Source organism: Bufo gargarizans, chromosome 3, assembly GCF_014858855.1.
Source record: "Bufo gargarizans isolate SCDJY-AF-19 chromosome 3, ASM1485885v1, whole genome shotgun sequence".
Taxonomy (NCBI): Eukaryota; Metazoa; Chordata; class Amphibia; order Anura; family Bufonidae; genus Bufo; species Bufo gargarizans.
This window is the reverse complement of record NC_058082.1, coordinates 399,066,974-399,139,062: the sequence shown is the minus strand read 5'-3', so window position 1 is coordinate 399,139,062 and position 72,089 is coordinate 399,066,974. Positions and strand designations below refer to the sequence as shown.

The 72,089-nt window shown below is 44.8% G+C and overlaps 1 protein-coding gene across 3 annotated transcripts; it reads left to right on the top strand.

Moving 5' to 3' along the window:
- Window positions 1-39,487: 39,487 nt before the first annotated feature.
- Window positions 39,488-70,249, top strand: PRICKLE4 (prickle planar cell polarity protein 4). Of its 3 annotated transcripts, XM_044288302.1 has the most exons (7): window positions 39,489-39,638; window positions 62,304-62,447; window positions 63,419-63,520; window positions 65,030-65,164; window positions 66,984-67,190; window positions 68,628-68,814; window positions 69,461-70,249. In XM_044288302.1, exons 2-7 carry the CDS (start codon window positions 62,343-62,345, stop codon window positions 70,030-70,032), a joined length of 1,308 nt encoding a protein of 435 aa, XP_044144237.1. In that variant the 5' UTR covers window positions 39,489-39,638; window positions 62,304-62,342; the 3' UTR covers window positions 70,033-70,249. The 3 variants fall into 3 exon arrangements, with proteins under 3 accessions (XP_044144238.1, XP_044144239.1, XP_044144237.1); XM_044288303.1 differs by lacking the exon at window positions 63,419-63,520 and having other exon boundaries at window positions 39,488-39,638; XM_044288304.1 differs by lacking the exon at window positions 66,984-67,190 and having other exon boundaries at window positions 39,488-39,638.
- The last annotated feature ends 1,840 nt before the right edge of the window (window positions 70,250-72,089 follow it).

Genomic DNA, 72,089 nt, shown 5'->3' with positions numbered 1-72,089 from the left:
CCACTTGGACCACTGGGATAAGGGGGGTGCGCACCCGCTTGAAAGTTAGGGTCAGTTAGGGACAGTTTCTGGGACTGTTATTTCTTAGTGTCCGCACTGCGAATACGGACACAGCAAAGGTGAAAATTGTTGCAGTATTTGACTTGTATTGTTTATACTGTTTTGAATATTTTGCTTGTCTTTATCTCTGTAACTTCACTGTTAACCTGCCTTTATTAATTTATAGTAAATGCAATTTTCTTAATCTTGACTTCTACATACGCACTCTTTTCTGGTTGCGGAGTCAAACCACCTGCCTTGCTCTCGGTTCACAGAAAGGGACATAACAGCATCAAGGGAAAAGGGTGTCTCATACAGCGCAAGCGCATCCTTAACCCTTTCGGATAACCCAGAGCAGAACTGACTCCTGAGAGCCGGGTCGTTCCACTGGGTATCCGTAGCCCACCTACGGAACTCTGAGCAATACTCCTCTGCTGGCCGCTCTCCCTGTAGGAGTCTCTGTAATGTCGACTCAGCCAGGGCGACTCGTCAGGGTCATCATATATGAGCCTGGGAATCAGTGGGTAAAGAAAACGCCCAGGATTGCGGGTCCCCCTGAAGCAGGGAAGTAACAATCCCCACCCGCTGTTCTTCATTACCAGAGGAGTAAGGGCGCAGCTTAAAATATAACTTACAGGCCTCACGGAACATCACAAATTTGTCCCTTCCCCCAGAAAACCTGTCAGGAAAACAACCTTGGGTTCCGCAGTAACCTGGTTACCCATAGCAACCGCTGGTCTGCTGTAATTGCTGCTGTTGCTAGAGGACCGACGCCTTCAATCCTGCCACCTCCAAAGACAGACCTTGAAGTTGCTTTGTCAAAGCAGCAATAGGATCCATGCTGGATTCAAAATAGGCAGAAAGAAAAAGTTTATTTTTTATTTTTTTCTACCTACACAAAATAAGGGCCAGATATAATATCATGAGCGGCGTGCTGATCACATACGTGACGCAAAGGGAGGGAAATGGGAAGGCCCTGTCCAAGGGAGAGGGAAAGGTGGTGACCCCTAACTCACCTTGAGGCTGGCACCTGACTGCCCTGATGTCCCTAGATGGGTTCCTCACCTGTACGCCGATCACGTGCCTAACCCTGGCTTTCCCTAAGATGAGCCCTAAGTAGTGAATAGGGCGATGGGAACACTAGTCCGCACCACTAACACTAAAGGGAAACACCAAGGAGAGGACAGACAATACAGACAAAAGATATAATCCCAGGTGGGCGACTACAGCAGACAACAAAAGCCCAACAGGGATCCGGAAGGTAACGCTCTGGAACAATAACCAGGAATCACAGCTACACAGCTCCAGTGGGTCAGTATAGAAGTCCAGGCAGGAAGCTCTACATCTGGCAACCAGAGAAGTGGGAGAGGGGAATATAAGGAGGTTGGGAGTGCTAGACAAGAAACAGCTGAGGAGAAGAAGCTACGGATGCCTGCGTGAGCCAAAAAAGATTGCAAGGCAAACCCAGAAAGCTACCATTAAGAAATAGCACTATCTTTAGACATAGAGCGCGCAGCCACCCGCTGCGACTTCCTGACCCCGGGTATAACAGAGTCAGACGTGGCTCTTGACACCCTCGTGACACAGAGTCATAAATATTGAGTTTTGGTTGGCTGTTAACCCTTGCTTTGGAACTGGAAAAAAAAATATTAAAATAGAAAATCTGCCAAAAAAGTGAAATTTTGAAATTGCTTCTCTATTTTCCATTAATTCTTGTGGAACACCTAAAGGCTTAACAAAGTTTTTAAAATCAGTTTTGTATACATTGAGGGGTGTAGTTTCTAGAATGGAGTAACTTTTTTGAGTTTCTACTCTAGGGGTGCATCAGGGGGGCTTCAAATGGGACATGGTGTCAAAAAACCAGCCCAGCAAAATCTGCCCTCCAAAAACTGTATGGCATTCCATTCCTTCTGCGCCCTGCCGTGTGCCCGTACAGCGGTTTACGACCACATATGGGGTGTTTCTGTAAACTGCAGAATTAGAGCCATAAATATTGAGTTTGGTTTGGCTGTTAACCATTGCTTTGTAACTGGAAAAAAAATATTAAAATGGAAATTCTGCCAAAAAAGTGAAATTCTGAAATTGTATCTCTATTTTCCATTAATTCTTGTGGAACACCTAAAGGGTTAGCAAAGTTTGTAAAAATCTGTTTTAAATACCTTGAGGGGTGTAGTTTCTAGAATGGGGTAATTTTTGGGTGGTTTATATTATGTAACCCTCACAAAGTGACTTCAGATCTGAACAAGTCCTTGAAAAGTGGGTTTTTGAGATTTGCTTCTAAACTTCTAATCCCCCAAAAATTTAATGTAATTCCCAAAATGATCTAAACATGAAGTAGACATATGGGGAATGTAAAGTAATAACTATTTTTGTAGGTATTACTATGTATTATAGAATTTTTGGCAAATTTTGTATTTTTTATAAATAAAAATGAATTTTTTTGACCCCATTTTACCAGTGTCATGAAGTGCAATATGTGACGAAAAAACTATCTCAGAATGGCCTTGATAAGTCAAAGCGTTTTAAAGTTATCACCACATAAAGTAACATTTGCAAAAAATGGCCTGGTCCTGAAGGTGAAAAATGTTATGTGAACCCACCCTTAGAGTTTGGGCTTCATAAAGAACAAGCACTTCTGCTAACGAAATTACATTGGAAGAAAAGACTTCAATATTTGCACCAGTATCAGAATTGGACCTCTGCTAATTAGCAAAGAGTTGCCTTGTCCAAAGACTCACATTTTCTGCTTCATAGAACTGATGGATGTTGGTGTGTCAGGTGAGACCATTGCTGGAAGAAGACAAGCTGGTGGTGGCAGTTATGGTCTGGGGAATGGTCTGGGGAAGTTCACTCATCCATGTGGAAGGCATTCTCAACCAATATGGTATGAATCCATCCTTGCAGATCACATACACCCATACATGCCGATTGTTTTCCTCGGGTGGATGGGATTTTCGAGCAAGACAATTCAGCATATTGCAAAGCCAGGAATGCCCAAAATTGGTTGGAAGAGCTTAACCAAGACTTCCAAGTACCACCCTAGCCCCTTAATTCCCCAGACTTAAATCCAATTGAGCACCTGTGGGACCATTTCAATCATCGTGTTTGCTGTATTGATCCTCCCCCACGCACCCGTCAGCAGCTGTGGCACACACTGAAGTCAGCTTGGCTCCATATACCTCTGACAACCTACCAGGACCTTATTGAGTCACTCCCAGCCCATCTAGCTGCTTCCTGTGGATTCTAATCCCAGGCTGGTGGGATCACATGACGAATGTTTGGCACGTCATCGTTCAGCATCTCGGATAACACCTTTACGGATGCACCCTGGCACTAACTGGCTTCACTAATTGGCCCCTGAGCTCCTCATCACATCCTGTCTGTTTCAGACTGTCACTCTGCTCAGTAGTCAATCACCTCACCCTTTCAATTACCTAATTCTTGGAGATGGAATTTAGACAGTCCTTTCCTGGATAGCAGTGACGCTGGGGCCGGGGCGACTCACACAGCTGCACACCAATCAGCTCAACAACAGAGGAGAGGGAGGAGAATCGCTCTCCTATTTTGCCTTAAGAGTGGGCCGCGGAGCCTTGCTTTGTGCTTCATGCTGCATTTGCTAATGAAGCCAATGGAGAGGAACATAGGAACTGGAGTAGGACCAGTTCCTGATCCTACACTTTATCCGTAACTGAGATCCCTGGCTATGGCTTTGTGGGTTACAAGGTAGGCCATTACTTCTTATGGTAGGCTTTTAATGTCACTTTATATGGATGTATATTTATTCCTCACCAAATAAGATACAGTATATTAATACATAAATATATAGTGCTGCATAACTGAGTAGCCCTTCTTTTTTTCCCTCATAAAACATGGTGACACTATCTTCTTGGTGCATATGCCGCTCTCCACATTAGTAATGTCAGCTGATGTGTTCTCCTTCATGTAGTTACTGGCTCTTATGCGTCCTTGGTTGACATGCGCAGTTGGGTTATTGGGATGCCGAACTTTCTATATAGGCTCCATGATTTACGTTTGTGAGTGTCCAAATTGTTTTCCTCCGTCTACTTATGTGTTTGATCTTTGAGTATTATTTCATATTATTATATAATTGACACCTGTTTTTAGGAAAATCATCTTGCGCACATTGTTTTATCAATTAATTTTATGTAAGTGACACTGTGTGGATTTATTATGTTTATTGCATCAATTGTTCTGGACACGTTATATTGACAATGTTTTCTTCATCTGGAAGGGTAGTAGTAATACATTTTTGGCATTTAGACTTTTGTTCTCTCTGGTTTCAGGTCTATCGGGGCATTTATACCCTTGGAAACTTGCCTTATGTACTCTGGCTATTCCTGAACATCGATCTGTGTGGTTGGCTATGTTCTTCACCACTTCATCTATCAGTATACTGGTGTTGTATACCCTTTATGTATTGTCTTTTTGTCTATAGTGGCACTGCTTCCCATACGGACCCCCTGAGGAACTCTGAAGGGGAAAACGTGTTGGGTAGAGGGAAACCCCTTTATTAGGGTCTGTTTAGGGTATGTAGAGTAGGCACGAGGACGGAGGGTTTCCACTATTAGGAGACTCCTCCGGGCTTTAGGGGTTATAAGTAGGGTGTTTCTAGGGCAAGATACCCCCACCCTTTCATTAATTCCCCTTACTCTGCCTGACTATCCTCCCCTATGGTGTTAGAGTATCTATATTCATCGTCACTGACTGGGATATGTGTTTATATGTACATGACCTGATTGATAGGTCTTTTTAGAGGATCATAATAAATATCAACATTTTAGGGTCTTTTTTTTATTTAGTGTAGTGTCCTGAATTAACCTGTGACCAATCGCTGTTTGTATGCACCTACATCAGGGGCGTTGCTAGTGTCTGAAAACATCCAGGGCACAAGCCCACTGTGTTGAAATTGAACATTAAAGGCATGCTTAAAGGGGTGTTCTGGTTTATGCAAATGAAGTGCAGTACTGCAGACTGCAGTGATTATATAATACAACATTCAGGGCATTGGACAAAACATCGGGGGCTCAAGCCCCGAATGTTTGGACCTAACGACACCCCTGACCTACATATTTGTCAGTCAATCTCTAAGTTGTAATGCATGTCAAAGCTCCTGTTATAGGACTGATACGCATTGCCTTTAACTGGCACCCTTCCATGTTTTATATGTGAAGTACAGCTTTTTTGGGGGTATATTGGGACATCGACACAATGCTAACATTTTTGGCTCTATACACCACCACAATGGATTTGAAATAAAACAAACAAGATGTGCTTTAATTGCAGACTGTCAGCTTTAATTTGAGGGAATTTACATCCAAATCAGGTGAACGGTGCAGGAATTACAACAATTCGCATATGTGCCTCCCACTTGTTAAGGGACCAAAAGAAATGGGACAGAATAATAATCATAAATCAAACTTTCACTTTTTAATACTTGGTTGCAAATCCTTTGCAGTCAATTACAGCCTTAAGTCTGGAACACATAGACATCACCAGGTGCTGGGTTTCATCCCTGGTGATGCTCTGCCAGGCCTCTACTGCAACTGTCTTCAGTTCCTGTTTGCTCTTGGGGCATTTTCGTTTCAGTTTTGTCTTCAGCAAGTGAAATGCATGCTCAATCGGATTCAGGTCAGGTGATTGACTTGGCCATGGCATAACATTCCACTTCTTTGCCTTAAAAAACTCTTTGGTTGCTTTTGCAGTATGCTTTGGGTCATTGTCCATCTGTACTGTGAAGCACCGTCCGATGAGTTCTGAAGCATTTGGTTGAATATGAGCAGATAATATTGCCCGAAACACTTCAAAATTCATCCTGCTGCTTTTGTCAGCAGTCATATCATCAATAAATACTAGAGAACCAGTTCCAATGGCAGCCATACATGCCCACGCCATGACACTACCACCACCATGCTTCACTGATGAGGTGGCATGCTTAGGATCATGAGCAGTTCCTTTCCTTCTCCATACTCTTCTCTTCCCATCGCTCTGGTACAAGTTGATCTTGCTTTCATCTGTCCATAGGATGTTGCTCCAGAACTGTGAAGGCTTTTTTAGATGTTTGGCAAACTCTAATCTGGCCTTCCTGTTTTTGAGGCTCACCAATGGTTTACATCTTGTGGTGAACCCTCTGTATTCACTCTGGTGAAGTCTTCTCTTGATTGTTGACTTTGACACACATACACCTACCTCCTGGAGACTGTTCTTGATCTGGCCAACTGTTGTGAAAGGTATTTTCTTCACCAGGGAAAGAATTCTTCGGTCATCCACCACAGTTGCTTTCCGTGGTCTTCTGGGTCTTTTGGTGTTGCTGAGCTCACCGGTGCGTTCCTTCTTTTTAAGAATGTTCCAGACAGATATTTTGGCCACGTCTAATGTTTTTGCTATCTCTCTGATAGGTTTGTTTTGTTTTTTCAGCCTAATGATGGTTTGCTTCACTGAAAGTGACAGCTCTTTGGATCTCATCTTGAAAGTTGACAGCAACAGATTCAAATGCAAATAGCACACTTGAAATGAACTCTGGACCTTTTATCTGCTCAATGTAATTGGGATAATGAGGGAATAACACACACCTGGCCATGGAACAGCTGAGAAGCCAATTGTCCCATTACTTTTGGTCCCTTATGAATGGGAGGAACATATGTAAACTGTTGTAATTCCTACACCGTTCATCTGATTTGGATGTAACTACCATCAAATTAAAGCTGACAGTCTGCAGTTAAAGCACATCTTGTTCGTTTCATTTCAAATCCATAGTGGTGGTGTATAAAGCCAAAAAAAATTGAATTGTGTCGATGTGCCAATATTTATGGACCTGACTGTGTGTATACAGTGGAGGAAATAATTATTTGACCCCTCACTGATTTTGTAAGTTTGTCCAATGACAAAGAAATGAAAAGTCTCAGAACAGTATCATTTCAATGGTAGGTTTATTGTAACAGTGGCAGATAGCACATCAAAAGGAAAATCGAAAAAATAACTTTAAATAAAAGATAGCAACTGATTTGCATTTCATTGAGTGAAATAAGTATTTGAACCCTCTAACAAAAAAAGACTTAATACTTGGTGGAAAAACCCTTGTTTGCAAGCACAGAGGTCAAACGTTTCTTGTAATTGATGACCAAGTTTGCGCACATTTTAGGAGGAATGTTGGTCCACTCCTCTTTGCAGATCATCTCTAAATCCCTAAGGTTTCGAGGCTGTCTCTGTGCAACTCTGAGCTTGAGCTCCCTCCATAGGTTTTCGATTGGATTAAGGTCCGGAGACTGACTAGGCCACTCCATGACCTTAATGTGCTTCTTCTTGAGCCACTCCTTTGTTGCCTTTGCTGTATGTTTTGGGTCATTGTCGTGCTGGAACACCCATCCACGACCCATTTTCAGTTTCCTGGCAGAGGGAAGGAGGTTGTCGCTCAGGATTTCACGATACATGGCTCCGTCCATTTTCCCGTTTATGCGAATAAGTTGTCCTGTGCCCTTAGCAGAAAAACACCCCCAAAGCAAAATGTTTCCACCCCCATGCTTGACGGTGGGGACGGTGTTTTGGGGGTCATAGGCAGCATTTTTCTTCCTCCAAACACAGCGAGTTGAGTTAATGCCAAAGAGCTCTATTTTGGTCTCATCAGACCACAGCACCTTCTCCCAGTCACTCTCTGAATCATTCAGGTGTTCATTGGCAAACTTCAGACGGGCCTGCACATGTGCCTTCCTGAGCAGGGGGACCTTGCGAGCCCTGCAGGATTTTAATCCATTGCGGTGTAATGTGTTTCCAATGGTTTTCTTGGTGACTGTGGTCCCTGCTAATTTGAGGTCATTAACTAACTCCTCCCGTGTAGTTCTAGGATGCTTTTTCACCTTTCTCAGAACCATTGACACCCCACGAGGTGAGATCTTGCGTGGAGCCCCAGAGCGAGGTCGATTGATGGTCATTTTGTGCTCCTTCCATTTTCGAACAATCGCACCAACAGTTGTCACCTTCTCTCCCAGCTTCTTGCTAATGGTTTTGTAGCCCATTCCAGCCTTGTGCAGGTCTACAATTTTGTCTCTGACATCCTTGGACAGCTCTTTGGTCTTTCCCATGTTGGAGAGTTTGGAGTCTGCTTGATTGATTGATTCTGTGGACAGGTGTCTTTTATACAGGTGACTAGTTAAGACAGGTGTCCTTAATGAGGGTGACTAATTGAGTAGAAGTGTCTAACCACTCTGTGGGAGCCAGAACTCTTAATGGTTGGTAGGGGTTCAAATACTTATTTCACTCAATGAAATGCAAATCAGTTGCTATCTTTTATTTAAAGTTATTTTTTCGATTTTCCTTTTGATGTGCTATCTGCCACTGTTACAATAAACCTACCATTGAAATGATACTGTTCTGAGACTTTTCATTTCTTTGTCATTAGACAAACTTACAAAATCAGTGAGGGGTCAAATAATTATTTCCTCCACTGTATATATATATATATATATATATATATAATAGACATTAAGCCCGTTATAATAACGGGAGCTAGAACAGAAGTGTATATACATTATTAGAAGAAGTCTATATTAATTAATAAGATAATTTAACCACATTGTATTTCTTGTTTTATTTTATTTTGTCAAAAATATTTTGGAAAAAAGTCAAAATTAACTTAAAGGGGTATTCTCATTTCGCTCATTCAGCCTTCCCTGCAGTCATTCTGCTGGTAACTTCCTGGTTTTTCTGCAGATAAGGCTGGGCAGGCTTAGGCAGCTAGAGTGAAGGCCGGCCACACCTCCTTATGACATCACACTGAGAGCTGAGTCCTGTGTGCTCGTTCATGTGAAAAGTATGACTCCTCACTCAGTCTGGCAGCCTGCAGTGTCTGAGGCCCCTCCCCCTGCTGGGGAATCAGCTCTGCTACACCTATCTTCCCTGAATCTCTTTATATAGAGCTCAGCTACATCTGTCGTCTGTGCGCCCCGCATCACGGACCCATTCACTTCAATGGGTCCGCAATCCGGGAGATGCGGTGCACTGAGCGAAACCCCACGGAAGCTCCTCAGAGTGCTTCTGTGGGTTTTCTGGCCGTGCCTACGCATTGCAAAAAAGTAGTGCTTGCACTACTTTTTTGCAGAACGGATGGATCACGGATCCATTCAAGTGAATGGGTCTGGGATCCGTCTGCGGCAGCTGCACGGATGTTGCCCGCGCATAGGGTACCACAAATTACGGTCCCCAATGCATGGAACGGCCGCCACACATTCATGTAGATGAGCCCTAACGGAGAGATGGCGGGGAATTTATCCGTGTAGAGAAAGCAGAAGGGGGAATGGGAAATTCTTGCTTTGTAAAGTCTCAAGTACACTCTTTGTGCCGCCATATGGTTTTATATTACACCATAATTCAGTAGGAAGTATTCTCTCCTAGAACAGTCCATAATGCAATTAGAAGCATGCATAGGTAGTGTATAGCCCCATAGACTTCTATTGGAACATAACAGAGAGAAGGCGGGGTATTTTTAACAGAGAGATGGCGGGGCATTTTTAACAGAGAGATGGCGGGGCATTTTTAACAGAGAGATGGCGGGGCATTTTTAACAGAGAGATGGCGGGGCATTTTTAACAGAGAGATGGCGGGGAATTTTTAACAGAGAGATGGCGGGGCATTTTTAACAGAGAGATGGCGGGGCATTTTTAACAGAGAGATGGCGGGGCATTTTTAACAGAGAGATGGCGGGGCTTTTTTAACAGAGAGATGGCGGGGCTTTTTTAACAGAGAGATGGCGGGGCATTTTTAACAGAGAGATGGCGGGGCATTTTTAACAGAGAGATGGCGGGGCATTTATCCGTGTAGAGAAAGCAGAATGGGGATGGGAAATTCTTGCTTTGTAAAGTCTCAAGTACTCTTTTTGCCGCCATATGATTTTATATTGCGCCATAATTCAGAAGTATTCTGTCCTCGAACAGTCCATAATGCAAGGCATGCAGAGGTAGTGTACAGCCCCATAGACTTCTATTGAAGTTCTGTTCTCTGTGTGCTGCCATATGGTGCCATTATATGGCACTATGATACAGAAGTGCCGCCATATTGTGCAAATATAGGACACTTCTATCCAGCAGTATTCTCCCCTAGAACATGTCACAATGAAAGCAGAGTCATGTGGAGGTGCAGTGTGGCCCTGTTGACTTCTCTTGGGGCCACATTACTATTTCATACAACTAGCAGCTTGTGTGGGGCAGTTGGACATCAGCCCATGCTAATGTCAGGAAGCGCAAAGCAGGGGCCACCTTATCAGAGAAGCAGTGGGGCCAGCTGTTATGTGACCTTTCAAGGGGACAGTGACAAAGGGACAGAACACATAGTGAGGTCTGCTCAGGGAGAGAGCTGGAGGACGCTACGGCAGAGCAGAGTGTAATCGGACTCCTCTCCAGCCCCTCCTCCCTCTCTCCCAAGTCTGCAGTGTAAACAGAGCATGCCTGGCTCTGTTTCAGAAGCAGCAGAATGAAATGAACGGCCGGCTGTGCGCGTTCATGAAAGAGAGGAGAGGCCAGCCACTGGATGATGTGGTTAATCTGCGCAGGCGCGGCGCCTGCATTCGGCAGGGAGAGTTGGCCGTAACTAGGGGAGACACATGACAACACAGAGGTAGGAGGGGAAGGATTTTATCAAAAAGGAAGGGAATTGGCTAATACATTATATTTACAAAAATGATCCCTGTTATATCATTAGCAGATTAAACAGTGATCATTGAAATGAGACAACCCCTTTAATAAAAATAAAATGGAAAGGTATATATCACGATACAGTAAGTATAGTTTGTAAAAATCTGCAATATACAATACCTGAATCAGATATTCAGAAAATAGGTATTTTTTAACCTTTTGAAATTTTTCTCTAAAATTTCTTTATACACAACATTTCTTGCAAATATTCTATCTGAATTTGACAACAGTTTGCCTTGTTCAGGACCATCTACAACCTTTACAACCACATCTGAAAAAGTTCTAACTCTAGATAATGCAACATATAACTGACCATGGCAGAATACTGGTTCTGGCAAGTAAATGCCAACTTTTTCTAAGGTTTGCTCCTCAGCTTTATTAATTGCCATGGCAAAGGCTAATGCAACTGGAAATTGTCGTCTTCTTAAGATAAATGGCAAATTAGTAGAGGATGGAGCTAAATCAATACATGGAATAAAGACCATGTCCCCTTCCGCTGAACCTGTTATTAATTGAGCAATAATGAGTTTTTTCTTTACGTCTTTAACAAAGAGGCGGGTTCCATTGCACAATCCTCTTTTAGTGTTTATATTTCTGAGGAGCATAATTATTGCTCCCTTTTTAAGGTTCAGTTTATGCCTCGACATTCCTGTTGGAGTTAACTCAATAGGATAGTTCTGCATATCTTCCTCAGTTGAGTCATCAATTGAGTTTGAGTTAAGAAATGTCACAGTATCTCCTTCCAAAATGTTTAGCACCTCTTAATTTATGCTATCAACATCAGAGTTCTTTGGGCAACGAATAAATTTGTTGTTATCTTTGAGACATTAGCAACTAAAATTCTCCAAAAAAGCAGTTGACAATATTTCCTGTACATAAAATTTTTGAAGGGATTTCTATTATGTCTTCAGGCAAACAGTCAATGTGTGGTGTATCACCATTGCCAACTTGGATCAACCAATTGCCGAATTCAGTATCAACTGAACGGATATTGTTTGTAAGGTTAAGTATTTGGAAGTTTTGCCACAGCTTATTATACTTTATACATGCTTCAACAATTTTTGTCCGGTCACCATGAGGAACCACTGGAAGTGTTTGCCGAAAATCTCCACCAAGTAATAAAACTTTTCCTCCAAAGGGTTTCTGGTTATCCATTATTTCTTTTAGCAGTTTGTCAACCACTGTAAGAGCAATAGACGGGGCCATTGTACACTCATCCCAAATGAGCACTGTAGATGATCTAAAATTTTCAGCATCAGCAGAATTGAGACGCATATTTGATATTGAGTTCTCAACTATAGGAACAGGTAATTTGAACTGAGAGTGGCATGTTCTTCCACCCTCAAGAAGATTGGCTGCTATACCTGTAGGGACTACAGGGAGTGCAATGTTACCTTCTCCACGAACTGTGCTGAGAAGGGTTTTATAAAGATACGTTTTACCACTACCTCCTGGACCATCCAAGAAAAAACAACGGTTGCAAAGGTTGTCATTTTTGCAAACACTGGAAGTGTTTGCCAAAATTCTCCACCAAGTAATAAAACTTTTCCTCCAAAGGGTTTCTGGTTATCCATTATTTCTTTTAGCAGTTTGTCAACCACTGTAAGAGCAATAGACGGGGCCATTGTACACTCATCCCAAATGAGCACTGTAGATGATCTAAAATTTTCAGCATCAGCAGAATTGAGACGCATATTTGATATTGAGTTCTCAACTATAGGAACAGGTAATTTGAACTGAGAGTGGCATGTTCTTCCACCCTCAAGAAGATTGGCTGCTATACCTGTAGGGGCTACAGGGAGTGCAATGTTACCTTCTCCACGAACTGTGCTGAGAAGGGTTTTATAAAGATACGTTTTACCACTACCTCCTGGACCATCCAAGAAAAAACAACGGTTGCAAAGGTTGTCATTTTTGCTAGCAGACAATATTTTTTCAGAATTTTTTCGGGCCAACCGCGATCTCTTCCTCCGGCCGGCCCTGTCAGCATTTTAAAAATCGCGCGTCTCTGTTCATTCGGCGCAGGCGCTCTGAGATGAGGAGGTTCTTCTCCTCAGAACTCCCTCAGTGCGCCTGCGCCGATGACATCACCGAAAGAGAAGACGTCATCGGTGCAGGCGCACTGAGGGAGTTCTGAGGAGAAGAACCTCCTCATCTCAGAGCGCCTGCGCCGAATGAACAGAGGCGCGCGATTTTTAAAATGCTGACAGGGCCGGCCGGAGGAGGAGATCTCGGCTGGCCCTGTCAATCAACACAACGAGGGGCGTTTTTTGGCGGCGGCTACCAGCAAGTAGACGCCCTACTTGCTGGTAGAGACCTGATTTACATATTATAAAACTGCGTTTTTATAAGAAACAGCTGAATGAAAGTAAGTAACACCATTCTATTTGCATATATCGCACTATAAGGAATGTAAAAAAAGACTTTAGTGGGGTGACAGAAGCCCTTTAAGTTGACAGAATACATTTGTCTAATAATTTTTTCTGCACCACGTTGATGCAATTTCCAACAACAATTTTGAGAGTCAAACACATAATGCAAAGGAATGTCCGAATATAAAATATTCTTTGCTTCCTCTTTTTGTTGATTCAATTTGAACCAAGCTGTCAATTGAGTATCACGGTTTAAAGCTCTCTGTACCGCTGTGTTAATGTCATTTGGGTTGAAAAAAACGGATTGTTCTTCAGGCAGATGCACCGCTAATCTATGGATGGTATGGGATTGATAATGCATTTCAAACCCATGCAAACGCCATGCTGCTTCTGGAGCACTGACATACCTAGAATTAATAAAGGTGTTTATTTCATCATGATTCAAAGTACTGAAAGTACTGTTCTTGAATGACAACATTGGCACAATCATGACCTTTGTACACATAATTAAAAAGGTATTTGACAATTTTCACTGATGCACAAACTTCCACATTAATGTGGCAATTGTACTTCAACGCTAAGTAAGGATTATATGGTACAACCCAAGAATTATCAAAAATGATTTCCGTTAAGAATTATAGTTTGGCCTGTATTTATTCTCTTGTACTTTGGATAGCCATTGCTATTAGCAATAGTTTTTTGTTGGAATTCCTTTGGAAAATCCTTACAGCATTTGTCATTTGTCATACATGGAGAATTAGGATTGAGTGCTCCGCATGGTCCATGAATCATATGCTTTGTTACAATTGCATGTATGTAGCAAGGAGTGATTTCAATGTTAGGGATTTCAGCAGAGACAATTTTATCTATCAGTTCTTCATTTTTTGGTTTACAGCTTTCTTTAAGAATGAGACGTATGTGAGCATGTGGTAAACCTCTCTTTTGAAATTCTATCACGTAGACCATTGCTTTTGGGACTCCAAAAATATGTTTGTTACTGATGTCAACAATTAGAGCTTTGAGTTTTAGGTGAAATACTCTTGCAACTAAATGTGGTTGTCCATCAACAGTTTGTCCATGTTGTAGGTTATCTACAATCTCTTCCCATTAGGGATTGCATGTCATTGTAATAAAAAGATCTGGTTTTCCATATTTTCTGACAATTGCCATAGCATCTTGATAATTTTGTTGCATGTTTCTGGGGCTCCCTGCAAATGAAGAAGGCAAAATATACATTTTTCCAGGACTCAGGCCTGCTTCATTGGCTTCATTAAACAAATGATCCATTAATCCAGAGTATTTTTCAACACACAATTTAGGCTGATTTTGACGTATATAATTGAGTCTGTTGGCTTCTGTTTTTACATATGCATCAACTATATATTGCTGTGTAAGGCAGCCTGCATTTAAAAAGGCCACCTTAACTGTAGTATTGCATTTGAGTGACTCTAACTCTAGGATTGTGTGACTGGTTTGGTTTTAATAAAGCTTGTGGTCTGTTTTGCAATGGAATGTCAATTCCCCAGCTTTGATCCCCAAAGGGGAATAACAATGGATAAACTATGGGTTCCAAATTAGGATCAAGGACACTAATTCTTTGTGTGTTTTTTTTATTTCTATAATCTTCACTTGGTTTGCAGTGTATAAGAAGATCTCTTTCAAGTGGTGGTTCTCCATCATCATTTTGAAAAATAAAAGCAACCTCATTATATTTTGGTGCGTTGTAGCGCCTTTGGTCATTTTTGCGATCTTGTACTATTGTCATGGACACTTCCTTAATAATATTGTCATTTTTGGCTGCATTCTCTTCATATTCTTTTTCAACTTGGTACAACATTTTGCAAGCGTCGGCAAAAGGATTGAATTGTGCCATAAATGTACTTAATGTTTGCATAAGCTCTGTATTTATTCCTGAGTTGGCAGAAATTTGCATTCTTTGTTCTGCAGCTTCAGAGGGATCTAAAATATATAACTGTGCAAACTGTCTGTCTTCACCCTGTTGAGGATGCAGTGTTCCTGCTCTGTGACAAATTGAACCATGGATTCGAAAACAGTATGGCCTATAGCCAGAAGGCGGCCTAATGTTGGCTCCCATAAATACAAATGCTAGAGCACTATTTATTGACCTTATATTTTGCATGAAATTTTTGCTGTAATGATGCTGACCTGTCATGAGCTGCTGTACAAATGGATTTGTTTGAATTGGTAGAAGATTTACTTTTCCTTTTGAGCAACACTGTGTAAATTTTTGATCAGATGGTCTTTCTCCTTCAAAATGTTTTGCTTGACAAAAATTGCATATCTGATTTAAATCTCCACGTTACCCTCATTAATATTAACTATATCATTTATCATTGCCATTCTTTCTATTGTTGCCCGGGAATTGTTATTTTCCACTCGTTTACTTCAGGCCAGTCTCTGTAATTGTGCATGCCGCAAACATTGTAATTGTCGTTCTTCTGATGTAAGACTTGCTCTCCTAGCTTTTTCTCTTTCAGCATTTCTCTTACGTTTTTGTCTTTCTCTTATATCATTTATCCTCTCCTGTGTGACTGTTGATAAATGTGTTGTGTCTGTTTGTAGATCTGTTATTCTACCTCTTTTTATTGCTTGTTGCTGACGTAGTGTTGCTCTCCTAGCTCTGTGTGCTTTCACATTTTTCTGATGCTCATTTTCCTTTTCTTTAATAGATCTATTTGCTCGTCTGTCTTTCTCTTAGAGATAGTTTTTTACGCTGATTTTCCTGTTCTTCTATAGATCTATTTGCTCTTCTTAATCTTTCTCTTTTAGCGTTTTTGTGACACTCATTTTATTTTTCTTGAATTGATCTATTTTCTCGTTTTTTTCTTTGTTTTTCAGCCTTTCTTTTTTTGATTTTTTTTTTATCAGATAATTTTTATTGATTTTCCAAGAAAAATTGTAATCCAATTACAATATAAACCCCACCCTTCCCACCCAACCCCACCCACCCCAACCTCCTCCCAGTGCACGACCATCTATAAGAAGCAGTATCCAGTCCATAACTGCGATTGGAAAGTCCACCTGGAGATATCGTAGTCCATTCTCTTTTAATCTAATCCGTTGCATCACAGAGTTTCTGTACTGCCAAATAAGCAGCCACATATTGTATCGGTACAGACATCTCATCACAATTGGTTCACTCATACCTGACCATTCAAACATCATACACTTCCATCCCTACCACTTCTCTCACACCCTGCAGACATACCTTCAGACAAGTTGTAGTGCGTAATCCACGAGGACCATATTTCCTCAAATTTTTTCCCTGAATTTCTTTTCAAATAAACATATTCCTCTAGTTTAAACAGCGTATTCACCCTCCCTACCACTTCCTGGATCGTAGGTGCTGTTTCATCAATCCAGTGGAATGCTATGCACTTCCTCGCTTGGTACAATACCCTCAAGACAGCCACCTTTTTTTTAAGCATGCCTCTGGGCACTGTCACATAGCCGAGTAAACATGTCAATGGTTTAATTTCCAAATTGATTTTAAAAATCTTGTTTATAAGTTCTACTATCTCAACCCAATACCTTCGTAATCTTGGGCAGTTCCACATAAGATGAATCAAATCTGCACTACTAATGTTACAGCGTGGGCAGACATCAGTTTCCCTGTAACCCATTCTAAACAGCAATGCAGGTGTCCTGTAAACCCTGTGCAAGAGATATAGCTGTGAGAGCCTATACGACTCACTCAGTGATAGCTTTGGTAAATCAGTGAGAATTTCCTTCCATTGCTCCTCAGTCAGATGCTCAATATCCTTTTTCCACTTCTCATATAGCTTCAGTGGGTTAGATTTCTCAGTTTCCTCCCTAAGTGTGTTATAATAAAGGGATATCACCCCACTAGTGGTCCCTGACCTCGCTGTGTAGTCAACGATAATGCATCTGGCTGCCTGCTGAATCTTCCCCTTCTTTTCCTGAGTATGAACAGCGTGCCTTAATTGTAAATACACATAGAAATACCTATGTGGAATATTAAATTCCCGTCTTAATACCTCAAAGCTCTTCAAAGAACCACCCATATTGCTCCCACTGCTGCACACCACTGATCTTATTCAATTCAGAATATAAGCAATTAGGCCATATAGGCGTGTGAGTGCTATATCCTGTTACATTCATTTTTTCCCTAGTTTTCCACCATATCTTATGCATCAAGTTTATCAATGAGTATTGAGTACCATGAGAATGGAACGAACCATCTTCAAGGGCCGACAGTAAGCAAGTACAGTGTATCAAATATTGAACAATGCGACCCGAAGTATTCAATTGCGTTGCATCCCCCCATCCTCTAAAATGTTGTAGCTGAGCCGCAATGTAATAGGACCAATGATCTGGTACTGCCAGTCCTCCTTGTGTTTTAGGCCGTTGCAGGGTTGAAAGCTTAATCCTAGGGATACCTCCCCTCCATATTAAATCCCTAAACACTGCATTGATAGTATAAAAAAACCTAAGTGGGATCCAGATCGGTGCGTTATGGAGAAGATATAAGAGTTTTGGCATTAATATCATTTTCAAGAGATTAACCCTTCCGATCATAGATAAGGGTAATTTGCTCCAGGCCTGTACCTTCCTCCGAAATTCCGCGAGCATGGGCACCAAGTTTAGACGTTTATAATCACCCAGATTTGCCGTTACCCACACTCCCAAATACTTTAGGGATGTCACTACCTGCAACCCTCCCGTATCAGGTGATGTCACAGTGTTGCTACTACCCAAGGGTAGTAAGGCCGATTTCGACCAATTGATCACTAACCCTGACATGGTCCCAAATTTATTAATGATCGCCATAGCGGCAGGGAGAGACTGCTCCCAATCGTCCAGAAACAAAAGCAAGTCGTCTGCATATAACGCCACTTTTTCTATCCTGGGTCCATACTGAAGTCCTTTGACAGTAGCAGCCATCCTCAGAGCTTCCGCTAAAGGCTCCACCGCCACCGCAAAAAGGAGAGGTGACAGTGGACACCCCTGTCTAGTTCCCCTAAACAGCATGAACGGATCAGATAGGTCACCATTAACCCTCACAACTGCTCTAGGGCAAGAGTAAAGTAGCTGAATCCATGATACAAGATCAACTCCAAAGCCCATCTTTTCAAGTACCAGCCATAGGTAGCGCCATTCCACGCTATCAAACGCTTTGGCCGCATCAAGAGATGCGACCGCCGCGGTCGAGGCGTGAACCTGTGCTGCCTGAATATTCAGAAATAGACGTCTGATATTCACTGCCGTCTACATATTCGGCATAAAGCCTGCTTGATCCTGACATATTAAAGTCGTTATCACTGAGTTCAGACGATTAGCTAGAACTTTTGCTAACAATTTAAGATCAACTGAAAGTAAAGAGATGGGTCTATACGATTCAGCTTCAAGCACATCTTTACCTGGCTTGGGCAGCAGTGCCACAACCGCTTCATTCATGGAGTCCGGGAGTCGGCCCCTCTGCTTGGCATCATTACAAACCTCCAGCAATTGGGGGAGAAGAATGTCGGAATAACGTTTATATATCTAGGCCGGAAGGCCATCCTTACCTGGGGCTTTGTTATTGGACATTGTACTGAGCGCTACCTCCAACTCCTGAACGGTAATAGGACCATCTAATAGTGCCTTATGCTCTTTTGATAGGGTACGCAATTTCAGGGGCTGCAAGAACTGGCCTATTTCCCCATCTGTGACTTTCAGCTTAGATTTGTAAAGCTGGGAATAGAAGGAATACATGACCTGGAGCAAATGTGGTGAATCGGTTTGAACAATATCATACGAATCTCTCAATGCTGCAATGTACGTGGATTGTAATTGAGCTTTAGATATAAATGACAAAAGTCTACCCGCTCTCTCCCCTTCTTCATAGAAGGTTTGCTTTTGAAAGAATCTTTTATTTTTTGCCTGTACCAGTAACCTGTCATTCAATTTCTGTTGAGACTCTTTCCATTTCTCTCTAGTGACATCTTGTGGATGCAAGATAAAATTTGCCTCTGCTGTCACTTCTACTATAAGCAGACCCCTTAAGAAGGCTTTCATAGCCTCCCAAACTACTAATAAAGTAGCGGATGGTAAATTAATCTGGAAGAACTCCTTAAGTTTCTCGCCAATTCCATCTGGTAGGAGAGGTAGCCAATAAGGATTAAACTTCCAACCCCCACCCCTATTGCTCCGTGATGTACAGAGATCAAGAACCATTATTACCGGTGAGTGATCTGAGATCTTACGCAGCAGATACTTCACATCCCCCACGTACTGTCCTAAAAGGGCATTTCCAAGAAAGAGGTCTATCCTAGATAGGGAATTATATGTACTAGAGCAGCATGAAAATTGCTTTACTACCGGGTTTTTCAGCCTCCAGAAATCTAACAGCATGCCTTCCTGCATCAGAACACCAAACGGCGTCATCCCTTTCCCTTGAGGGTTTTGACCCAACCCCATTCTGTCTAGGTCGTGGTTAAGAACATTGTTAAAGTCTCCCATCAACAGAACCGGAATATCTGGCACATCTGCTATAAACTGAAGAATACTTTTAAGTACCGCTGGTGAATATGGCGGTGGGATATACACTCCCACTAGGACACATGTCGTTGCAAAAATCATACAGTGCAGGCAAATAAATCTCCCCTCGCTATCCACCTTTTTAGCAATACATTGAAATGCAATTGATCTGTGTATCAGGAGACTCACCCCCCTCGCATAAGACGAGAATGTGGCATGATAGCAATGTCCTGCCCATCTAGGGGTAAGCAATTTAGTCTGATCTGAGGTAAGATGAGTCTCCTGCACACAACATATCACAGGTTGATATTGACTAGCATCTAGATTAATAGCAGTGAGAGAATAGACATAGTGATAGGACATTCCATATTTGAACCACAGACTTATACCTATACCTTAATATACAATGCGTGCACTTGAGTTAAACAGAACCCCCCCCTCCCACCCCCCACAACTTGCCCTCCCAGACATTTCAAAACTAGTACTCAACACAGCGACCACCTCACCAGCGAGCCCCACAATAACACCTAATGCAGGCCAGTGGGGAAAAAGGGTACACAACCCGCTGCTGAAATCAGTCGCGTGCCAAGAACCACCTCCAGATACTTGGAGAAGAGGTTGAAGCGCACCAAAAATAACTGCGCGCGCGCAACCTTAGGAAGTGAGCCCACAAAAAAACGGTCCCTGGGCCTGCCTCTCCATGCCCCTCGGACAACTATAGGAAAAACAATTAAGGAATGGTTATACCTACCAAACAATACCTTCTAGTATAATATTATAATAATAATATACCTGTTCACATACTCACATCATGCATACCACCACACTCGGACACTCGCATCCCAATATCAGAAGGCCACATCCAACAGGACAGAATAACCTGAGCCTATAAACAAAAAGGCGCTCCCTCCAGTGAAAATCAGCCTTGTTCTGCCGCCAGCTGCCTTTCATGTCGATCAGTCCACTTTGCTGCCTCTTTCGGATCTTCAAAAAAATGTGTGGTTCCCAATGCGGCAACCCGTAGCTTGGCCGGATACATCATGGAGTAAGAAAACGCCAAGGGCTCGTAAGCGCCTTTTTACATCAATAAATCTGGCTCTTTGCTTCTGGACCTCTTGCGAGTAATCCGGGAATAGTGCTACTTTATGACCATCAACAGACACATCTGGCTTATCCCGCACTTTTCTTAGAATAATGTCCCGGTCTCTGAAGTGTAAGATCTTGATCAGGACTGTTCTGGGTGGGGCACCCGGCGGTAAGGGCCGCATAGGGACCCTATGAGCCCTTTCCACAGCAAATAAGGGGGTCAATACATCTGCGCCAAAGTTCTCCCTTAGCCAGGATTCAAAAAATTCTGACGGATTCCCGCCTTCTACTTTCTCTGGTGCTCCCACCACCCGTACGTTATTTCTGCGAGATCGATTTTCGAGATCGCCTTGTTTTGCGGCAATAATGTCCAATCTCCTGGAGCAATCCCTCACATTGTTGGTCAAAGGTGTCATAGTGTCCTCCATTTCACCCACTCGGCCCTCTAGAGCTGTAGTGCGATCCGCCAGCTTTCTCATATCATGCCGCACTATTGAGACATCCTCCTTAATGGCCCCCACTTGCATAGTAAGCGTGTTCAGGGACTTGCCACATTTCGCTATGGCTTGCATAACATCCTTTAACGTCGACTCCTCTGTGTCCGAATCTGGCGGTTCTGAGGGCGGACAGTCGTGCGCACCAGCCAGCGCGACATACCGATTAGAGCAGGCCGCCGGAATAGTATCCGGATCAGGCCCTTCAACATCAGAGTCTGCATCAGACATGTCCTCAGCACCCCTCAGTTTCCTAGGAGTACCTTTCACGGAGGCTGCCGACGTTGATCTGGCATATTTCACCAACTTGGCCGCCGCTTCTTTTTGGAGCTCCGTGACACGGCCTGAGCGCCCTGGAGTGCCGCCGGCGCCATCTTGGGTCTCCTTCTCCGGCCCACGCTGCTCCTTTTTACGGGTCATGCTGACCTGCTATGGACACCACAACAATCCAGAAAGGTTCCCTGATGACTGTCCGACCAGGTATATGTAGGAGAAGTTCAATAGTAGGATTTTAACAGGATATTATATTCGAGGTAGCGGAGGAGCTCTGCAACTCACGTCCGCTCACATACTCCGCTAGGCCACGCCCCCTCTTTTTTTGATTTTTACTTGCTGACTTGAGTGTTTCTCCAGGAGAATTTGGTTATGTCGGGTTTCATAGTCTGTCTTTTGTCCTACTTGATGTTGCCTTTTTTTGGGGTGGCATGTTGTTAGTAAAAAGTCCAAATAATATAGGCTTTTACTTTTATAATTTTATAATATTTTCTCTTACTGTAATACTGACTTATATCTAGCTGTACTAATATGCGTCACTGGCACTGACTTTTGTCTGAGACTGCAGACACTGTGATTGGTGGCTGATATGACTGCCACTGACTGGTAGTGCTGAGACCACTTGCACTGTGACTGGTGGCTGATACGGCTGGCACTGACTGGTGTTGCTGAGAGCACTGGCACTGTGACTGGTGCCTGATACTGCTGGTACTGATTGCTGGCACTGACTGGTGGTGCTGAGACGGCGGACACTGTAACTGGTGGCTGATAGAGCTGACACTAACTGGTGGTGCTGAAACCACTGTCACTGTGACTGGTGACTAATACGCTTGGCACTGACTGGTGGTGCTGAGACCACTGGCACTGTGACTGGTGGCTGATACGGCTGGCACTGACTTGTGTTGCTGAGAGCACTGGCACTGTGATGGTGGCTGATTCTGCTGGTACTGATTGCTGGCACTGACTGCTGGCACTGACTGGTTGTGCTGAGACGGTGGGCACTGTGACTGGTGGCTGAGATGGCTGGCACGGACTGGTGGTGCTGAGACTGCAGCTGATGTCTGAAACAGCTGGCACTTACAGGTGGCTGAGACGACTGGCAGTGCCACGTGGTGCTGAGACTGCTGTCACTGTGACTGGTGGCTGATACGGCTGGCACTGACTGGTGGTGCTGAGACCACTGGCACTGTGACTGGTTGCTGATAGGGCTGGCACTGACTGGTGGCTGATACGACTGACACTGACTGGTGGTGCTGAGACCACTGGCACTGTGACTGGTGGCTGATAGGGCTGGCACTGACTGGTGTTGCTGAGAGCACTGTGACTGGTGGCTGATACTGCTGGTACTGATTGCTTGCACTGACTGCTGGCAGTGACTGGTGGTGCTGAGACGGCGGGCACTGTGACTGGTGGCTGAGATGGCTGGCACGGACTAGTGGTGCTGACACCACTGGCACTGTGACTGGTTGCTGATAGGGTTGGCACTGACTGGTGGCTGATATGGCTGGCACTAACTGGTGGTGCTGAGACCACTGGCACTGTGACTGGTGGCTGATATGGCTGGCACTGACTGGTGTTGCTGAGAGCACTGGCACTGTGACTGGTGGCTGATACTGCTGGTACTGATTGCTGGCACTGACTGCTGGCACTGACTGGTGATGCTGATACTGTGGGCACTGTGACTGGTGCCTGAGATGGCTGGCACGGACTGGTGGTGCTGAGACTGCAGCTGATGGCTGAAACAGCTGGCACTTACTGATGGCTGAAACGACTGGCAGTGCCATGTGGTGCTAAGACTGTTGTCACTGTGACTGGTGGCTGATACGGCTGGCACTGACTGGTGGTGCTGAGACCACTGGCACTGTGACTGGTTGCTGATAGGGCTGGCACTGACTGGTGGCTGATACGGCTGGAACTGACTAGTGGTGCTGAGACCACTGGCACTGTGACTGGTGGCTGATACGGCTGGCACTGACTGGTGTTGCTGAGAGCACTGGCACTGTGACTGGTGGCTGATACTGCTGGTACTGATTGCTGGCACTGACTGCTGCTGAGACGGCGGGCACTGTGACTGGTGGCTGATACAGCTCGCAATGACTGCTGCCACTGACTGCGGGCACTGTGACTGGTGGCTGATAGAGCTAACCCTAACTGGTGGTGCTGAAACCACTGGCACTGTGACTGGTTGCTGATAGGGCTGGCACTGACTGCTGTTACAGTGACTGGTGGCAATGATTGATGGCTGGCAATTATTGCTGGCACTGATTGGTGGTGCTGGCTAATACTGCTGGCAGCATCTGCAGTGTGTATCTGATTTCTGTCACTGTGCATGTAATGGCGGCGCTTCTTATCTGCTTCTCACTCTGCTTCTTATGCACTCGGCTCCAACTGACACCACACACAGAGCTGGCACTGACTGCTGTTACAGTGACTGGTGGCAATGATTGAAGGCTGTCAATGGCGGCGCTTCTTATCTGCTTCTCACTCTGCTTCTTATGCACTCGGCTCCAACTGACACCACACACCATAAGAGGCGATTATTGGCCAGCACGCAGTTGTGAAGATGGTGTGATTGGACAGCTCCATCCTGTGGGCGGTCCATACAGCGTGTGGTGCGCCGTGTGTTCATTGGCTGGTGCAATTGTGGGTAATTGTGGGCGATCCGGGCGGCAAGTTGAAATCGCAATGCGATGTATAGAACTTGAATTAATCGCATTGCGATTTCAACTTTCTCAAATCCGACAGTACATTCTAGCATGGAGTCGTTCCCACGGTGATGGGGACGCTCCATGAGCACGGAAGTCGGCAGAAGTTCTAAGTTGAAATCGCAATGCGATTTATAGAACTTGAATTAATCGCATTGCGATTTCAACTTTCTCAAATCCGACAGTACATTCTAGCATGGAGTCGTTCCCACGGTGATGGGGACGCTCCATGAGCACGGAAGTCGGCAGAAGTTCTAAGTTGAAATCGCAATGCGATTTATAGAACTTGAATTAATCGCATTGCGAATTCAACTTCTGGGTTCCTAATGGTTGGAACGAGAACATGCTATATTCGCCGGGAACGGCGAATAGTTCGGGACATCTCTACATGTGATGCGCCGTGTTCTTATTGGCCGGCGGCCACTGTGACTGGTGGCTGATACGGCTGGCACTGACTGGTGTTGCTGAGAGCACTGGCACTGTGACTGGTGCCTGATACTGCTGGTACTGATTGCTGGCACTGACTGGTGGTGCTAAGACGACGGGCACTGTAACTGGTGGCTGATAGAGCTAACACTAACTGGTGGTGCTGAAACCACTGTCACTGTGACTGGTTGCTGATAGGGCTGGCACTGACTGGTGGTGCTGAGACCACTGGCACTGTGACTGGTGGCTGATAGAGCTAACACTAACTGGTGGTGCTGAAACCACTGTCACTGTGACTGGTGGCTAATACGCTTGGCACTGACTGGTGGTGCTGAGACCACTGGCACTGTGACTGGTGGCTGATACGGCTGGCACTGACTGGTGTTGCTGAGAGCACTGGCACTGTGACTGGTGGCTGATACTGCTGGTACTGATTGCTGGCACTGACTGGTTGTGCTGAGACGGCGGGAACTGTGACTGGTGGCTGAGATGGCTGGCACGGACTGGTGGTGCTGAGACTGCAGCTGATGGCTGAAACAACTGGCACTTACTGATGGCTGAAACGACTGGCAGTGCCACGTGGTGCTAAGACTGCTGTCACTGTGACTGGTGGCTGATACGGCTGGCACTGACTGGTGGTGCTGAGACCACTGGCACTGTGACTGGTTGCTGATAGGGCTGGCACTGACTGGTGGCTGATACGGCTGGCACTGACTGGTGGTGCTGAGACCACTGGCACTGTGACTGGTGGCTGATACAGCTGGCACTGACTGGTGTTGCTGAGAGCACTGGCACTGTGACTGGTATCTGATACTGCTGGTACTGATTGCTGGCACTGACTGGTGATGCTGAGACTGTGGGCACTGTGACTGGTGCCTGAGATGGCTGGCACGGACTGGTGGTGCTGAGACTGCAGCTGATGGCTGAAACAGCTGGCACTTACTGATGGCTGAGACGACTGGCATTGCCACGTGGTGCTAAAACTACTGTCACTGTGACTGGTGGCTGATACGGCTGGCACTGACTGGTGTTGCTGAGAGCACTGGCACTGTGACTGGTGGCTGATACTGCTGGTACTGATTGCTGGCACTGACTGCTGGCACTGTTGGCTGATAGAGCTGACACTGACTGGTGGTGCTGAGACCACTGGCACTGTGACTGGTGGCTGATACAGCTCGCAATGACTGCTGCCACTGACGGCGGGCACTGTGACTGGTGGCTGATAGAGCTAACCCTAACTGGTGGTGCTGAAACCACTGGCACTGTGACTGGTTGCTGATAGGGCTGGCACTTACAGCTGTTACAGTGACTGGTGGCAATGATTGATGGCTGGCAATTATTGCTGGCACTGATCGGTGGTGTTGGCTAATACTGCTGGCAGCATCTGCAGTGTGTATCTGATTTCTGTCACTGTGCATGTAATGGCGGCGCTTCTTATCTGCTTCTCACTCTGCTTCTTATGCACTCGGCTCCAACTGACACCACACACAGAGCTGGCACTGACTGCTGTTACAGTGACTGGTGGCAATGATTGAAGGCTGTCAATGGAGGCGCTTCTTATCTGCTTCTCACTCTGCTTCTTATGCACTCGGCTCCAACTGACACCACACACCATAAGAGGCGATTATTGGCCAGCACGCAGTTGTGAAGATGGTGTGATTGAACGGCTCCATGCTGTGGGCGGTCCATACAGCGTGTGGTGCGCCGTGTGTTCATTGGCTGGTGCAATTGTGGGTAATTGTGGGCGATCCGGGCGGCAAGTTGAAATCGCAATGCGATGTATAGAACTTGAATTAATCGCATTGCGATTTCAACTTTCTCAAATCCGACAGTACATTCTAGCATGGAGTCGTTCCCACGGTGATGGGGACGCTCCATGAGCACGGAAGTCGGCAGAAGTTCTAAGTTGAAATCGCAATGCAATTTGTAGAACTTGAATTAATCGCATTGCGAATTCAACTTCTGGGTTCCTAATGGTTGGAACGAGAACATGCTATATTCGCCGGGAACGGCGAATAGTTCGGGACATCTCTATATGTGATGCGCCGTGTACTTATTGGCCGGCGACGCGGTGCTTTGGGCGGTCCCTGCTGTGTGTGTGTGTGTGGAGTGTGTGCTGATTGGTTTGTGCGCCGCGCATGCGCACTTAACAAATCTGCATACACGCACGTACACCACGTACACAGGGCTTTTATTAGTATATATATATATATATATATATATATATATATAAAAACAGGAAAAGGATGGGCAGCACTTCAAAAAGTAAAAAATGCAAAAATACTTTATTTACCCCAGCAGGACATGCAACGTTTCGGCTCTAGACAGGAGCCTTTCTCAAGCAGTGTAAAAGGACAAAGTGCCGAAAATATATATAGCAATGTGCTCATGTGCTTAATTCATATCAATTAGTAAAAAAATCACAAAAAATAAAATATAACCACGTGATAATAAACTGTGATTGAAAATATTGACATCTTGTAAACATATTCTATATGTCAACGTGAAAATATGCTCATGATCTCTATACATATAATAAAAACTTACATACATCCATAATTAAAATCCTTATCATAATCAGTATCATGTGTAATTAATAATCTAAAGTGCCATGTGCTTACTAGAAAGTATTGCGGACGGAGGGTGAAGGAGGAGTAAGAGGGCAAATGGCTACCGTCCATGGTGCCGCGTGCAGTCCGGCGTGCCTAAGGATACTTCCGGCCTCAGCCGGATTCATCACTGCGCGGCTGCCAGTACACCTCTGATATTTTGTCAGCCATGTTGAATGCGGGAGTCTCTCACTAACTAACGGGCGCATACATATTGGTGCCGGTACCGGTTCTTTTTATATATATATATATATATATATATATATATATATACAGTACAGACCAAAAGTTTGGACACACCTTCTCATTCAAAGAGTTTTCTTTATTTTCATTACTATGAAAATTGTAGATTCACACTGAAGGCATCAAAACTATGAATTAACACATGTGGAATTATATACATAACAAAAAAGTGTGAAACAACTCAAAATATGTAATATTCTAGGTTCTTCAAAGTAGCCACCTTTTGCTTTGATTACTGCTTTGCACACTCTTGGCATTCTGTTGTTGAGTTTCTGTAATGACCGGCGTCACGCACAGGGAGGGAAAAGGGAAAGCCCTGCCCAAGGGAGAGGGAAAGGTGGTGACCCCTGACTCACCTTGCGGCTGGCACCTGACTGCCCTGACGTCCCTAGACGGGTTCCTCACCCGTGCGGCGATCACGTGCCTAAACCCTGGCTTTCCCTAAAATGAGCCCTAGATAGTGAACGGGCCGGTGGGATCGCTAGTCCGCACCACTGACACTAAGAGGGAAACACCAGGGAGAGGACAGACAATACAGACAAACACATAAACCCAGGTGGGCGACCACAGCAGACCACAAAGGTCCAACAGGGATCCGGAGGGAAATGTTCTGGACCAACAACCAGAGAACGCAGCAACACAGCTCCAGTGGGTCACTATAGAATATAGTGCTGGACAAGGAACAGCTGAGGAGAAGGAGCTACGGATCCCTGAGTGAGCCAAAAAGGGTTGCAAAGCAAACCCAGAAAGCTACCATAAGGAAACAGCCCTATCTTACATAGAGCGCGCAGCCAACCGCTGCGACTTCCTGACCCCGGGTATAACGGAGTCAGGCGTGGTTCTTGACACCCTCGTGACAGTACCCCCCTCTCTAGGAGGGGCCTCCGGACACTCAGGACCAGGTCTCTCAGGATGAGAGGCATGAAAAGCCTGAACTAGCCTGTCAGCGTTTACCTCAGACGCAGGAACCCACATTCTTTCCTCGGAACCGTTACCTCTCTAATGCACCAGATATTGAAGAGAGTGGCGAACCCGACCAGAATTAACAATTTTGGATATCTGAAACTCTAGATTACCATCCACAACAACAGGAGGGGGTGGCAGCAGTGACGGTTCTAGAGGTGGAACATATTTTTTGAGTAACGACTTATGAAAGACGTTATGGATTTTAAAAGTCTGAGGTAGCCACGGGGTTGATGATGGCTACAATTTTGTAAGGGCCAATGAACCTAGGACCCAGTTTCCAAGAGGGAACCTTTAATTTAATATTCCTAGTAGACAACCACACAGTCATTCACTCCTAGGTCCGGACCTGGCGACCGTCTCTTATCAGCCATGCATTTGTATTTACCTCCCATATTTTTCAAGTTAGCTTGCACCTTCTGCCATTCCGATGAAAGAGATGACGAAAACCGTTCCTCTTCGGGAACCCCAGAAGACCCCCCCCTCTTTGAAAGTACAGAATTGGGGATGAAAACCATATGCACCAAGAAATGGTGACTTGCCAGTGGATTCCTGACGACGATTATTTATGGCAAACTCCGCTAACGGTAAATATGATAACCACAACTCTTGGTTTTCAGACACAAAACATCTTAGATATGTCTCAAGGTTTTGGTTGGTACGCTCAGTCTGTCCATTCGACTGAGGATGGAAAGCTGAGGAAAACGACAAGTGTACCCCCAAACGGGAACAAAAAGCTTTCCAAAATTTAGAAAAAAACTGGGTACCCCGATCCGAAACAACATCGGAAGGGACCCCGTGAAGCTTCACGATTTCACTGATGAATACCTGAGCAAGAGTCTTGGCATTAGGTAGTGCGGGTAACGCAATGAAGTGTACCATTTTGCTAAACCTGTCCACTACTACCAAAATAACTGTTTTACCCGCAGACAAAGGTAAGTCAGTGATAAAATCCATTGACAGATGTGTCCATGGTCTATTGGGAATGACGAGTGGTAATAGAGACCCTGCAGGACGTGTATGCGAAACTTTTGCGCGCGCACAGGTAGAACAAGAAGACACAAAATCCAATACATCCTGACGCAACCTTGGCCACCAAAAACGACAAGACAATAGCTCCAAGTTTGCTTTACTACCCGGGTGCCCAGCAAGTGCCGAATTATGATGTTCCTTTAATAATTCGAAATGCAGGTTCAACGGTACAAACAATTTCTCTGAGGGACAAGAGACCGGGGCGTCCCCCTGTGCCTCTAACACCTTCCCCTCCAGAGCAGAGTGTACCGCAGAAACAACCACTCCTCTATGAAGAATGGGTACCGGATCACTCACATTACCTCCTCCAGGGAAACAACGAGATAGTGCATCAGCCTTGGTATTCTTTGCCCCAGGACGATAGGTAATAACAAAGTTAAACCTGGTAAAAAATAGCGACTACCTACCTTGTCTAGGAGTAAGACGCTTAGCTGATTCGAGGTACAGAAGATTTTTGTGGTCCGTAATCACAGTGACGGGGTGGACTGCCCTCTCTAAAAAGTGACGCCATTCTTCAAACGCTAGTTTAATAGCTAATAATTCCCTATTGCCAATATCGTAGTTCTTTTCTGCTGCAGATGGTTTTTTAGAAAAGAAAGCACAAGGACGCCATTTGCCAGGAGACGGACCCTGAGACAGCACCGCCCCCACTCCCACCTCTGACGCATCGACTTCAACAATAGAAGGCTGAGAGACATCAGGTTGGACTAGTACAGGTGCCGAGGTAAACCTCTCTTTTAGAGAGGAAAAAGCAACTTTAGCGGCGTCAGACATTTTAGAAAAATCAGTCCCCTTCCTAGTCATGTCAGTAAGGGGTTTTACAATGACGGAAACATTTTTAATGAATTTCCTATAGAAATTCGCGAAGCCCAAGAACCATTGCAGTGCTTTAAGGTTCTCAGGAAGATCCCAATCTAAAATTGCCTGGCCCTTCCTAGGATCCATACGGAAACCTGAAGCAGATAAAAAATAACTTAGGAATTGTATCTCCTGAACGGCGAAGACACATTTTTCAATTTTAGCATATAATTTATTCGTCCGTAGGACCTGCAGTACTTGTCTGACATGCACCTCATGTGTTCTCAGATCAGATAAATAAATTAAAATATCATCTAGGTATATTACCACAAACCTGCCGATTAAAAATGTCATTAACGAAATGTTGAAAGACGGCAGGAGCATTGGTCAGACCGAAAGGCATAACTAGATTTTCATAATGCCCCTCAGGGGTGTTAAAAGCTGTCTTCCACTCATCCCCCCTCCTTGATACGAATCAGATTGTAGGCCCCCCTAAGATCAAGTTTGGAGAACCACCTAGCACCCGCAATCTGGTTAAACAGGTCAGGAATGAGAGGAAGAGGGTATGGGTCTCGGATGGTTATCCGATTTAATTCGCAAAAATCTAGGCAAGGATACAGACCCCCATCTTTCTTTTTAACGAAGAAAAACCCTGCAGACACGGGTGAAGAAGAGGGTCTGATGTGTCCCTTAGCCAAGCTCTCGGAGATATAATCTTTCATGGCTTGTCTCTCTGGACCCGAAAGATTATATAACCTGGTCTTGGGTAATTTTGCGCCGGGAATAAGGTTAACCGGGCAATCATAAGGACGGTGAGGTGGTAACTTCTGACAACCCTTTTCAGAAAAAATGTCCTCAAAATCTGAAATAAATGTAGGTAGGGTAGTTATGGAGGCGATTCAGCAATTTCTATTTAAGCAATTTTCTCTGCAATGCTCACTCCACTCTGATATCTCCCTGGCCTGCCAATCCACCACTGGATTGTGCGCTACCAACCAGGGAAGGCCCAGCACTACCGGAGTGGGAAGCCCCTCCAAAACATAACATGAAAGCATCTCGTTATGGTGGTCCCCTACCCGAAGGTGTAAATTATGAACAACGTGGGTGAGGTTTCTCTGAGACAGAGGAGCAGAATCAATAGCGAATATGGGAATAGGTCTCTGTAGCGTACAGAGAGACAAACCCATAGTGCGGGCAAAATGGGCATATATCAAATTTACCCCTGCTCCACTGTCTAGAAAGAAAGAAATAGTCTCTGTCTTAACACCAAAAACAATAACCGTTGGAAACACAAATTGCGATGTACGTATGGAGGAAACATATACCCCCCAGCTGACATCCTCCACACAGCCTGGGGTTAGCAGTTTTCCGACGGTCTTTTGTTTCTGAGGAAAGAAGGACAGACATTAATGAAATGACCCCTCTCCCCACAAAAAAAAAAAAACCCACGCCTACGGCGAACCTCAGGAGGACGGACCTGACGAGTGGTTCCTCCTAGCTGCATAGGCTCGTCTAAGTCCGTACAGACTAACTACTGCTTGGGAGGGGTTACCAATTGCTCAGTTTTTTTCAACCTGTCTATCTAAGGCGTCTATCTATTAGGATAGAAAGGGACATAACCGCATCAAGGGAAAAGGGGGTCTCATATAATGCAAGCGCATCCTTAACCCTTTCGGATAACCCAGAGCAGAACTGACTCCTGAGAGCCGGGTCGTTCCATTGGGTATCCGTAGCCCACCTACGTAAGTCAGAGCAATACTCCTCTACCGGCCGCTCTCCTTGTAGGAGTCTCCGTAATCTTGATTCAGCAAGTGCGACTCAGTCAGGGTCATCATATATGAGACCCAAGGCCCCGAAAAACTCATCCACTGACCGAAGAGCCTGGGAATCAGTGGGTAAAGAGAACGCCCAGGACTGCGGGTCCCCCTGCAGTAGGGAAATAACAACCCCCACCCACTGTTCTTCATTACCAGAGGAGTAAGGGCGCAGTTTAAAATATAATTTACAGGCCTCACGGAATGTCAAAAACTTGTCCCTTCCCCCAGAAAATCTGTCAGGGAGAGGGACCTTGGGTTCCGCAACAACCTGGTTACCAGTAGCAACCGCTGGGCTTGCGGTCAGTTGTAATCGCTGCTGTTGCTGGAGGACCGACGCCTTCAATCCTGCCATCTCCAAAGACAGGCCATGAAATTGTTTGGACAGAGCAGCAATTGGATCCATACTGGATTCTAAGTAGGTAAAAAAATATATATATTTTTTTACCTACACAAAATAAGGGCCAGATATAATGTAATGACCGGCATCACGCACAGGGAGGGAAAAGGGAAAGCCCTGCCCAAGGGAGAGGGAAAGGTGGTGACCCCTGACTCACCTTGCGGCTGGCACCTGACTTCCCTGACGTCCCTAGACGGGTTCCTCACCCGTGCGGCGATCACGTGCCTAAACCCTGGCTTTCCCTAAAATGAGCCCTAGATAGTGAACGCGCCGGTGGGATCGCTAGTCCGCACCACTGACACTAAGAGGGAAACACCAGGGAGAGGACAGACAATACAGACAAACACATAAACCAAGGTGGGCGACCACAGCAGACCACAAAGGTCCAACAGGGATCCGGAGGGAAACGTTCTGGACCAACAACCAGAGAACGCAGCAACACAGCTCCAGTGGGTCAGTATAGAAGTCCAGGCAGGAAGCTCTATATCTGGCAACCAGAGAAGTGTGAGAGGGGGATATAAGGAGGTTGGGAGTGCTGGACAAGGAACAGCTGAGGAGAAGGAGCTACGGATCCCTGAGTGAGCCAAAAAGGGTTGCAAAGCAAACCCAGAAAGCTACCATAAGGAAACAGCCCTATCTTACATAGAGCGCGCAGCCAACCGCTGCGACTGCCTGACCCCGGGTATAACGGAGTCAGGCGTGGTTCTTGACACCCTCGTGACAGTTTCAAGAGGTAGTCACCTGAAATGGTTTTCACTTCACAGGTGTGCCCTGTCAGGTTTAATAAGTGGGATTTCTTGCCTTATAAATGGGGTAGGGCCCATCAGTTGCCTTGTGGAGAAGTCAGGTGGATACACAGCTGATAGTCCTACTGAATATTAGATAATTTTGTACTCCGCACACCTTGGATCCAGTGTGGGTGCCTGTGAGAGTGGTTTAGACAATATAAGTTAAATCCACGGCACTCCAAAAGTTTTTTTTTTTTTTTTGCAAAATAAAGTTTCACATTTTAATTTTCAGTATACAGAATATCGTTCATGTACATCCAGTGCAATTAATAGTGCAATTCATTTACATATAGTAAGTATGTGCCATATCAGATAATTCCCGAACGTTTCGGTCTGTACGACCTTCTTCAGCGGGCTCTGTAGGCAGGGTCAGGAGGCTGCCTACAGAGCCCGCTGAAGAAGGTCGTACAGACCGAAACGTTCGGGAATTATCTGATATGGCACATACTTACTATATGTAAATGAATTGCACTATGAATTGCACTGGATGTACATGAACGATATTCTGTATACTGAAAATTAAAATGTGAAACTTTATTTAGCATAAAAAAAAAAAAAAACTTTTGGAGTGCCGTGGATTTAACTTATATAGTCCTACTGAATAGACTGTTAGAATTTGTATTATGGCAAGAAAAAAGCAGCTAAGTAAAGAAAAATGAGTGGCCATCATTGCTTTAAGAAATGGAGGTCAGTCAGTCAGTCCGAAAAATTGGGAAAACTTTGAAAGTGTCCCCAAGTGCAGTCACAAAAACCATCAAGCGCTACAAAGAAACTGGCTCACATGCGGACCGCCCCAGGAAAGGAAGACCAAGAGTCACCTCTACCGTGGAGGATAAGTTCATCAGAGTCACCAGCCTCAGAAATCGCAAGTTAACAGCAGCTCAGATCTGTGTGGAGGAGACTGTGTGAATCAGGCCTTTATGGTAGAATATCTGCTAGGAAACCACTGCTAAGGACAGGCAACAAACAGAAGAGACGTGTTTGGGCTAAAGAACACAAGGAATGGACATTAGACCAGTGGAAATCTGTGCTTTGGTCTGTTGAGTCTAAATTTGAGATCTTTGGTTCCAACCACCGTGTCTTTCTGTGCGATGCAGAAAAGGTGAATGGATTGACTCTACATGCCTGGTTCCCACCGTGAAGCATGGAGGAGGAGGTGTGATTGTGTAGGGGTGCTTTGCTGGTGACACTGTTGGGGATTTATTCAAAATTGAAGGCATACTGAACCAGCATGGCTACCACAGGACAATGACCCCAAACACACCTCCAGGCTGTGTAAGGGCTATTTGACCATGAAGGAGAGTGATGGGGTGCTGCGCCAGATGACCTGGCCTCCACAGTCACCGGACCTGAACCCAATCGAGATGGTTTGGGGTGAGCTGGACCGCAGAGCGAAGTCAAAAGGGCCAGCAAGTGCTAAGCATCTCTGGGAACTCCTCCAAGACTGTTGGAAGACCATTTCAGGTGACTACCTCTTGAAGCTCATCAAGAGAATGCCAAGAGTGTGCAAAGCAGTAATCAAAGCAAAAGGTGGCTACTTTGAAGAACCTAGAATATGACATATTTTCAGTTGTTTCACACTTTTTTGTTATGTATATAATTCAACATGTGTTAATTCATAGTTTTGATTTCATAGTAATGAGCAGGAGACTAACCAATTGCTGCTACAACACGTGATGGCTTTGCAGACAGAAGGAGCAACCTCGAGCGTCCATGATGCCCGGAAAGCAGTCCGTGACGCGATTCCTAAGATGACCCTCGCAGGCGACATCGACACCTACCTGGCGATGTATGGGAAAAGCTACCACATGACTAGTGGGCTGAGGTCATCGCTCCGTTCCTGGCATCCGATTCCCAGCGAGTGTATTTCGACTTGCCGGACGATCAAGCATCCGACTACCAGAAAGTCAAGGATGAGATTCTGGCAAGACTGGGGGGTGAATATGTTGGTCCGGGCCTAGCGGGTGCATAAGTTCAAGCTGGCCGAGCCTGCAAGACCACAGTATTATAACTTACTTCACCTCTTCGGTCAGGTGTCTCCTGGCAATGCCCTTGATGGTGGAACTCTATGAAGCTACCAGGAATCTAAAGGAGGGTTCTGTCAGGAGGGTGGTCGGCAATCCCCAGAAATCTCTACCTCAGGCCTGGAAATTTGAGCAGATAAAACCTGCCTGGGATGTACCCAAGGCAGACCTGGCTCCAATAGTCTGCTGGCGGTGTCAGGAGCCTGGCCATGTAAGGGCTGACTGTCCCCATCAGGTTGAGCCCATGGACACTAACTATGGCTACCGTCAGTCACTATATGCCAGGAGGCTGTGTGCAACAGGTACCTCAGAGTCTCTAGATCACTTGTGCCAGGTGGAAGTGGGAGACACTCCGGTGGAGGTTCTGCTGGACTCGGAGTCTGGTGACCCTAGTAAGGGCTACCCTGGTGCAGTCCACTGAGTATACTGGCCGGAAAGTCGGGGTGATGTGCATCCACGGAGGCTTAAAAGACTACCCCACTGTGCTGGTGTCTCTAACCATGGTGGTCTGTCGCCACAAATCTACATTATGAACTCATAATAGGGAGAGACTTCCCGGGCTCCCAGGCACTGTGGCCTGCTATAAGAGTGACTGAGACCCATGAGACAGGGGTAACCCTAGCAGATTGGCCCGGCTCAGGGGGGAGACCAGAACCCTGGGAACCTGAGACCGAAGGGCCAGCAGTAGGGGTGACCGCCACTTCGGTGGAAGAGGGGAGAACAAACCAGTTAAGTGTGATGGTGGGAGGCGTGGAGGACTTGCCGCCGGGTCCTGAATTGGCAGACCTCAATGTCTCCAGGCATAATTTTGGTACCGCCCAATGTCGGGACCCAACCCTATCCCACGCCTCGGAAAATGTCTTAATAGTAGATGGTGAACCACAACAACCTGGGGCAGAGTCAGTGTTTCCCCGTTTTGTGTTTCATCAGGATATGTTTTGTATATAGGTCCCCTGATGACCTGGCTGACTGCCAGGGAAATGCGTCGGGACTGTGTCCTTGGATGAGTGATACCTTTGTATTCCGTTGAAAGCTGGGCAGTCACTGTCATTGCCTGCAAGGGACACTAAGGGACATATAGTGAGGGTATCATCCTGAGTCAGAACCTAGGGATATACTAGGGGAAGAGACCCAGCATCTGTCTCCCTCTTTATCTGTATCCCTATGTTTCGTAAACTCACCCTCTTAGCAAGTGTTTACACCTCACACTTGCCTCTCTTTTCTACCATTTTTCATTTGGTGGTGCATGACTACTAATGCATGTAGTCTCTAAATAAATTATTGGGCCTACTATTTTAACCATTGACTATTAAAAGTTATCTTTTAAGGCAACCCCACTTATCAATTACATTTTCAATATTTATGGGTGCCATATATACTACTATTGGTCTGACTGGTTACAACTCCAGTTAAGTGATCAATCTAATATGTATGATAAAAAATTCCACAGAAAAAACTAAGATAAAAACATCCAAGCCCAACGGCTTAGGTAGGTTTAGCGTAGGACCCGCCTGACCTGAGACCACCTTGGCGTTTGGTAGGCGGGCTTAGATGTGTTTTGATCAAAATATATTGACCAAGTGTCTCAGATATTATCATATCAGAGTGAGGACTTTGTCCATATATAGTGCTTGCATCTACTTTAATAAGTGCATTACTATCTTGTTTCTGTGGTTTTCTTCAATAATATGGCCAGGGACATCCGCACATTTGTATATCATATTGTGCAGGATGCTTTTATCTTAGTTTTTTCTGTGGAATTTTTTTGTCTATGTAGTATATGCTTGAGGGAGTGGCACCTTCAAGTGTGAATGCGCACCTATTATCTTGGGAGTAGCATTCCTCTGCACTTTTGCCCCCTCCCCTATCCAATAGAGCGCCTTAATTAGGTGGTACATATGGCTGTGCTTGCTCCTCCTCCCATTGGTTGCTTGATGCACATGGAGGTGACTAGGAGCAGCACACCATATGTGCGGCGTCTGCGCTCCTGAACATAGAAGCCCAACTGTTTAGGTAGGTTTAGCATAGGACCCGCCTGACCTGAGACCACCTTGGCGTTCGGTAGGCGGGCTTAGATGTGTTTTGATTAAAATATATTGACTAAGTGTCTCAGACATTATCATATCAGAGTGAGGACTTAGTCCATATATAGTGCTTGCATCTACTTTATTAAGTGCATTATTATCTTGTTTCTGTGGTTTTCTTCAATAATATGTATGATAGTATAAGTATTAGTGCTCATGCACACGAACATATTTTCTTTCCGTGTCCGTTCTGGTTTTTTTTTGCAGGCCGTAAGCGTTTTAATGCGTTTTGCACGCGCGTGAGAAAAATCGGCATGTTTGGTACCAAGAGCCAAACCCGGACTTCTTCACAGAAGTTCAGGTTTGGGATCGGTGTTGTGTAAATTTTATTATTTTCCCTTATAACAGGCATGCTCAACCTGCAGCCCTCCAGCTGTTGTAAAACTACAACTCCCACAATGTCCTGCTGTAGGCATGCTGGGAGTTGTAGTTTTGCAACAGCTGGAGGGCTGTAGGTTGAGCATGCCTGCCTTATGACATGGTTATAAGGGAAAATAATAGCATTCTTAATACAGAATGCAAAGTAGGGATGGAGAGGTTAAAAAAATAATAATTTTTAACTCACCTTATCCACTTGTTCGTGCAGCCCGGCATGTCTTCTTTCTTCTTCTTTGAGGACCTGGGAGAAAAGGACCTTTGGTGACGTTACTGCGCTCATCACTGGACCATGTGATGAGCGCAGTGACGTCACCAAAGGTCCTTTTCTCCCAGGTCCTCAAAGAAGAATAAAGAAGACATGCCGGGATGTGCGAACAAGTGGATGAGGTGAGTTTAATATTTTTTTAACCCCTTCATCCCTAATTTACTTTTCATTATTGAATTATTTAATTTAATTATTTTCCCTTATAACCATGTTATTAGGAAAAATAATTAAGATCGGGTCCCTATCCTGATAGTCACCTAGCAACCATGCGTGAAAATCGCACCGCATCCGCATTTGCTTGCGATTTTGATGCAGCCCCATTCACTTCTATGGGGCCTGAGTTGCGTGAAAAACGCACAAGATAGAGCATGCTGCGATTTTCACGCCATGCACAAGTGATTCGTGAAAATCACCGCTCATGTGCACAACCCCATAGTAATGAATGGGTCTGGATTCAGTGCGGGTGCAATGCGTTCACCTCATGCATTGCACCCGCGTAGAAAACTCACTCGTGCGAAAGGGGCCTTACTCTGTGTGCATTCCGTATGTCTGTTCCGCAAAAAAGCAGAAACATGTCCTATTATTGTCCGTATTACAGACAAGGATAGGACTGTGCTATTAGGGGCCTGCTGTTCTGTTCCACAAAATATGGAATGCACACGGACATCATCCATTTTTTTTGTGGACCGCAAAATACATACGGTCGTGTGCATGAGCTCTTACACTGGGTTCACACCTGAGCGTTTTACAGCGCGTTCCTACTCGCTGTAAAACGCTCAACAAGGAGAAACCAATGATTCCCAATGGGAATGGTTCACACCTCGGAGTTTTACAGCGCACACCCTACACTCAAAAAAGTACATGAGCTTCTTTGGGGCGTTTTGTCATGCGTTCCCGTACATAGACATTCGGGAATGCGCGACAATGGGCGTTCGCTTGTCTCTGTATACGCGATTGCAAACGCCGGTACAATCGCGCATACAGAGTGCTCCTTTCAGAACGCTCAGGTGTGAACCCAGGGTTAGAGACATACAATATATCAGGTCCAGGGCCGGTGCTACCATAGAGTCAAGGGGGGCAATTGCCCCCGGGCCCCCGACTCCTTAGGGGCCCCCAGCACCGGCCACAACTACTACTATATATATATAATTCTATTGTGTGCCATGTGGGGGGGGGGGGGGCCCTATTGTTTTCTGCCCTAGGGCCCCATTTCACCTAGAACCGGCCCTGAACTGTACTACAAAGAGCAATACTACCGCTGCACAATACCCTCACAGCTGCAGGTACAATCTGAACAGGTGTCCTGCCTACACAAGAAACCTGCTAGTCGGCCTGACACAGTGACACGCCTGCTGCACAGCACAGGGCACTGTGCTCACTGAGTTGGAAACACAATACTTCGTTTCCACTTCTATCCAACACCAAAACGCTGAGCGTGACCTGGATGAGCGTGACCTGGGCGTCAGCCCTGTCACAGGACAAAGCGCTGCAGCCCAGGAAGGAAGGCAGCGCGCCAGAGCGCCCTCTGCAGGGCCCCGCCCTCCGCCGCTATTGGCTGCAGGTAACCGAGCCGCAGTTCCTTGTCCCTCAGATCCTGGTAGCAGTGACTGGCAGCGTCTAGTGTGTGCCCTCTCCTGAGTCCAGGTCAGTAAATCGCGCCATACGGAGGACGACCGTACCCGGTGCAGTAATGTTCTGAGAGCTGCTGCAGAGCCGTGTAGCGTCTGGTGTGTGGCCTTCATGCTGGGCTCTTGGGCATAAGGGGGTTATGTTCTTGACTGTGCCAGTGCCCAGTACAAGGGACCTGCCCTGGGAGTATTACATGGGCAGCAGAACTTGTACTGTGTCATGTGCGCATTTTCTATGGCAGGGATCAGCAACCTTACACACTCCAGCTGTTGTGAAACTACAACTCCCAGCATGCTCCTTTCACTTTTGTGGGAGTTCAGAGAACAGCCGAGCACACCTGGAGTGCCAGAGGTTGCTGACCCGGTCTTTCACACCAGCGATACGGATTGTGTCAGGATCTGATCAGGAGTACACTGATGGTTTTGCACCTAAGGCTACTTTCACACTTGCAGCAGGACGGATCCAACAGGCTGTTCACCCTGTCGGATCCGTCCTTCCGCTATTTTGCCGCTCCGCTGGACCGCCGCTCTGTCCCCATTGACTATAATGGGGACGTGGCGGAGCTCCGGCGCAGTATGGCAGTTCGCGGTGAGAGGCCGCCGGACTAAAAAGTCAGATATGCAGGACTTTTAGTCCAGCGGCCTTTCGCCGTGCACTGCCGTACTGCGCCGGAGCTCCGCCCCATCCCCATTATAGTCAATAGGGACTGAGCGGCAGTCCGGCAAAATAGCGGAAGGACGGATCCGACAGGGTGAACAGCCTGTCGGATCCGTCCTGCCGCAAGTGTTAATGTAGCCCAAGTTCAGTCAGTTTTGTCTTTGATTGTGTTCAGTGTTTCAGTTTTTTCCACACGGGTGCAATCGGTCTTGGATGCGTTTTGCACGTGCGTGAAAAAAACACGTCACATCTTGATGGAAAACTTGCTTGTGTGAAAGAGGCCTTATCACCCAGTCAAAGAGCGATGAACCCTGGCGTTGTGTGTATGCCGGAACTAAATGAAACCCCCAAACGTTTAAAAATGCTTCATAAAGTTCAAAACTTCAAACATTACGGAGAAGTCTATAACAACACAAAGCCGCATCAGAGCCGACATTTACAAATGTACAATGGGATAGACTGAATTATATTTTATATATATCTATAACAAAAATCGGACTGCACTCCAAAAGACTTCAATAAGTCAATGTGTTTTATTCACCCATAAAGTGGCCAAGAGCGACGTTTCGGCTCATACATGAGCCTTTCTCAAGCTTGAGAAAGGCTCATGTATGAGCCGAAACGTCGCTCTTTTGCCACTTTATGGGTGAATAAAACACATTGACTTATTGAAGAGTCTTTTGGAGTGCAGTCCGATTTTTGTTTTATACAAGTGGGTAAGCACCTATTGCCACACTTGGACCTTGCACCCTCCTTCTTTCCTTTTTTTTTCTTTTTGGATGGTGCTGCCGGTGGTTTATTCTACTATATATATGTATCAAGACTGCCCATCTCACCAGACAACCCACCACCATGGGCATGGTCTCCTCACACAGTAGTTATTACCACTCAGTACCCCTACCACATTAGAGTGGTAGCCTCTGACCCTTAGGACTCGTGCACACAACCGTGTCCGTATTGCGGTCGGCAATTCGCAGAACTGAGAGATACAGACTCCGGTATCCAATTCCTAGAATTGACTATTCTTGTCCACAATACAGACAAGCAGTGGTGTACCTGTAGTAGAGGCAGACTACGCCACTGCTGTGGGGTCCGTCATTGAACTTCATCTCTTCCTCTGGTGAAAAAACACTTTTCACACAGTCACCACTTGGGGGAGCTCAAGTGAAAGAGATTATTAATTCCTGTTCACTGAGCTCCCCCTAGTGGTGGCTCCAGGCAGATAGCTTTGTATTAGGCTACTTTCACTCTGGCGTTTTGGCTTTCCGTTTGTGCGATCCGTCATGGGTTCTCACAAGCGGTCCAAAACGGATCAGTTTTGCCCTAATGCATTCTGAATGGAAAAGGATTTGTTCAGAATGCATCAGTTTGCCTCCGTTCCGTCTCCATTCCGCTCTGGAGGCGGACACCTCTTGTCTGACGAAACTGAGCCAAATGGATTCGTTTTGCCACACAATGTAAGTCAATGGGGTGTTCAAGATGGATCCGTCATGGCTATGTTACAGATAATACAAACGGATCAGTTCTGAACGGATGCAGACAGTTGCATTATCTGAATGGATCCGTCTTTGCAGATCCATGACGGATCCGCACCAAACGCGAGTGTGAAAGTAGCCTAAGAAACGGGATATTTATTAAGGTTTTTTTTCCCAGTTTTCTTGTGTAAATACATTGAGAAATATCATGTTCAGAATACATATATCTGAAGCAGATGTTCAACTTTTTCCAACATAAGTCATATAAAGTGGGTGAGCTTTTCCTAATTACAGGGAAAAAAAGGAAATTGATCAGAAATCTGGGGCATTGCACATGCCTGGGAGTAATTGACACACATGCAGGGGAAGGCAGTTTTGCTGTGGGGCCCTATGAGATCTGTGTACGTCCCTGCAGACACGTTCTATAATCTGTGGAACGGACACGCGTAGATGACATACGATGAGAAGTGCTGCACCATAACCCTATTGACAGTCAGCAGATGCAATGGGACATTTCCATCTTCTCGAGGTAATGAAAATGTCGTGCTACCTCCTGCATATTCTAAAGCGTCTGTCTCATCTCAGAACCCGTATAGATTGCTGTACGACGCTGTTTCCGCAGCTCCCGCGCTCTCCCGTCATACAGTGATTTCTCATTGAAATACTTATGAGTGTGAAGTTGCATCAGACTTTTTTCCTGTCATTCATGTAATGTAGAGTTTCTGAACTTCAAAAGCCGGTGTGACTCTTCTGTGGGTCCTCCTGTGTCTATTAGGCTCTCGTCTCTAGTACGTGAGTTGGTGCTGTAGGATCTTATTAGTAATGAGTAGTCCGTGCTTATCAGTTATGAGTAGGCCGTCATTGAGTCCGATTTAGAAGCAGTATAGAGTTTAACCCTTTGCAGACACTGCGATTATTTTTTATTTTATTTTTTCACTCCCTGCCATCCCGGAGCTAAAACTTTTTAATTTTTCCATTCACATAGTATAATGGCTTGTTTTTTGCAGGGCAAGTTGCACTTTCTAATGGCAACATTTAATATTGCATACCATGAAGTGGTAAGCTGGAAAAAATCCAAATGGGCTGGAATTGAAAAACAAAACGCAATTGCGCCATAGTTTTATGGGTTTCATTTTAATTCCCCGTGTGTTAAAACTGACCTGCTCCCTTCATTCTGAGGGTAACTATGATTACAACAATACCACATTTATATAGTTTTTCTTGTGTTTTAATACTTAAAAAAAAATAGATTTTTCTTTGTATCGCCATGTTCTGACCCACAACTTTCAACTATTCTCACATATACGGAACTGTGTGAGGGCTCATTTCTTGCAGAGCAACTGTAGTTATACAGATTATACAATTTTGGATTGTGTATGACTTTTTTTTACTTAATTTTTTTTTGGGGGGGAGGTGAAACACCAAGGCACCCCTGCAATTCAGCCATTTTTTATTTTATGTTAATTTTCTTCAGTTTTGGCATTCCCTGTATGGAATACATTTGTATTTTATTTATTTATTTATTTATTTTTAGCCCCCATCCCCCCCTAGAGTATCTGAACATGCAGTCAGATTGCTTTTCTCACCCGCAAATTATATTAAATACATTAGTGTGTGGGGAATTCAGTATATTCAAATTCAGTGCTACCACCTGCAAGATTACATTGAAATACACTTGGACTGGTCTAGTAGCCTTGTACAGGCTCCAGCCTATCACCACCAAGAAATACCTTGCCCAGTGTTCACCAAGAAATACCTCTCAGTGTTCTGATTGCAGCGCTCCTGGGGAAAGCCGCCTCAGATGCTTTGGTCGCAGTTTACCACAGCATCTTAGGGTTTAAATTAGGGATCGACCGACTATCTGTTTTACCGATATTATCGGCCGATATTTAGGATTTTGATCGGTATCGGCATCTGTTTTACCAATATTCCGATAACGTATGGGGAACACAGATCGCGCTGCTCTCAGCGCTCTCCGTGTTCCCTCAGCAGCACAGGGGAGAAGGAAGCAGTGTCTCCTCCCCCTGTGCCGCTGCCACCAATGAGAGGAGTGAGGACAAGAGGAGGGGAGGGGCTGTGGCCACTGCGCCACCAATGATGTTTACTTACTCATTCATTCAAATTGAAATTATCGGCCCTAAAAAATCAATATTAAATGTCTGCAATCAGTTATTGCCAATTGCGGACATTAGCCCCGGGTGTCTGCGGTGTGAAACAGCATGTACCTGATGGATATAGTGCCTACCCCAGAGCTGGAGCCATCTTTAAAGGGAGCACATCCTCCATGCGGATGTCGTGAAGGGGTTAAAGAAATTATATAGAAAAACTTTTATTTCCAAAGTCTTGTAGTATATTCATTTTTCTGTGTAATTGGAGGTTTCAGTAAAAACATGCACTACTTTTTTGCGTTGCGGCCCCCATTCAAGTGAATGGGACTGTGGACACAAGTTCAGTGCCCGTGCATTGCAGACCGCAATTTGCGGTCTGCAGCATCGGTGTGACCGCCACACAGTGGTGTGCATGAGGCCTAACACTGTGCAATCCTGTCAGGGGAGCGAGGGTCAGAATGGGGCCTCGCACTGACACACTCTGTGAGATTCTCGCATTGGACTCGCTTGTAGGTTTCTGGCCTTAGCCAACCAGTAGCTGGTATAAGTTAGACAAAAACGTCTCTAGCTTATCAGAAACTGACCTGTGGTGCGCATTTTACGTCTGCAGCATGCCGCAGCTTATACTGCAAATTTCACTGTGGATTTCATTCTTTCTAATGCAAAGAATTGAATATGTGCCTGATCCGCAGCATTGCAGCCACAAAATTAGCCACAAAAATGCAGTATTTGGTGCTTTTTTTTCTCTGCTGCAGATAACTACGAAATGCTGCAGAAAATCTGAACCAACGTAACCCAACCCTAATGCCTGTATTACACAGTTCAATTGACCACTTGATTGTTGGGAGGGAAGTGTTCCCTCAACCCCCCCCACCCACCCTGCCAATTGCCTTTTAGCTAGCGGAGGAGGCCACTGCTATTACATGCAGTGATCTCCTCCACAGCATGGGGAGGAGCGATCGCATTGCCATTGCTCGTCCCCATACAGTACAGTGGTTTGCCGGCGGCAAATCGTTATTAGACAGCACATGCGACCGCTGGTCAGCGATTGTCGGACAAACAATTAGCCAGTGTAATACAGCTCTAAGGCCTCTTTCACATGGGCGTTGCGGAAAAAAATGTGCGGGTGCGTTGCGGGAACACGCACTTGCTTGTGGATGCTTGCGACTTTCACGCAACCCCATTCATTTCTATGGGGCCTGCGTTACATGAAAAACGCACAAAATAGAGCATGCTGCTTTTTTCACGCAACGCATAAGTGATGCGTGAAAATCACTGCTCATGTGAACAGCCCCATAGAAATGAATGGGTCGGGATTCAGTGCGGGTGCAATGCGTTCAACTCACGCATCGCATCCGCGCGGAATACTCGCCCGTGTGAAAGGGGCCTAAGTGTTTCATATTAGTTCACAGTTTACCTGTGAAAACAATACTGTAGCAATATGTGGTAAAACGCATGAGGGAAGATTTATCAAAACTGGTATTACGAAAGTATTTCTTTACACCGGTTTTTATAGATCTCCATTCAGTTTTACAGCAGAGTACACAACCAACCAGCCAGGCCGGTTTTGTGTATGATAAGTCCACTAAAAAATGGCCATATTTCGTGCATCGACCGCTGCTTGCCTGCCCTGAACCTATGGCATCACGGTGATTTATGATGCTGTGCTGGTCCACTGTTCCTTAATCACATGATGCTGAGTACAGTACAGTAAACCCACGGTTGGGTAGGAACTCACAGCATCAAAAATTATGATGCCATGCGTTTGGTTCAGACTGAATATGGCTATCACATGGAGCATATTTCCTGGACCGAACACACCAGTGTGATACTGACCCTGGCTACGTTCACATGGTCATTATTTGGTCAGCATTTGTCTTAAATATTTGTAAGCCAAAATCAAGAGTGACTCCTAGATAATCGTATGTCTAACTTCACAAAAGAATGTTTAGTCCGGGAAACATCCTTGTGGGACTGCTGCAATTCATGGAGCCACCCTTGCGTGAGTACAGTACAGGAGACCTGTGGTCTGGCAGGAACGCGCCACGTCAGGAATCTTTATGATGCTATGAGTTCCTGTCAGAGGAGCAGTGCATCCATCACACGGAGCGTGTTTCCTGGACTGAAATTAGCCAATGGAAAGATTTTTGGACCCACTCCTGGTTTTGCCTTACAGGTACTGATGAGAATTACTGACCGTGTAAAAGTGGCCTTATGGATGGTGGGAGTGTAGTCACCTTGATGTATTGCATAGGTATCAGAACTTGAGTTTGCACATCTACAGTAGAGTGCAGCATTTACACATCTGAACTTAGGATGTCCAACAGAAGCCTCACATGGGACCAGCTTTTGCAGCATGGCATCTTTAGAGGAACAGAATAGCAACTTTCTTATTATAGTATAGCAGTAACATGAAGATCTCATGTAAGTGGCATATCTTCTGGTGGATGTCAGGACGTTGACGCTCTACAGTCTGTGTGTATCCCTGGTGTAAATTGAGAGGCTGTGATGAAATATTCGCTTTACCAAACTTTGCTGTCCTAGATTTTCCTGGGATGGGCGCCTGCATTTATTATAATTACATGCCTAGTAGCAGGAGCTCATTGAAGCATTATTGTCATGCAGAGCAAACAGTGAATATAAAAAATCTGAAAAATGCTTTAAAACAAATAAATGGATAACCATAACTTCGTTAAGGCTCGGAAGAGTGCTTTAAAGGGAATGTGAACTTTTATTCTGCCAGGTTCTGTACCTTAACCCTTTCAACGATTTATTTTCTTTTAGAATTTTCTTTTTTCCTTATCTTTTTTTTTCCGATCACATAGCCATATGAGGGCTTGTTTTTGCGGAACAAGTTGTACTTTCTAATGGCACAATTTTCCATTGCATGTAATGTAGTGGGAAGCTGGAAAAAAAAATTCCAAATAGAGTGGAATTGGAAACAACACACTTATGACAGAGCTTTATGGGTTCTGCTTTACGGCTTTTCCTTATGAGATAAAAATTACGTTTTACCTCCATTCTCTGGGTCAGTACGATTACAGCGATGCCACGTTTGTATAGTGTTTCTTTGCATCACCATATTCTGACCCCCATAACTTTTTTATATTTAAGTCTTTGGAGCTGTGTTAGGGCTCATTTTTGAGCAGTGATCTGTAGGTTTTACTTAATACCATTTTGGGGTATGTGTGTCATTTTGATCACTGTTTATTCAATTCATAGGGGGGATAATTATTTTATATTTTAATAGTATGGGCGTCTTGGAACACAAAGATGCCTATAATGTAAAAAAAATTTTTATAAGACTTTTTTGTTTTATTTACACTTTTAAAAAGTATAACGTCTGTCATAGAGTCCAGTGCATCAGCATTGAAACCTGTGAGAAATTCAATGTGTTTCTATGGAGCCCTGCTACAGGGAGGGTCTTCATAGGAACAATGAAACATAGCTGGGGCAGCCCTCGGATCCTTCAGAGGAACATGTGCCGTCTGTGGAAGGTGCTGATTGCTCCCAAAATGGAAGTAATAAAGGTGAAAGAAATACATTACAAAATGACAGCTACTGTACCTACTGAAATGAATAAAGGGGTTTTCCAAGATTTTCATACTGATGAACTATCTTCTCTCTTAGGGTTGTCACGATACAAAAATTTAGATTCGATTTCCATACCATAAAAAAGTATTGCAAGACTTGATACCATTCAATACCATGCGAAAAAAATAAAACGCCAAAAAAGCCACGTGCATTCAGCATTTTATGGAACGTCCAGCCCATAATCCCGACAGTACAATCCTATTTTTTTGAGGGGGCAAGGTGACAAAAAAATGGCGAATCGTGCAGTTTTTATTTAATTTTTTTCTGTTACGGCGTTCCCTGCATAGGAGATATTTTTGTTATATTTTAATAGTTTGCACGTTTTCAGGCATGGCAATATGTAATATGTTTAATGTTTATATATTTTATATGTAAAATTGGGAAAGGGGGTGATTTATACTTAATAATTTTTTTTTTTTTTTTTTTTTACTATTTATTTAATAACTATTAGGCCCCTTTCACACGGGTGAGTATTCCACGCGGGTGCAATGCGTGATGTGAACGTATTGCACCCCCACTGAATCCGGGCCCATTCATTTCTATGGGGCTGTGCACACGAGCTGTGATTTTTCACGCATCACTTGTGCGTTGCGTGAAAATCGCAGCATTCTCTATATTCTGCGTTCTTCACACAACACAGGCACCATAGAAGTGAATGGGGCTGTGTGAAAATTGCAAGCAAGTGCGGATGCGGTGCGATTTTCACACATGGTTGCTAGGTGACGATCGGGCTGGGGACCCGATCTGTATTATTTTCCCTTATAAACATGGTTATAAGGGAAAATAATAGCATTCTGAATACAGAATGCAAAGTAAAATAGTGATGGGTTAAAAATAAAAATAATCAACTCACAAGTCCACTTGATCGCGTAGTTGCGGATCTCTGTCTTCTTCTGTAATGTTGAGCTGCCGGCTAATGACCTGTGGTGACATCACATCACATGGTCCCTCACCATGGTGATGAACCATGTGATTGGACCATGTGATGAGCACAGTGACGTCACCATAGGTCTTTTGCCAGGTCCTGAAGATAGAACAGAGACCGGCAGCTATGGAGCAGGTAAGTTAACTTTATTTTTTATTTTTTAACCCCTCCATTCCTAATTTACTTTGCATTCTGTATTAAGAATGCTATTATTTTCCCTTATAACCGTGCACTGCGCCACCAATGTTTTTAATGTGGGGGGGGGGCACACTGCGCCACCAATAATTAATTCATATACAGGAGGCGGGAGCTGGCTGCAGAATGACATAGCCGGCTCCCGACCTCTATGAGCAGTAGCTGGGATCCGCAGCACCTGAGAGGTTAACCGAGGATCGCAGCTACAGCTCATAGAGGTCGGGAGCCGGCTATGTCATTCTGCAGCCAGCTCCCGCCTCCTGTTCAATTTGAATGAATGAGAGCTTTCTCTTCATTGGTGGCGCAGTGGCCACAGCCCCTCCCCTTCTCTTGTCCCCTGTCCTCCCATTGGCTGCAGCAGCACAGGGGGAGGGAGACACTGCTCCTTCTCCCCTGTGCTGCTGCTGAGGGAACACGGAGAGCGCTGTCAGCAGCGCGATCTGTGTTCCCAGTACGTTATCGGTATATCGGCAAAATAAATGCCGATACCGATAACAGTCAAAATCCTCAATATCGGCCGATAATATCGGTAAAACCGATAATCGGTCGATCCCTAGTCGTTAGTATAAAAATCCTGGAAAACCTTTTTAATTTAACTGTTTAAATCTACAGTCATGAGAAAAACAAAGTACACCCTCTTTGAATTCTATGGTTTTACATGACATAATAAAAAATATCTGGCCCTTAGAAGGTCTTAACCACTTGCCGTCTTGGTAACGCCGATAGGCGTCCGGACCGCAGCGCTCTCAGTGACTCCTATTGGCATCATCTCATGAGACCTGAGATTTCCTGTGAACGCGCGCTCACAGGAGCGTGCGTTCACAGGATTGCACAGTTCACAAGTTTAACTACAGCCTGCCAGCGCTGATCTTTGGCTGGCAGGCTGTAGATTTTTTAAAGAACCAATCAAATAGGTATATCAAATGGCGTCTGATATACCTGCTCCTCTGGTGGTCCCTTTTGCTTGGATCGACCACCAGAGGACACAGGCAGCTCTGTAAGTAGCACCACACACACACATTACACCCCCCCCTGTCACTTATTAACCCCTGATCACCCCATATAGACTCCCTGATAACCCCCTGTAAGGGTCCCTTATCACTGCCAGTTAGTAGCTACTTGTTAGGTAGTTTAGCGCCCACTGCACCGTATTCACTGATTAGTCGCTGATTAGCGTCATCGCTGTCGCTAATCAGCACTAGTACTATATAGTATCTGTAAGTGATCAGTACATTAGGGTCACCTTAGGCTCTAAAAAAAATGCAGTGTTCGCCTGATCAGGCCTGATCTTGTGCGCACACTTGTGTTCAGTCCGCCCCACTGCAGTAACAGATTTTTTTTTTTTAATACAAAGTTGTCAATTTACAGAGCTATTTCTCTCACCCAGCATCGGTATATGTAAAAATACACCCCAAAACACAGTCATTTTCCGCTAACTTGTGAAAAAAAATTAAATCATACATGAACTCACCATGCCCCTCTGCGAATACTTTGGGGTGTCTTCTTTCTAAAATGGGGTCATTTGGGGGGTATTTATACTGTCCTGGCATTCTAGCACCTTAAGAAACATGACGGGTGCTCAGAAAGTCAGAGCTGCTTCAAAATGCGGAAATTCACATTTTTGTACTATAGTTTGTAAACGCTATAACTTTTGCGCAGACCAATAAATATACACTTATTGGATTTTTTTTAATCAAAGACATGTAGCACAATAAATTCTAACACAAACTTGTATAGAAATGTAATTATATTTGAACAATTTTACCAGAAAAAGTTAGAAATACACTTTTTTTGAGAAAATTGCGGTCTCTTTTGATATCAGAAAAATGAAAAATGTCATCAGCAATCTAATACCACCAAAAGAAAGCTGTATTTGTGAGAAGAAAAGGAGGTAAAATTAATTTGGGTGCCAAGTTGCATGACCGAGCAATAAACTGTTAAAGTTGTGAAGTGCTGATTTTGTAAAAAAAAAAAGGGCCTGGTCACTAGGGGGGGTATAAACCTGCGGTCCTTAAGTAAGGTAAATACGACCTCAGATGAACAACACATATGACTAGCGGTAGTTGTGTCATTATTGACCCCCATAATCGGGAAATTTAGTAATGGACCAAGACGGTAAGATCAGATGAGTCTACCAATGAAAAGTGACCCAAAGCACCATGGTTATGTATACGCTGGATGCCAACAGTGGTCTGTATATTATGCCTTGTTCCCAAAGCAAAAAAGCAAGGGTATCCTAAGAGACAATAGTATGCATGGGGAAGCTATGACAAACCTTCTTTGTCCTGTCAGCATTTGTGAGCCTAATGGTTATCGTGGGTGCCCGCATTACTGTGTGCAAGGTATCTGACTAAGGGCCCAGCTAGGACTATGAAAGACTGAGCCCACACCATTATTTCTGTCTAAAAGCTAATGTGGTTACACCTCCCCAGCTTCTGTGCGGAGATGATGCACCTGCTATGGGTGTGCCTGAGGTGCCATATCCAAGTGTCTGCATTGTCTGTGTGATACACAGCACAGGTTTTCTGCCTTCTGTGTGCTTCTCTACCCTAGGATATTAGCAGGACAGGATTTGCGAGGCATCCTGAGTCAGGAAGGGAGTGTGCGCTGTCACCCAGCGGGGAGAGTGGGTGAACGGGGGGGAGGGGTGTAGGATTTTATGGTGTCAAACAGCGAGCTAATTCTGTAATCGGAGGTGTAGCATTTAAGATCATAGTAAACCAATGAATATATACAATATACCTTTTATTATATCTGAACAAACCTTGCATTGTTCTAATATGTCTAATAGAAAGTGTCCGTGAAAGTGTGTAAACTGTGGAAAAGAAACAGATCTGCACCTAAAGAACTCCTAAAGCTTCATATACATGCAGCAGGTCAATTTACTGTGAACTGCAGTGGTTTTTCTGCTGTGTGGCCTCCACACGTAAAAAAAAGATATTGAAAACAGTAGGGGTTATTTACTAAGAAAGTAGTCCTCGTCTTAGATTCGGCTAAATCATGACGAGACCTGCGCCTTGTCAAAAATGAGGCAGTCCGTGCGCCTGGCATAAAACCTACCTCGGTCCCTAGCTGGAGTCATTTTTCACCAACAATTATGCATGGCGTAAATGTTAGTAAACTGGCCCTGACATGCCCGCACTTTGTCCCCATCCCGCCCACCTGTCAAACGTGGCGAAAACAGGCCATACGACTAAATATTGTCACACAGCCGGTCAAAAAAGGAACTTGCTCCTGTTCTTATGGTTAAAAAAAGTCACACGTCACTTGATAAATGACCCCCAGTGTGCTTTCTCGGCCATATGCTACAGACAGGCATCCACAGTGCAGGTTTCATGTCTTCCTCTTGGTAAGCTGGAACCACGCATGCAGTTTTGATGCCATTTTGACTCCCTTCTCTAAATAACATCCAAAGGGTCAGTTATACCCGGGACAACCCATCTAATAAATTTTTGCCACCATTTTCTCATGCATTGTGCGTGTGGAAAAATTTGGTGATTTACAATTAAACAGAATGTCTATTTAATTTTAGTCCCATTCATTACCGTATTTTTGGGTAAAAAAAAATGGGGGGAAAATTCCCCTGCATCTTATGGGGCAAATGCTGCAATTTTACATCGCAGTCTGCGATGCTGCAGCATTGCAGACTGCGATGTATCAGTTGGAGGGAGGAGGGGCCGGTGTCATGCAAATGCGGCGGGGCGGGGCGGTCACTGTACTCCGACCCCACCGCTCACTCACTGCTTTATTGCTTAAACATTTTATAATAATAGCTTTAGGGCTCTTTCACACTTGCGTTCTTTTCTTCCGGCATAGAGTTCCGTCGTCGGGGCTCTATGCCGGAAGAATCCTTATCAGGATTATCCCAATGCATTCTGAATGGAGAGAAATCCGTTCAGGATGCCTTCAGTTCAGGACCGGAACGTTTTTTGGCCGGAGAAAATACTGCAGCATGCTGCGCTTTTTGCTCCGGCCAAAAATCCTGAAGACTTGCCGCAAGGCCGGATCTGGAATTAATGCCCATTGAAAGGCATTGATCCGGATCCGGCCTTAAGCTAAACGTAGTTTCGGCGCATTGCCGGATCCGACATTTAGCTTTTTCTGAATGGTTACCATGGCTGCCGGGACGCTAAAGTCCTGGCAGCCATGGTAAAGTGTAGTGGGGAGCGGGGGAGCAGTATACTTACCGTCCCTATGGCTCCCGGGGCACTTCAGAGTGACGTCAGGGCGCCCCACGCGCATGGCTGACGTGATTGCATGGCACGTCATCCATGCGCATGGGGTGCTCTGACGTCATTCTGGAGCGCCCCGGGAGCCGCACGGACTGTAAGTATACTGCTCCCCCGCTCCCCATTACTACTATGGCAACCAGGACTTTAATAGCGTCCTGGCTGCCATAGTAACACTGAACGCATTTTGAAGACGGATCCGTCTTCAAATGCTTTCAGTTCACTTGTGTTTTTCCGGATCCGGCGTGTAATTCCGGCAAGTGGAGTACACGCCGGATCCGGACAACGCAAGTGTGAAAGAGCCCTTAATTGATGTTCCGATCCCCAGCCCCATTTGTACTACCGTACTTACTAAATGTCCTGTAGCAGGCAGAGGAGGGCGGCCGGCCAGCCGTGACTCACTGACGTCACGTGCCTGCGCCACCTACTTCATTCATAAAGTAGGCGGCGCAGGCATGTCATGTGACATCAGTGAGTTCCGCCTGCCCTGCTCTGTCTGCTACAGGAGATTTAGTAAGTACGGTAGTACAGATGGGACTGGGGATCAGAACGTCAATTAAAGCTATTATTATAAAATGTTTAGGCATTAACCACTTCAACCCCGCTAGCTGAAACCCCCTTAATGACCAGGCCACTTTTTACACTTCTGCACTACACTACTTTCACCGTTTATCGCTCGGTCATGCAACTTACCACCCAAATTAATTTTACCTCCTTTTCTTCTCACTAATAGAGCTTTCATTTGGTGGTATTTCATTGCTGCTGACATTTTTACTTTTTTTGTTATTAATCGAAACGTTACGATTTTTTTGCAAAAAAATGAAATTTTTCACTTTCAGCTGTAAAATTTTGCAAAAAAAAAACGACATCCATATATACATTTTTCGCAAAATTTATTGTTCTACATGTCTTTGATAAAAAAAAATGTTTGTGCAAAAAGAAAATTGGTTTGGGTAAAAGTTATAGCGTTTACAAACTATGGTACAAAAATGTGAATTTCCGCTTTTTGAAACAGCTCTGACTTTCTGAGCACCTGTCATGATTCCTGAGGTTCTACAATGCCCAAACAGTAGAAAACCCCCACAAATGACCCCATTTCGGAAAGTAGACACCCTAAGGTATTCACTGATGGGCATAGTGAGTTCATAGAACTTTTTATTTTTTGTCACAAGTTAGCGGAAAATGATGATTTTATTTTATTTATTTATTTTTTCTTACAAAGTCTCATATTCCACTAACTTGCGACAAAAAATAAAAAATTCAAAGAACTTGCCATACCCCTCACGGAATACCTTGGGGTGTCTTCTTTCCAAAATGGGGTCACTTGTGGCGTAGTTATACTGCCCTGGCAATTTAGGGGCCCATATGTGTGAGAAGTAGTTTGCAATCAAAATCTGTAAAAAATGACCGGTGAAATCCGAAAGGTCCACCTCGGCTGCAAAAAAGTGTGACACATCTGGTATCGCCGTACTCAGGAGAAGTTGGGGAATGTGTTTTGGGGGTCATTTTACATATAACCATGCTGGGTGAGAGAAATATCTTGGCAAAAGACAACTTTTCCCATTTTTTTTTTTATACAAAGTTGGCATTTGACCAAGATATTTATCTCACCCAGCATGGGTATATGTAAAATGACTCCCCAAAACACATTCCCCAGCTTCTCCTGAGTACGGCGATACCACATGTGTGACATTTTTTTGCAGCCTAGATGCGCAAAGGTGCCCAAATTCCTTTTAGGAGGGCATTTTTAGACATTTGGATCCCAGACTTCTTCTCACGCTTTAGGGCCCCTAAAAAGCCAGGGCAGTATAAATACCCCACATGTGACCCCACTTTGGAAAGAAGACACCCCAAGGTATTCAATGAGGGGCCTTGCAAGTTCCTAGAATTTTTTTATTTTTTTTTGGCATAAGTTAGCAGAAATTGATTTATTTATTTATTTTTTGTTTTTTTCCTCACAAAGTCTCACTTTCCGCTAACTTAGGACAAAAATTTAAATCTTTCATGGACTCAATATGCCCCTCAGCGAATACCTTGGGGTGTCTTCTTTCCAAAATGGGGTCAGTTGTGGGGTGTTTGTACTGCCCTGGCATTTGAGGGTCTCCGCAATCATTACATGTATGGCCAGCATTAGGAGTTTCTGCTATTCTCCTTATATTGAGCATACAGGTAATGAGATTTTTTTTTCCGTTCAGCCTCTGGGCTGAAAGAAAAAAATGAACAGCACAGATTTCTTCATTCGCATCGATTAATGTGGATGAAAAAATCTCTGCCAAAAAAAAAAAAGAGGGGAAAGGCGTCTGCCAGGACATAGGAGCTCCGCCCAACATCCATACCCACTTAGCTCGTATGCCCTGGCAAACCAGATTTCTCCATTCACATCAATTGAAGTGTTTGCCAAAGCATAGGAACGCCGCCTATGCCTTGGCAAACTTATCTTTTACAGTAGAAATCTCGTCTTGCAGTGCCGCATACACCGACTTGCGTGTAATCTGACAGCAGCGCAATGCTTCTGTCAGAATGCACATCAGTGCTGCAGCTAGTCGATCGGTTTGTCCACCTGGAAGGTGAAAGAAAAAACCAGGCCTCAACGCAATCATTTTATTAACTTTAAAACAGAATATATAAACTTTAACTTTTTGAACTAAACATTAACCTTTTTGCTTACTGTTTTTTTTTTTTTTTTTTTTTTTTTTTTACCTTGCGTTATGCACTTTGTCCCAGGTGAAAGGAGACGTTTGCAGAAGCTGTGAGTGAATGGGCCCTAATAGCCCTGTGTGCCTGTCCTGGTGAGATGTGATCCCTATGCTAGGTGTACCTGTGTGTGTGGTACTTCCGGAAACACTCTCCAAAGCATAGGGCAGGGTGGTCAGGACAGTCAGGACAGAAATAGCAGGTGTCACGCCTTATTCCACTCCTGCTACAGACACGACATCTTTTTCGGGGTGACGGCAGGGTTGAGGTACCAGGAACGACATTGGGGAAATGTCGCTCGTGTAGACGGCTAACTACACTGGTGGATGGGGCCACGGAACCTCCTGGGTACAGGAGGTTCTCGATGATCTCTTCCTGAAATTTGAGGAAGGATCCAGTTCTCCCAGCCTTACTGTAGAGAACAAAACTATTATACAGAGCCAATTGAATTAAATATACAGACACCTTCTTATACCAGCGTCTGGTTCTGCGGGAAACTAAATACAACATCTGGTCATTGAAGTCCACCCCTCCCATGTGAAGGTTATAGTCGTGGACTGAGAGGGGCTTTTCAATTACACGGGTTGCTCGCTCAATTTGTATTGTCGTGTCTGCGTGAATGGAGGAGAGCATGTAAACGTCACGCTTGTCTCTCCATTTCACCGCGAGCAGTTCTTCGTTACACAACGCGGCCCTCTGCCCCCTTGCAAGACGGGTGGCAACGAACCGTTGGGGGAAGCCCGCGCGACTAGTTCGCGCGGTGCCACAGACACCAATCCGTTCTAGAAACAAATGCCTAAAGAGGGCCACACTTGTGTAAAAATTGTCCACATAAAGATGGTACCCCTTGCCGAATAAGGGTGACGCCAAGTCCCAGACTGTCTTCCTACTGCTCCCCAGGTAGTCAGGGCAACCGACCGGCTCCAGGGTCTGATCTTTTCCCTCATAGATCCGAAATTTGTGGGTATAGCCTGTGGCCCTTTCACAGAGCTTATACAATTTGACCCCATACCGGGCGCGCTTGCTTGGGATGTATTGTTTGAAGCCAAGGCGCCCGGTAAAATGTATCAGGGACTCGTCTACACAGATGTTTTGCTCTGGGGTATACAAATCTGCAAATTCCATGTTGAAATGGTCTATGAGGGGCCGAATTTTGTGGAGCCGGTCAAAAGCAGGGTGGCCTGTGGGACGGGAGGCGGTGTTGTCGCTAAAGTGCAGGAAACGCAGGATGGCCTCAAAACGTGCCCTGGACATAGCAGCAGAGAACATGGGCATGTGATGAATTGGGTTCGTGGACCAATATGACCGCAATTCATGCTTTTTAGTTAGACCCATGTTGAGGAGAAGGCCCAGAAACTTTAATTTCGGAAACTTGGACTGGTTTCCACCGGAAAGGCTGGGCATAATGGCTTCCCAGGTTGGCGGTTATAAATTGTGTGGCATACCTGTTTGTTTCGGCCACGACTATGTCTAAGAGCTCCGCAATCAAGAACAGCTAAAAAAATCCCAGGGCCGAACCGATCTGAGCTGTCTCAACCCGAACTCCAGACTGGGCAGTGAAAGGGGGAACTACAGGTGCGGCTGAAGTTGGGGACTGCCAATCAGGGTTTGCCAGCACCTCTGGGATTCTAGGGGCTCTACGCGCCCGTCTTTGCGGTGGCTGCGACGGGGTCACTACTGCATGTGCCACCGTACCAGCTTCAACTGCCCTTCTGGTGCTCGCCACTTCACCAGGTTGTACGGCAGTGCTGGTACTAGGTCCAGGGAGGGCTGCGCTGCTGGTGTATGCCTCACCACGTAATCCGACAGCGCCAGCCCCACTCTGCTGCTCTTGAAGCGGATCCTGCGCAACCTGTGGTCTAGCGACACGGGGCCGGGTACGCCTGGTGCTATCAGGGACCTCAGCCTCCTCGTCCGAACTTTGGGTCAGAGAGCCACTGCTTTCTACAGGTTCGTATTCTGACCCGCTAGATTCATCAGATGAGGGTTCCCATTCCTCATCCGACTGGGTCAGAAGCGTGTAGGCCTCTTCAGAAGAATACCCCCTGTTTGACATTTGGGCAACTAAATTTAGGGGTATTCCCTGAGACTACCCAAGAAAAAAAAGCAAGCCTGTCTTACAAAGGGGAGGCTAGCGAAGTACCAGAGGCCGCTGCGGTTGATAAAAAATATCAAAACAGATTTTTTTTATCGCCGCAGCGCGTGTAAAGTGAATGTGCAGTGATCAAAAAATATATTTTTTTTGTCACTGCGGTGGGGCGGGCGTGGGCGAACGCACGTGTGGGCAACCGATCAGGCCTGATCGGGCAAACACTGCGTTTTGGGTGGAGGGCGAACTAAAGTGACACTAATACAATTATAGATCTGACCGTGATCAGTTTTGATCACTTCCAGATACTATAAAAGTACAAATGCTGATTAGCGATATGCTAATCAGCGAATCAGTGACTGCGGTGCGGTGGGCTGGGCGCTAACCGATCCCTAAACGACCTAACCAAGGGGCCTAAACTATACTAAAACCTAACGGTCAATACCAGTGGAAAAAAAAAGTGACAGTTTGCACTGATCACTTTTTTCCTTTCACTAGTGATTGACAGGGGTGATCAAAGGGTTAATTGGGGTGCAGGGGGTGGGGCTAAGTGTGTACTGTTGGTGCTACTCACTGTGAAGCCTGCTCCTCTGCTGGATCCAACCGACGAAAAGGACCAGCAGAGGAGCAGGGCAGCCATATAACAGATCATATTTACTAATATGATCTGTTATCTGGCTTCTCATTGGATTTTTTAAAAATCATCAGCTTGCCAGCCGCGATCATTGGCTGGCAAGCTGATGACGCGACCCCCCTTGACGAAATGCCGGCCCGAACTGCGCATGTGCGGGCCGGCAAAGCGCGTCATCTCGCGAGATGACGCGTATATGCGTGACTCTGCGCATCGCTGCAGCCTCCGGACCGCACATCTGCGTTAGGCGGTCCGGAGGCGGTTAAGGAAGTGCCATCCAGAGATCCACCCCCCCATAACAGTGCCATCCAGAGATCCACCCCCCCATAACAGTGCCATCCAGAGATCCACCCCCCCCATAACAGTGCCATCCAGAGATCCACCCCCCCCATAACAGTGCCATCCAGAGATCCACCCCCCCCATAACAGTGCCATCCAGAGATCCACCCCCCCCATAACAGTGCCATCCAGAGATCCACCCCCCCATAACAGTGCCATCCAGAGATCCACCCCCCCCCCATAACAGTGCCATCCAGAGATCCACCCCCCCCCCCCCATAACAGTGCCATCCAGAGATCCACCCCCCCATAACAGTGCCATCCACAGATCCTCACCCCCCCCCCATAACAGTGCCATCCACAGATCCTCCCCCCCCCCATAACAGTGCCATCCACAGATCCTCCCCCCCCCCATAACAGTGCCATCCACAGCTCCCCCCCCCATAACAGTGCCATCCACAGCTCCCCCCCCCCCATAACAGTGCCATCCACAGATCCTCCCCCCCCCATAACAGTGCCATCCACAGATCCTCCCCCCCATAACTGCCATCCACAGATCCCCCCCCCCATAACAGTGCCATCCACAGATCCCCCCCCATAACAGTGCCATCCACAGATCCCCCATAATAGTGTCATGCACAAACCACCATTAGTTCAAAACCCACCAAAAGCACACCTTTTAGTTAAAAATTTTTTTTTCTTATTTTCCTCCTCAAAAACCTAGGTGCGTCTTATAGGTCGGAAAATGCGGTAAATGTATATATGCAGAGAGAAATAATGTGTGCTCTGTATGTTGTGTTGCAGACCTGTCTTATTTAGGCCTCAGTCATTAGTTTGCCCACTTTCTGATGATAATGAGATGATTCTTCTCATACTGTGCTTTTATATACAGCAAAATGGAGAAACTACAGAAAAACTGAAATATTAGCATCAGTCCACTTATACAGGCCGATGTGTGTTGCTTCTCAGTCCTTTTTTTTCCTATAGAGATTCCTAGGGGAAAATACATCACTGACCCAAAAAACACAAAGTGAGGGGAATAATTCTCTGGTTTGAAGGGAGTTTCATGTTTGCCTCTTGCCTTTATAGCTAACATCTCACTGCAGGAAAAACACTATGGGTCACATTTACTAAGAGCGGCTTTTTGCACCGGTCTTGGTTTCCCCTCTGCTCTGCTGTAAGACTCGTCTGATTTATGACGAGGCATGTGGCTTTCCTTGCTCTTGGCGTAACGTTTTTTGCTAACATTTGCACCTGTTTCCAGGTGTAAATGTTCGTAGATTTGCCTGGGCTGGAGTCCCATCCTCAGCACAGCCCATGTCACGCCCCACTGGCGGATACGGCATAAAATCGGCCGTGCAAGTAAATATTGACACATGGATCTGTTCACACAGAGGAAATTCACATTGGAAAAATTAATGTTTCATGATCCACCTGGGGCAGCAGCCTCTGAAAGGAGACTCCTCTTATAGGGCTGTTTCACACGAGCGGATGCCGTGCGTGACATCCGCTGCGTGAATGACAGCCAAGACCCGATGCAGACTGCAGAGGCACGGAGCAGTAACATGATAGATAATGCTCCGTGCCTCTCTGTGATCTCTTTACTACAAAATCACGGTGACAACTTTGTATCTCACTGTGATTTTGTAGTAAAGAGATCACAGAGAGGCACAGAGCATTATCTATCATGTTAATGCTCCGTGGTTCTTCTGTCCGCAGCGGGTCTTGGCTGTCATTCATGCAGCGGATGTAACGCACTGCATCCGTTCGTGTGAAACAGCCCTTAGAGTTGGTGGCCAGTTGGCCCCTGCAGTGAAGTCCAGATCCCTGTACAGGGGTGAAAGGATGAAAACTAGAGGTCCATCTTGACAGCTCCCTCAGGAGTAGTCCTAAGACAAATCCATTCAGAGGGACAAAGGATCTACACCTGCCGTGTTATTTGCACCCATGGGTTATTCAGGTCATTCAATGAGGCTGATCTGTCTGTGGCTACCTGGCACGGTTTGCATGTCTATATTGCACCAAGGAAGAGCATGCTACTTATTTTTTTTCCCATGATGCAGATGTGTGAATGGACCCTAAAGGGGATTTATTAAATAATTTACATCAATTTTCTGGTCTATAAAAGCCCATCAGGAATATGAGAGCTGAACTCTTGCTCCCTGCTGCACACGAGACCCCTGCAGGGCTAATTCTAGGCCCATTAATGACGACTGTAAAAACCCATATCACCAGTCATTAAGGGGTTAATCCAACAGAGGCCGGTCTTAGTCAATTTATCCCTGGTCTTTATTTGCATCTTACAAGATCTGTCAACACGCCTGACTTGTCTGTTTTAGTAACTACATACCAAGCAGTAATTCTGGAACATGTTTTCTTATGACTGTATTGTGCCGTTCCTCCATTATTCATGTTAACAGTCTGACACTGTTCAATCAGTACTGTCTGTGTCGGGCTATGCAGGGACACTGCCCTAATTGGCAAACACCAAGCGGGCAATTTGTTTTGTAAACTTCCCGTAGGAATGATAGAGGAATGGCTCCAGAATTGTTACTGCGTGAGGAATGCAAGTAGTGACTAAAACAGACGTGTCAGAAGTGACAGGTCCTCTTTAAATGCTATAAAATAATTGCTCTTTGATGAAATTTACAGTCTATTGACCACGTAGGAAACAACATGATTAAAGAGGACCTGTCACTGCTCCTGACATGCCTGTTTCAATAGCTTCATGCATTCCCCGTGTACTAACCATTCTGGAGCATCTAGTCTTATGGTTGAATGTTGTTCCATTCCTTTATTATTTCTACTAGAAGTTATGAATTAATTGCTATTAGCCTTCAGTAAGGGTACAGAGGGGAGGTAACCAGTTAGGGAGGTGTACCTGCACAGTTTGAAAACGGCAGCACTGATTGGATAGAGTGAGTCTGTGCAGGTACCCCCCCCAACTAGTTACCACCCCTCTGTACCCTTACTGAAGGCTAATAGCAATTCATTTATAACTTCTAGTAGAAATGATAAAGGAATGACACAACATAGAGCCATAAGAATAGATGCTCCAGAATTGTTATTACATGGGGAATGCATGTAGCTATTAAAACAGGCATGTCAGGAGTGGTGACAGGTCCTCTTTAACCCTACTGTGTAACATGAGTACAATAGTTGAAAGCTTGCTGGGGCAGTTGTGACCGTCACTGAATGCAGGTAGTCTCTTGTAATGTGTGTTGCACCTCCATACATCTCCTCCCTCATCTGCATCTACCACCCTACTCATGCTCTCCGTTCTGTTAGCGACCTAAGATTAATAACCTCCATAATTCGTACCTCTCACTCCCATCTTCAAGACTTTTCTTGAGCTGCACCTACTCTCTGGAATACTCTGCCCCAGAATACTAGGTCAATTCACAACTTCTCCACCTTCAAACGTGCCTTAAAAACACATCTTTTCAGGCAGGCTTATCAAGCTACCTAAACTGACTATTCCCCGACTAAACCTCCCCCTCCAAACTCCTCTGGCCTGAACTCGATCCTCTAGTAGTCCCAAACCTGAAGCAGATCGGCTGCACCACTCCTGTCAGTTCAATAATGGCTTAAATCCTACTGAATACAATCAACTACCTTATGTCTCACCCCCAATTTCCTCATAGAGTGTAAGCTCTTGCAAGCAGGGCCCTGACTCCTAGTGTTTTAGTTGCACATTAGCCTGTTTCGTTTCATACTTGAACCCTATGAATTTGTAAAGTGCTGCAGAATATGGTGGCGCTATAAATACATTTTATTGTTATGTCCATCTTTTCTTGCTTGACAGGCATTTGTGGATGTCCCTTTCAGTGGATAGTATTTCCCAATGGCACCAGAGACTCCAGAGCAGATTATTACGTCCCCGGCGCCTGCCGTCTCCTCTTGTGACAGTGATTCCGGCTGTGCCTTGGAAGAGTATCTTGACCTTAAGGTGAGAGACAGTTACTGTAATAGTATGTCACTAAGAAGACTCTTTAACGGGTTTTCCAAAAGTTCCTTATCATAGGTCATCAATGCTTCATTGGTAGGGATCCTATCCTGGGACCTCACCAAAAAGAAGAATAAAGGTGCTGCGCTGGCAGTAGTCCTGTATAAAACGCTGAAAGGGCGTATGAAATAGTTGGAGTTCCCTCACTGATCTAAGAGTTATCTTCTATTCAGTGAATAGAGGGTATCTTATAAGTGGAATACCTCTTTAAAATAATTAAAGGGGTTCTCTGCTATGATTATGAAAGGTCATCTGTGTTTGATCATTAGGGTTCCAATGCCTGAGATCAGAATAAGGCACAGTGGTCTCTGCATTGTTTACCTAGCTACAGAACAGTGCATACAAGTGTCTGCCTTGTACACAGCTTGGCCCCCTTTGCTTTTTTCACCATTATCCCTCAGCCCTTTGAGATAGATAGAACCCTGCTTTTTGTATGTTGGATACTTTTCTTGCTACATAACTAAATTGCAGTTCAGGTATAGGCGAACTAAAGGAACACTGAACCTAAAAATGAAAGCTAAGAATAGGCAAGAAATATAGCTGCCCTCGTGGTTTGTCATTTTCTGCTCAGTTTTGACACAAATCTAATCTCCTGTTGATCATATCCATGGTCAGCAGGGAACAGACCCAGGAGATGGGGCAGAGGCAGGACTACACAAGCTTCCTATCTGGCGGCCATAGTGAGGCTCCTGCTCCAGCCACTCGTCTTATAGCATGTCACAGGACAGTGAGGAGGGGGGCAATAGGACACAGAAGATTCCTTCATATATTTCTCAGTTTTAACTGTAATATGAGACAAAATGGGACCAAGGGAAAAGAGAAGTGCTGGGGTATTTTTTTTATTGTGTGCATTTTCTGTGATTGGCATGCCTAAAAAATATGGAAACATGTCAGCAGGTTTTTTGCCTCCTCAGCCCCATTCCAGTTCTCTAAAACACATGTTACCTAACACTGACACAGAAGAAATCAAGTTTGTACAGACTCTGCTTCAGTTGCTGCCGCCACAAGACTGTGATGTAAGTAGGCTGACGTGAGACTAAAAATCCTAATTATACATAATGCTTAATAAAAGCGAAACTACATTGATCATTAATTTATGTTATGATACAAAGCAGAACTGAGCAGTGTGTTATTGTGTGTTAAATTTGAACATAATTATTTGAATAAAATAACTACGATAAAAAATGAAAATCGGACATCATCTAGGACATGACAACCTCTTTCTATCAAAGCTAGAACCAGCCCTGTACCTACCATGGATCCAGAGGTCTCCTCATTCATTGCTCTGCTAGATTTATATCAAGCCGACAGCTCAGGGGGAGTGTCTTTTCTGCTGCAGCTAATGGGGCGTGTCCATGCTCTCCCTATCACAGCTCAGGAGACAGTTGAAGGATGAAACTGAGCATGTGTGGCCTTCTCAGTGAACAGGACAAAGAAATAAGAACCAAAAACAAACAGCAGGCGGCGCTATACAGATACATTTTGTTGATTAACTCAGTGGCTTTACAAACTTTTTAATTACATGCAGTTGCAAAAGTATTCAGATCCAGTTGCTTGTTTGAGAACTGTAGAATATTATTTGTGGGCCATCTCTCATGCCCTTTGAATGTGCGGAGGTCTGTCAGACTGGCTGCGCATGTCTGACTTCTCTGTTTGTTTGGTTTTGGGTTTGAGCTGGATCCACCTTCCCTCAGGTGTACCGTGTCTTTTATCTAGGCCTCTAGGGAGACGCTTGCTTTCTCCTGGTTTGAAGAAGCAGGTTGCCTCTTCCCTTTTCCCTACACATTAGGGTTTGCCCCAGGGCACAGCAGTTTAGGGAAAACTTTTAGGGATCGCTAGGAGGTGACCCTTTTCTCCCTAGCTTTTGGGCCTAGTCATTTGTTCTGTTTGTTTTACTGTGTTCGGTTATTTCCCCGCTTACCTACCTATCGTGACAACATCCCCTTCAGGTGATAGACTTGTCTTTGAATTAGAGGTTTTGGTTTGATTTGCCCACTATACCTCTGCATAGGTTTATTTGTTATCTGCAGTGTCCTTGGAGAGAGTGTGTATGAATATGTACCAGTTTGAATATTTCTTTATGCTGGGTGGACATGTACAGTATGACCCAACGCATATTTTGAGAGCATACTTGCAGTGCTTAGCCAGGGTTTGTTTAGTGTATGCCTTGGTAAAATTCCTAGGCATCCATTCCCCTCAGTCCCCCATGTGGCCACTTTATGTTGTAGATCTTATATTTTTTTTTGCGGTATGTGGCATCCTTCAGGGGTATATGTCAGGCTAACAGGGCCCAGACAACATACTGTAAAGTGAACTCTTCACTACTTCTGTCCAGCGCTAGTAAGCTTTTTATCTTCATATTTTTTACATGACTGAGGGGTTGAGGGGGGGGGGGGGGTGTTCAAAAATTTGCAATGGGGCTAAGCCTTATGCAGTTACGCCCCTATCCATCAGTGTAAATCTGGCTTTGATATATGTGCAAACAATGACATTTCCTATACCCCTCTAATATTTCAATATTTCAGGAAAGGTTCTGTACTGCTCTGGGAGAGTTTGAAAGAAGGGAACTTCAGAAATTCAGTGCACATCGGAGAGTCCACTCCATGAGAAACGGGGCCATTGTGCATGTCACTGCAGACACGTCTGACTTTTGTATGAGGGTAAGTGTGATGTTTTATATTGCTTGGCAGTAAGTATATTTGGACACACAATGGTGTAAAAATGTATAAGAGGGAATTTGATCACTTTTAGTGATTTCAGCCTTTTTGCGTTGTAAAAGACTGGTGTTTCATGATATTCCATGACTAACACAGCAGCTGTGGAGGCAACTTCCACTGTTACGCTATATAGCTGCTGTATAGCAGAACGCTCCCAGGCCTGCAGTAGTAAAGTTCTATAGTCACTTCCCATAGGCAAAACATTGCAGTCTTTGGCATAAGCAATCTGATGAAACAAATTAAAAAAATAAAATAAAATCACTCTATATTTTACATATAAACAAATAAAAAAATAAACATAATTGGTATCACCACATCTGAAAATGCCCAAACTATTAAAATATAAAAGTATTTACACATAAAATTTGGCTTGTTTTAGGGATAGCGGTCACTGCTAGAGAAGTGCTGGCTCTTGTTAGACCCTGCAAGAGCCTTTTGCTACCAGCATCCTGGCAGTCACTTGTCACAGATACAGCCAACCTGTCAGTGAGCGACATCTAGCTTGTCTCCAGGGTCCCTTGGTGGTTCTAGACATTTAGCTGCCTTTATAACTATTCATTTACAATGACCGTTATAAAGTGGTTATCCAACCCCTATAATGCCCCCCAAAACGCCCAGGCACCTCGCACAAATTGTTCTTACCTCACTCCCCAGAACCCGCGTCGCTTCTAATGGCCACCGCTGCAACATCTGGTGACCAGGGTGAAGCCAGCCAATAGCAGCCTCCCTAGCGTCACCCGCAATCATCTGAATGCCATTTTCCATGCTTCATGTGATGTGCCATTGGTAAAATTTATTCTTGCTTGGCGAAACTAAGTTGCCATGGCAACTGACAACTAGAAAATTGGCCCTGGTGGTCAGGTTTTGCTTCCTGCCCATTATTCTGTTGTCCAGTGCTTACACCTGATGCCACATCCTCTCTCATGAAGATATGATGACAGACTCCTGCAGGACAGGGTAAGCACATGGCAGCACTCGTGTAATGTCAGGGCTTTGTGTGTCTCCTGCATAAATCAGGAAATACAGCTGCTGCATACACTGCAGGTGTGTAGTCACTGGATCCTAGCAGTTTGAGATTGTAGGGGGCGGCTGCGGTAACTATACAACTTATACAACTAGATGGGGGTGTCACTGCAGTGATTGCCATTTGAAGTGTCAGTGAAACTTTGTTCTCCATCAGGCACGAATAGTTACTAAGGCTGTTAAACAAAACAGGACCCTTGGCTGTGGTAACCCAGGGACTGTACAGTGTAGGGACGTTACAGTGACTTCATTCTGACTAGTGAAGGAAGATCAGGAGTGTTTGCTGGACATATTGTTTGTCTTGCTTTTACTCACTATATAACCAGGTTGTGTTGATCTGGCTCAAGTCTGTGTTTGCTGGCTCCTAGTTTGGGATAAGATTTTTCCAGGCCTGTATGCACGCGTTTTATGATGTGGATGACATTGAGGATAGTGGTCAATTCCTCCACGCCGCCTTGTGTCAGAGAAAATACCTGTGCCTCTCTCTCCTCTATATTCCACCCCATAAAGCCTGTTTTTGTTACTGAGGTTTTTGCTGTAGAGCACCTTGCTCTGAAAAAAACGAGCGCTTCATTAAGAAGAGGTATATAATAACATGTAGTGTGCATTGCTATTATAGAAATGTATCACTTTGGCCTAGGCATTTGTACTGTTTGTACACAGAGATCACACACATTTCTGCTCGGTGTTAACATTTGATTGCTAACCTATTCTTTTTGGCATATTGTTTTTATTTTAGTGTGGTGGCAAGATTCTTATGGGTGACACCGCTGTGTGTACAGAAAGATTTGAAGATGAGAATCTTCGCTGGCATCTTAAATGTTTTGTCTGTGAAACATGCCACCTTCCCTTGTCCCAGTTTATATACTTTCTACAGGACCGCAGAATTTATTGTGGCCGTCATCATGCAGAGCTTTCTAGAGCACGTTGTGCAGCTTGTGACCAGGTATTGGTGGAACTAATGCAGATTATTATTGTTCTTTATTGTTAATTTAATTGATTGTTAAAAATTTAGCTGAAGAAGTGTGTTATGTGTTTTATTAAAGTTGTCAGCCGTTCCTAAAAACACAAGAAAATTGTTTTAAAACTGGTGCAAGAAAAAAGTACAGTAGTTTCCTGTATTAACAAATCAGATTCCAGCTCTGCAGTTTGATGGTAAGCACCTGCTTCATAGAGCCTCACGTCACCAACTATTCTACACCAGCAGGAGGAGCTGTGGTCTGTAACCCTCAGACATGATCACAAATTCCATTAACTGAAAAAATGGAGTGGATTTTTGGAAGTCATACGAATTTGGATCCTGATGTATATATTTGTGCCTTATTTCACCAAGTGTAATGGTAATATAACAAGCAAACTAACTAATTGACTTCAAAAACTGATGAGGCTAGAACATGCTGTGATTTGTGTAGGCAGATGGACGGTTAATTGTGTGGATATTAGGGCTGCACGATATGGGAATTTTGTGCTATTGCGATTAGGGCCCTAAAAATTGCGATAACGATATGCAATGCGATATTTTAAGGGAATTGTGCTAGAGGTCCATTTGCTTGGATTTTCCCATATGAGCCGCTGACGCGGCTGGGTATGACATAGTTATGGGGGATCTGTGGATGAATCGCTGTTGTGGGGGATCTGTGGATGAATCGCTGTTGTGGGGGATCTGTGGAGGACGCGCTGTTGTGGGGGATCTGTGGAGGACGCGCTGTTGTGGGGGATCTGTGGAGGACGCGCTGTTGTGGGGGATCTGTGGAGGACGCGCTGTTGTGGGGGATCTGTTAGATCTTATCTAACCTGTAGGTATTGTTAAAATATAGTAATCATTTGTAATCCAGCTGTATTACCTACAGCTAAGTTCCATAGGAGGGAGGACGGGCGGATGACGCGTCACTCACTACGTCATGCACCTGCGCCGCCCACTTTATGAATGAAGCAGGCGGTGTGTGACTTAGTCCTCCCAGCCTGCCCCTCCCTCCTCCCAGCTGAATTACAAATGATTATTATATTTTAACAATGCCTACAGGTTGTATAATCTTATTCTTATCTAACAGTGAGTGGGTCTGGTGCATTAGAATGCAGGGACTGCTGTCGGGATTCATCGGATTTAAATTTTTCAAAATAGGATGGGATTCGAGTCCACGAATCCAAGATTCAAGGAATTTGTGGATTCGACAGATTCGTCGTCCCACCTCTAGTTTGTACATAGTAATTTACCATTTGCATGGGGCCTAAGGAATTTGAGCATTGTTTTGTTATATACAAAGACATTCAGGTGTTGTTTTTGCACTTGGATAGGTAGAAGACAATAAGGCTGGAAAGGTTTTGAACCTTTTAGAACATCCTTAACCCTAGTTTTCAGAGAATGTCTTTTTATTTCTTGCAGCTGATTATGTCCGAGAGATGTACTATAGCTGAAGGACTCTGCTGGCATGTGGAACACTTCTGCTGCTGGGAGTGTGAGATGGTGTTAGGAGGAAGTCGTTATGTTATGAAAGGTGGAAGACCTTTCTGCAGTGGCTGTTTTCAGCGTCTTCATGCTGAAAGTTGTGAGGCCTGTGGTGAAGCTATTGGTGAGTTTTCATGCAGCTAAACCTTTGTTGGCATTACATGATAGTGTTTAAGTGACACATGTGAGGCTACTTTCACACTTGCGCTTGATCGGATCCGATCATATTAATGCAGACGGAGGCTCCGTTCAGTACGGATCCGTCTGCATTAATAACTTAGAAAAAGTGCGCAAGTAGCCTGAGCGGATCCGTTCAGACTTTCAATGTAAAGTCAATGGGGGACGGATCCGCTTGAAGATTGAGCCATATGCTGACATCTTCAAGCGGATCCGTTCCCATTGACTTACATTGTAAGTCTGAACGGATCCGCACGGCCAGGCGGACAGCTGAACGCTGCAAGCAGCGTTCAGCTGTCCGCCTGTCCGTGCGGAGGCGAGCGGAGCGGAGGCTGAACGCCGCCAGACTGATGCAGTCTGAGCGGATCCGCTCCATTCAGACTGCATCAGGGCTGGACGGAGGCGTTCGGGTCCGCTCGTGAGCTCCTTCAAACGGAGCTCACGAACGGACCTATGAACGCTAGTGTGAAAGTAGCCTGAAAGGTAGACATAATTGCCACAATATCAATTGCATTATGTCATGAATGCCTTCCTTAGAATTAGTCTATATTAAACTAAAGAAGAATATATATTTTTAATAGTTTCTTTTACAGATCCTGATGGAGAACTTGTGATGTTAAAAGGGCAATACTGGCACACGCTGCCCTCCTGTTTCTGCTGCTCCAGTTGTAGGACACCTCTCCGTAGGTTAGAATTTATGATTCATGATGATCACCCCTATTGCTCCCAACACTGTTTGTCATCTGGCCCTGGGATGCACCATCCTTCCAAGTGCCACAGCAATATGACAAGAGCTTCATCTGAAAACTACAGCCATCACACACATTGCACTCCCTGGAACAAGACGATAGTGGGCTCAAACAGCAAACAAATAATGTCCTCACTGTATGAAACATGTTCCGTCTCAAGGTGCCAAGAAGTGCTCCCAAGACTATGTTTAGACACAGGGAGGGAGCTAAGTGAATCTTGGCTGCCAGAACACAACCAGATCGTGGAAGGTGTGGAGGACACTTCATGCTCATCATCAGACTCTGAGCCAGAAGGATTTTTCCTTGGCAGGCCTATCCCAAATTACTCACTCAGTAGGGGAACAAATTCAGTAGTCCATGGAGAAAGCAATTCCATAAAAAGACGTCACAGAGTAAAGAGCTGCAAAGTGTCCTAGTGACCTAATTTTTGGGACATTGTCTATTACTATTACACATACAATCTATTTTGCAGCTAGAAGTAACTACCAGAAACATTGTACAATATACTAAATGTCCAAATTTGCAGAAAGCAATGTATGATTTCTCATGATTTTCATTTAATTCTGAACAAAGGTGAAAGTGGCTGATGTTTTCCTTCACTGCTAATAAAAAAAATCTTTGTTTTATACATTATCTGCTGCTTATTATTATTGTTCTTGTAAGATGTAACGATGCATAAAAATTTATGTTGGGGTCCATGCACGTGATAAGTCCCTACAGTTCTGTATTATGGACCCAGGGGTACTCAGTGTGGTGCAGTTCTTCTAGGGATTAATACCTACACACTTGCCATGAGATGGCGCAATTATTATTTTTTGAACTAGTAGCTAGCTCTGGGTGCCTGCTTACGGATCCATGCAACATACATCTGTATTACAGACATGTGCAAAGGACTTATGAGATACAATGCCTTGAAAAAGTATTTATACCCCTTGAACTTTTCCACACTTTACACCCACAAACTTAAATGTACTTCATTGGGATTTTATATGATAGACCAACGCAAAGTAGCCAGTATGTCTGATGTGATAAGAGAATGATGCATGGTTTTCACACAATTTAATAAATAAAAATCTGGAAGTGTGGTGTGCATTTGTATTCAGCCCTGAATCAATATTTTGTTGGACCAGCTTTCGCTCTAATTACAGCTGCAAGTCTTTTGGGGTATGTCTCTACCAGCTTTGCACATCTAGAGGCTGAAATTTTAGCTCATTCTTCTTTGCAAAATAGCTCAAGCTCAGATTGAATGGAGAGGGTCTGTGATCAGCAATTTTTAAATCTTGCCACGGATTCTCAATTGGATTTTGAATGAGCTATTCTAACACATGAATATGCTTTGATATTAATCAGGGATGCTCAACCTGCGGTCCTCCAGCTATTGTAAAACTACAAATTCCATCATGCCCTGCTGTAGGCTGATAGCGGTAGACTGTCCGGGCATGCTGGGAGTTGTAGTTGCAACAGCTGGATGGCTGCAGGTTGAGCATCCCTGATCTAAAACTTTTTATTGTAGCTCTGGCTGTGTGTTTAGGGTCATTGCTCTGCTGGAAGGTGAATCTCAGCCCAGTCTTAAGTCTTTTACAGTTCTGCTGAAGAAAAGCATTCCAACAGCATGATGCTGCCACCACGTTTCACAGTGGGGATGGTGTGATGTGCAGTGTTAGTTTTCCACTACACATATGGGGTCATTTATCAAACTGGTGTAGAGTAGAACTGGCTTCGTTGCCCATAGCAAACAATCAGATTCTACCTCATTTTCCAAAGGAGCTGTCAAAAATGAAAGGTGGAATCTAATTGGTTGTTATAGGCAACTAAGTCATTTCTACTTTACACCAGTTTGATAAATGACCCCAATAGAGTTTTTCATTTACATAAAAAAGTTCCACTTTGGTCTCATCTGACCAGAGCATCTACTTCCACATGTTTACTGTGTCCCGTACATGGCTTGTGGCAAACTACAAATGGGACTTCTTATGGCTGGCTTTTAAAAATTGCTTTCTTCTTAACACTCTTCCATAAAGGCCAGATTTGTGTAGTACGCGACTAATAGTTGTCCTGTAGACAGATTATCCCACCTAGGCTGTGAATCTGTACAGTTTTTCCAGAGTGACCCTGGGCTTCTTGGCTGCATCTCTAATTAGTGCTCTACTTGTCTGGACTGTCTGTTTAGGTGGACGGCTATGTCTTGGTAGGTTTGCAGTTATGCCACACACCTTCCATTTTTGGATGATGGATTGAACAGTGCTCTGTGAAATGTTCAGAGCTTGGGATATTTTTTTATAACCTAAACCTACTTTACACTTCTCCATAACTTTATCCCTGACCTGTCTGGTGTGTTCTTTGGTTTTCATTATGCTGTTTGATCAATAATCTTAACTAACAAACCTCACTTCACAGGCCCGTATGTATACTGAGAATAAATTGCATACAGGTGTACTCCATTTACTAATTAGGTGACTTATGAAGGCAATTG

Bases quoted from the DNA above. Each gene is read 5' to 3' on its own strand.
- PRICKLE4 (XM_044288302.1), top strand. From the start codon at position 62,343: ATGGCACCAGAGACTCCAGAGCAGATTATTACGTCCCCGGCGCCTGCC. The intron at 63,521-65,029 runs GTAAGTAGGCTG...TCAATATTTCAG, and splicing joins TGCCGCCACAAGACTGTGAT to GAAAGGTTCTGTACTGCTCT. The intron at 67,191-68,627 runs GTATTGGTGGAA...TATTTCTTGCAG, and splicing joins GTTGTGCAGCTTGTGACCAG to CTGATTATGTCCGAGAGATG.